Here is a 72,089-nt window from a genome sequence, read left to right as displayed (position 1 = left end):
AGGGAGGGCTAGATGGCTGGAGAGCAGAATGTAGATAGAGGAGGGAGAGAGGAAGGACTACCCTAGGAGAACCATTTTGTGGTGAATTGTGATCTGAATTGTTGTTGAGCAGATGCAGTTCTTCTCTTTGTAAGGTCTAGACTGCAAGGTCTTTGAAGACACAGGAGGATGTCCCACCCACAGCATCCAGTAACAGGCCCTGCTGAGACCAGGGCTCAGGGAATGTATTTGATTGATTTGCCTTTGGCTGCCCAGGAATCCTTCCATTTCACTGCCCTCGTAATACAGCAAACCTGGATATTTTCACTTCTCTGGTCTTTTGTTGCTATTCACGTCCAGCCTTTCTGCTTTTCTCACTTTGTCCTGGGTTGGATTGTGTTCCGCAAAAAGATATGTTGAAGTCTCAACCTCTCAGTACCTTAGACTGTGACCTTATTTGGAAACAGGACTGTGGCAGATGTAATTAAGATGAGGTCATACTGGAGAAGGGTGGGCCCTTATCCCAATATGACTGATTGTCCCCTTAAGAAGAAGACAGAGACACACAGGAAGAAGCACCGTGTGAGGACAGAGGCAGAGGTTAAAGTGATGCATCTACAAGTCAAGGAATGCCAAGGATTGCTAGCCATCACCAGAAGCCAGGAGAGAGGCATGGAATGGATTATCTCTCAGAATCCTCTGGAAAAATCAACCCTGCCAACACTTTGATTTCAGATGTTTAGCTTCCCAAACTGTGAAAGAATAAATTTCTGTTGTTTTAAGCTACTTAGTTTGTGGTGCTTTGTTGTGGTAGCCCCAGGAAACGAACAAGCACTTCATGTCTTCTTCTTCAAGACCATCCCACTTTTGCCTCAGAGACTTCTCTTAGCATTAGAAGACTATTAGAACACATTGCCTTTGATTCTCTTCAGAGTGTTCTATCTCTCACACACAATACAATGAATCTTACTTCCTCCAAGAAGTCTTCTCGGACAGCTTAAGAAGAAGGAAGTCAATGCTCTTAGTATCCCTGTATTTGAACGTTAAACTCTGGAATATCTGGCTTCTTTACTAACAGTCAATGTGCATTTTATTGGTTCGAGAAAATGGAGACAGTCCATCTTATCCATGTGTTCTTGACTTATTCATTGCCATGTTGTCTCTTTGATTAAGTGTCCTCAGATGACAAGAAACAGATCTATCTCCTTCATTACCTACAGTTCCAAGTCCAACTATGGTAAAGAAAAGGCACTCATGGTGGTGGATAAGGACTGTTTAGTAAGTAGGGGCCTGCTTCACTTCTTTCCTATTTTATAAATGAGGAAACTGAGGCCCAGGCAGGAAATGTGACCCCCAAAATATAAAGAACCAACAAATATTTCCATTTTGCCTCCATATAGGATTGTTAACACTGTGGCTTTTGCTTAAAACCAAACAGAAATATACCCCCAGTCCCTTGCACAGTCATTGCTAATCATGGACTCAGAGCTAGGTTCAAATTCCAGCCCCATCACTATTTGTACAATCTCAAGCAAGTTATTTAACTTCCCCAAGCCTCAGATTCCTCAACTGAAAAACAAGGATGGAAATACTGACCTCACAGAGTGGTGAGGGGGATTCAATGAGACTGTCACTGGCAACCTGAGACTGTGTACTGTGGGAACTCAATGAATCATAATTTCTTACCTTATATTCCCATCACATAAACTCCAGACTAGAAAAAGGTAGAAACAAATTACATTTTCAACAAAGTCTTTGTCTATTTGTCACATTCAGCTCGAGTTGGAAACGTTGTCAGAAATAATGGAAGTACGTAAAATAATCTATCCCAGGCTTGTCATTAATAGCAAGTGTTGTATAGTGCTAGCAAGATCCTTCATCAGCAAACAATGGCCCAGTGATGTTTACTAGACTTGGCTGAGTATAAAAAGAAAATGAGAATCTGACATTTTGGAAAGATTTCCAAAAACCAGAGCAGAAACAGGAAGAGCTTTCTGGTTGCCTCTTCATGAAGGATCAGATATCATAGCAGATGGGAAAGTGGGCAAGAATTACAGACATGGAACAGACCTCAGGTCTCATTAACCAGCTAATTCATTTAACCAGAATGCCTCATTTCCTGAGAATTCCAGTGAACTAAGATTTTACAATACACTAATGTTTGAAGGATGTATTTTTTCTTCCCATCAATGGCTGCAAGGATGCCCTGTGGTGCAGTGAACAGAATAAAGGTCTGAGAATAATGGTTCCAGGATTTAGGAGCCAGCTCCACCATTAACTGACCACGAACTAGCCAGTTCTGCTGTCTAATCTCAGGGTCAGCCTTCATCTAATGTGGGGTAGGACTAATGATCTCTTAGGTTCTTAAATCTGTAATTTTATTTATTTCTGCTCAATTTTCAACCCTTTGCCCAGGTTCCACATCCTCCATGAAGGCCCAACTTATCCCTTGCTTGACCTTGAACAACTATCTGTAAAATGTGAGAGTTGGATCAGATAAATTCTAAAGTTCTTTTGAGAACTCTATTGTTTTAAGGGTGCACTTATTATTATTATTATTAACGCAAGGATTAAATTTACAAGGGCTTCATCTTAGGTATTTGTGGAGAAACAAAATGAAATGGTCATAAATCTGTACTGCATGGTGTTATAGACCGAATGTTTGTGCCCCACTCCCCAAATTCATATGTTGAAATCCTAACCCCCAATGTTATGGCATTAGGAAGCGGGGCCATTGGGAGGTATTAGGTCATGAGAGTGGAGCCCACATGAACGGGATTAGTGTCCTTATAAGAAGAGACACAAGAAAGATGATATTTCTCTCCATCATGTGAGGACACAATAAGAAGATGGCCATCTGTAAACCAGGAAGAGGGCCTTCACCAAGAACCCGGCCATGCTAGCATCCTAATGTCAGACTTCCAGCCTTCAGAACTATCAGAAATCAATGTTTGCTGTTTAAGCCACTCAGTCTACCGTATTATGTTAGAGCAACCCAAACTGACCAAGACACATGGTATGGTGGAAAAACCACTGTGCTAGAGTTTGAGATCTGACCCAGCCGCTAACCAGCTTTGCTGTTCTAGGTAAGTCAACACATCTCTCCAGACCTTTTTTTCCCATCTATAAATTTAGATGCTTGAACTAGTTAGTCTTTGGGCCCCTTCTAGCTCCCTATTTCTAATATTTGCCACTCTACTGTAGCATTGCTCCTCCAACTGTAGCAAGGTCTCATACAGAAATATTCTGCAGTAATGAGGAGCAGAGAGTGGAATTCGTAGAGGGAATGCACACAACATGAACTCTTCACATCTCTCCTAGATCCAAAGTTGCAGCTTTGCTTCCTCAGACTCCCAGTGCCTCCCTGAGCAAAGTCACAATTTCACCACACCTCTCTCTTCCCTTGATGGGGAACCCAAAAGCCCATGACAGCTCAAGACCCTAAATGAGGGTGTTTCTTTCTTTTCTACTTCTCCCTTATTTGAATTCTTGAGTCTGGCATGTTTGGCTTTATAAAACCGCTGAGCCAGATTTAGTCATCAGAAAAAGTGGGGCTTAAATGCAACCTCAGGGTGAGATTAGCTCACTGCTCCAGCTTACCAGTTGGCATCATTTGACCTCTCCAGAAACCTGTCTCTGATCTTGGCCTCTGGACTCTAAACAAAAGGAGGGTGATTTCTAACGAACCCTTCCTCACCAGGGAGGGGGTGCAACAATCAAATGCGTGAATGAACACAGACTTTGAAATTGATCACATAAAATGAACAGAGCCATCAGTTTTCAAAGGACACATCTGAACTTGAAATGGTTCCGGTGTTGTAGAAACTTTCATGTAGCAGAATACTTGGTGCTCCTCTGGCTGCAGTTAACCTGAATGCTTTATCTTATCAAGAATAACACCAAAATGATATTTCAGCACCCTATTTATTCAGAGGCCAGACTAGTAGCGACTCGAACCTTGGATCCCATGTGCAAGTACAAAACTTTCCAAACAGTTGAAATAGCTTCCCACAGAATTTTTGCAATAAGTGAAGCCCATGTACCTTTCTCTCTCCTTGGGCTCTCATGCAGAACTGTACTGCCTTTTGTCTGACACACAGTTCCAACACTTTTAATCATAGATGGTTGCCAAGGCTTATAGAAGATTAGATATGGAGAATCAGAACTGACGGTGGGTTATGAGAAGCACTGGCATTAGGAAGAAATAAAACTGATAGCATGGGATGAAAAAGAAAAACTGTCTAGACCCAACACAAAAACACAGCAATAGAGGGACATTTTTATATTAGGGCAGGTAGCCTCATGTAACTCAATAACTCATGAGATTTTTGCACTGATTATGGAGAAGAAGCTACATTCAATTTCAGCATTTGCTCTATAAGAAAGTAAGGAGGAAATAATCTTTATTAGGAAGACTGCCAACAAAAATTGTACCCCCCCAAAAAAGGTTATTACTGATGAGATTCATTTGAGCTCAGGAAATTTGATTTGTATCTCTGTGTCCACAGTACTGGAGCACATTGCCCAGTACACAGCAGATGCTCAGTAAACACTTGATAAATGAAAAGAAGCTATGTTTTAAAGGGTTGTATTTTTTAATTTCTGGAAAATTCACTTATGTACAATATCATGTTTTCCAATGACTCAGTGAACAAAAATCTGTATGGAACCTACCAACTAGGCAGGGTCTTCCTTCTTAGAGAATGGTGCTGGATCAATGACAGCTCCGTGCAAAAGCAAGTGTGAACCATCTTGATGCCTGGCTCTGAAGGTTGGGTATACCTTGGGACCTGGCAAGGTTTTATGCCTATTTAGAGAAATTGAAGGCCATACAGAAGTCCATTCCGGACACTCTTTTATTTTAAACCCTCAGACACAAGACAGCCCCTCACCAAAGAGCTGTAGAGAGGGAATCCCATGCAGGATTGGTGTGCTGAAGAGGAAATGTGAGGTGTTTATTTTGCCCCGCCCTCCTACACCTTGGGATCTTTTGTTAAATCAAAACTATTTTTCTTTTGCTGGCTGATTAACTCCAATTCAACCTTAAGTGTTGGGCCTCAATGTGACATGGCTAAAGATTTCAGAGAGAGAGGGTGAAATGAGCTAGAGATTTACATTTGGGTTCAACTCTAGAAAATTAACCTATTCATATTTATTGGTGACCTATTATTTGCCCAGCACAATATGTAGAGGTCTTTACTAGGAAGGGGCCAAAGAAATCAAAGACCTAGACTTTTTCTTATGGAAAATCATCTAAGGGCTGAGAAATCACCAGGCTAGGTTGTAACAATCACAACTTCTGTTTCTTGGATTTGCCCCAACTCCCATGGTTCCTCAAAAAGGGTTATGTATTCAATACTTGTGTCAGTATATGGCCAAACAACCAGGAGTAGTGGATCATAGTGAGATCTTTGCTTTTTTAAAAAATCCTTTACTGCACAAGGCTGAAGAGCTGTTTTGACTGTGTTTATCTTCCCACCTCTCATTTTGTTTCAGTTATCTATTGAGATCTAACAAAGAACATAAAACAAACACTCATTATTTCTCATGATTCTATGGGTCAGTAATTTGAGCAGGGCTTGGCTGGGCAGCTCTTTTGTTCCCTGATGTCAGCTGCAGTCACTCACTTAGCTGCATTCAGCTGATGGATGAATTGGAAGGTGCAAGAAGGCTTCATTCTCATGTTTGGTATCTTGGTTCTCCTTGATGCGGTCTCTTTTTCTCTGAGAGAGAATAATTAGTGATTAGTGGTACCTAATCACTCAGAAGTCTAGCCTAAAGTTCTATATAGCATGGTGACTGTCTTCCCCAGAAAGCAGAAAAGTGGAAGCTTCCAGTCTAGGTGTGGAATTGATACAGGGTCATGTTCACTTCAGTTTATTGGTCAAAGAAAGTCACCATACCAGCCCCAGAGGAGGTGAAATAGCCTTCACTTCTTGATGGGAGAAGCACATAGGGAAATAAAGAATTGATGGTGGCCATCCTTGGATGCTCTCTAGCACAGATTTGACTCTGTTTGTCTTCCAATTAATTGAATAGATTTGAGGCTCTGAGTAACTTGAGTGCCAGGGCCATGGCTTGCTCATCTTTGTGTCTTCAATATCTCCCATGGTTCTGGTTCAGACTGAACCAATCAGGTTTTGACAGAAACAAATGTGTGTTTGGGGTATGTGTGTATGTGAATTTTAATTGGGAGTGGAGGCATGTGGTTCCTATAGGCTGAATAATTAATTCATTAATGAAGTGACCTGAAATAGAATACAACTGTACGTGACTTATGACCCTATGGGGTAAGTGTTCCTGGACAGTGTGGATGCTACATGTTCTCAGCTCAGGTAAGGCGACTGGTATGATCCCAAGATGTCAGGATGCCAATGGGCCTTTTTCAGCAACGTGGATTTTGAAGTCAAATTTGAAACTACAGAGATAATACTGAAAGCTTGATGGCAGCTTCCAGTGACTACCTCCCTGCCTAAATCTAGAACAATCCTGTGCTTTCAGATAAAAAATATGCCTTTTTGGAGGAATTCCCAAGATTCTTTTGAGATTAGAATGTCTTGAAATCAGAATGTCTTTGCATATAGACATAGAGACACTGAGGAAGTGTTTCTACATGCACGTGCGCATGCGTGCACACACACACACGCACACACACACACACACACAGAGTTTTCTTCCTTAATTACAGGACAATGTTCCCTGGAGGTACTGTCAAGACTCTATCTCAATAAGCAAACTTTCTTTTCTTGGAAAGAGCTGTTGATATGGCCACAAGAATAGCTTTCTAGGAGAGAAGTTGTCGGTGGTGTAGAAGAGAGTCATGAACTGTAATCATTCACATTTGTACATCAATTCACAGTTTTTCAAAGCACTTTCAAATGTGTTATTGCACTTAATCCTCACAATCGTGTGATTCAGATATTGCTGTCTCCATTTTACAGTTGAAAAAATAGACTTAGAGAGAATAAGTGACTTCTGTGTTAGAACTGAACCTGGAGCTTTGGACTCTAAATGTCATGTCCTTTCCATATCTTGGGTGTGTAGAAAAGACTTAGATTTATATTTTTTCCCTAAATGTTGTCTTTCTTCTTGCAAAAAAGTTGAATAAGTTAAGGTATTAATTGGGTAATTTATGTAATTCTATTGCTATTGCTAATTTCAGGGGGAAATCTTGTCTTTTTGTTTTACTCTTACGCTATTTTTATACAACATCACCAATGTCAATAAATAAGACATCTAAGGGGGTGTGCTGTTAAGATTTTTGAGATGAAAAATGGGATCATATAGGTGACTTTACTCCTAATCATCTCAAGTCTTGGATATGCCAGTGTTTCATTAGCTGAGAGGTGCCATCCAAGGACTCAGGATCCTATTGCTCAACAAAACCTCGATAAATCTGTCACCCCAGGACAGAGAGTCAAGCTTTCTTTTCTTGGAAGATTCTTGGGAAAAGATACTGGAAGATCTCAGCTCTGTCATTCATCAGCTGTGTGACCTTGGGTAAGACATGCCCCTCTCTGAGTCTTAGTTTCCTGAGCTATAAAATGAAGGCTTTGGTATATTATCCTTGAGATCCTTGCAGCTCTTATTTTATGTTTATAACTTTCCATTATTATCTATCCAGTGTCTATTATTTTGATTTTGAAGAATCCTTTTCCTGTCCAATTCCTCCTTCTTTAATTACATTTCCTCTATTTGTGTTTAGTATGGGGTTATGGTGAATTTTATAGCAGCTCCCTGCTTGCCTATAAAGTCCCTGCTCCAGATTATCACAAAAGATTGAGAAAGTTAAAATCCATCCCCCTTAATTTGGCAGATAAGGCAGTTGCAATCTTGTTCCATTCTGCCTGTCCATGATGTACTTCTCTTTCTTCTTCTGCATGAACTTTCTGTTGCAGCTAAGTCAGATATTCAACACACCTCCCCCTCTTTATGGCTCAGTTCTCTAATATTATCCCTACTGTGACTCTTCACTGACCTCTCAGGTTCACTCTAATATCACTTCTCATCTGAAGCTCTAGTTTGGCCCTACTGTTTTCCATTTACTAGATTTTCTTGTTAGTTTCTTTATCTTTCAAGTAGACTACAAACTACTTGACTCAGATATCGTGTGATTCTTTCCTCTGTGTCCCCACGGTGCCAAGCACAGTTAGTCTGGGTGTATTGATTGGTGGGGTTGTCTGACAGCATCAGCCTACTGGTCAGAAGAGCCCGCCTCCCAGTTAGGTATCAGAATTAGGAATTAACATTTTGCTGCTGTATCAAAGCATCCTGACAATGACTGCTGGCCACGTCACACACGTTTCTCTCAGATTACAACAGCAAAGAGGATTTTTTATTCTCTTCAGCTGGATAGGGAATCCCAGTGACTATAAACCATGAGGGGTCACTGTTGGCAAGAGAATGGTCGTGCAGGCTAAGATGTGCCACATCAAAGACCCTAACTGCATACCTCAAATACTTATAGCCACAACATTAGTTCATTTTCTCTGACGCTGTCTCTCATATGAAGAACATCTCGATAGCTTATGCCTTCTTTCTTCATTTAACCAAGTAAAATTGTTTTTACTGATTTAGCATTTAGCATTTTTAATTTTCCTTTTTGCTTACAATATGCTTTGAACTAGTCTATTGATCTTGATGAGACTTGTTGCAATACTAAAGATCCCCAAGATGTGCCTTGAATTCCATCATGTCTCAGCGAACACCCAGAAACAAAATGGCCACCACCAACTATGTAAAAAACGGCACATCTTTCACCAATTTGAATTTGTACAGTTGTAAATTTGGAGTCGCTATTGCATTTGGTGTGTTCATTGGCCACAGTCCATCTAGGACACTATCAGAAAATATACTCTTGGTCTTAGGAGTCTCATCTAAACTGTGAAAATAATTATTGAGCAGATTTACAAAACGCTAATTGGAATGCACAGCAAATAGGTCAGTTAAGTTTGTGAGCATTTTGAAATTATCATGGGTGATATAAGCCTATTTTTATCAGTGGTGTTTAATAAAAGCCTTGGTCTAGGCCAAGAGCTTTGGTACACGTTCAGTGCAAGTCAAAGGAGTTAACAACCAGTAATAAAGGGAAATGGAGTCAAGGAATATCTAAGCTGCATATCCCTAGAGAGCTTGGAAGTGGCAGGAGAAGGGACATTCCTCAAGATATGCAGGGTGGACTGCCCCTGTGGCACTATACTCCTTCATTCATTGCAAGCCCAATCCGTCCAACCCTTCCCAGAAGAGGGAGCTGGGGAGATGAGATGCCTCTGCTGATCCCATGAGGTCCTTGTTTTATTTGTTTATTTCTATGATTAACTGCAAGGTATTCTGTTTGCTTCATTACTAAGAGAAACCACATTTAAAGAACTCTTGCGTAGGTGAGAGGGAGAATTTACAGGCTAGGAAGGGGCAGGAGGGAGGCTACTTTATATCATTTCACCTAATAATAAGGAAGCTTTTCTCTCTCGCTGTCTCTTTCTCTCTCTCTCTCACACACACACACATACACACACACACAGTCGTCTGCCTTGGGATTTCCAAATTATTCCATCTGTGGTGACCACATGTGGTCAGAAGATGGGTAGGGTGCTGAAAAGTCTCCTAAATTAGTCCTACCAGAAATCTCACTGAATTCTGAAGAAAGCTTTCCTTCAACCCCACGTGCCAAGGTCAGATAAAAGGGCAGAGATCTCTCATCTCAAGGTTGGGCTGGCGGGGTGGGGCAAGGCAATGTGTGGGGAAAAGACTTTCAGTTTCAGGAGGAGGAGAAGTGACATTAATCATACTACACAGACTCCTAGTATTTTATATGATTTAAGACATTTTACATATATCTTTTAATTAGATCATTGAAAACATCCTTTATGATAGGACTGGGTTCATTGCTCTCAGTTGAAAAACAGAAAACTCTGAAACTCAGACGAATGAATCAGGTGGTTTGCCCAAATACACTTCGTGAGTGGCAGTCCTTGTACCAGAAACTGCTTCTTTGATGCTGTGCACTGCTCCAAGCCAGACAGCATGACCCCATGGCATGCGCTACAGCTCTGGGAGCTTTTGAGAAACCAGATGGGGTGGCAGACAGAATCTGAGGCCACGTTCTCTTCCTGGTTCTACCACACATTTGGGCAAGACATTCACTGGCTCTCTCAGTTCAGGATTCTCCATCTGTTAATTGGTAGTTGTGATGCAGTGGGGCAATCGTTCCCACCCAGGGACTCCCAGGGAAGGTGTAGGGATCCATGGGCACTCGTTTCTGGGACGGGCACTTTATTGCTTTCTCTCATTTGATCCTGACAACAGCCCCTTGAAGTAAATATTATCTCTGTTTTATATATAAAGGATTGGGATGCCAAGAGCTTAAGTAACTTGCTAGAGGTATGAGGTTTGGTAAGTGACAGAAGCTAGGATTCCAATCCAAGTCTTGTGCTATCTTCACTGTACACTGCACCTTCAAATGGGATAACGGCTGTGGTAGCTCTTTGGATGTACGAAAATATGTGGTAATGTAAGTGGAGCTGGTTGGTGTTTTGATATAAGTATCTGAAGTCTGGAGCAGGTGGGGAGGGGACCAGGGTGACACAGAGAGGACCAGAGCTCTCTAATAATTATGGCAAAGCTGGATATAGCACCTAACCTCCTCTGTCATCTGTCCCATCTATTTTGAAGGTTCTAGATTTATTTATTTATTTACTAAACAAATACTTACTGAGTCCCACCAACAGCCAGGCACTATGCTAAAACTGGGGTTGCAGTGGGGAGACAGAGGAGTAGCAGGCCACCACAGTAGATGTGACAGGGGCTCTCAAGGAAGAAAAACAGAACTGGAGGGATTTGGTATCTAGAAGAAGCATAGAGTGCGAGGTGGGGGGGCAGAGCTGCAAGACTAGGCAAGAAGCATCTGAGGAGGTGTCTGAGAGCAGGCAAAATGATTGGAGCCAGGCATTTCCCATTGAATCTCAGGAACTAGCCTAGGCATTGCGAGGAACATTTCAGTAGGTGAGACTGAAGACAGACAGAATCCATGGACGTGGAAGCCAAGGGTCACCCAGCCTGTCCTTGAAATGGCCATCTAAGAAAATGAGCCTTCTTGATGACTCTGGGAAGGGAGTGCCACTGCCATCCTGAAGAACCAGCTAGAAAGCCAGTCAGATGGGCACCTTCCAACTTAGGAATGACTGGGAACCAGGCGAATGCCTTCGGAGAGAACCACGGGGAGTTGTTTGCCTCTCTTCGCCTATGAGCCATGCTGCGCTCACGTGTCATAACGCATCTCAAGTCTTAGCAGCCCCTTTGTGTGACCCTGGCTGGAGCCCCATCCTGCATGCCTGTCTCCAGCGTCACTGCAGTAAAGGGCTCAGAGGGAGGTACAGCTGGGGGAGTCAGGGATTGCTAAACCTGGAGCCTGCAAATGAGCATTGAGTGCCCCCTGCCTTGCTCTTCCCCAGTGGTTGCAGGAATGTTCTTCTGGTTTCCATACTAGATGTAGATTTTTGAGGACAGGGGCTTTGTATATGGTGACTGACACCTATCTGGGCACAGAGCAGGTGTTATTTGCTAGTTGATGAAATGCTAATTGGTGCTGTTGCTGAACAACTGTTGTGGAGAGTTGTAAGGAAAGATGCTCTGAGTTTTAAGCTTCACTTAAGAGTCACAGAATCATGGAATGCAGGAGTTAGGAGGGCCATACTGCCTACATCTCACTTTACAGTGAGGCCAGGTTCTCTTCCTGGTTTTGCCACATATTGAGAGACACTGAGACCAGAGAAGGTAGGTGAGTCATTTAAGGGCTTAGCAGAGTTAGGTCTACACCTGTGTGCTTTCATTTCTTGGCCTTTGTTTTCGTGACCAAGACATCACTCACCTACTCTCTAAATGAGCCCTAAATTAAGAAGAAGAGTGACAGGCCAGCATTTCATGTACATCTGCTCCCTGCTACCGTCCCGTGGGCTGGATGAGGAACTGAGGTCTGTGTGCATGCCTACCATGGGTGATCGGGCTGCTCTGAGCTTCCTTGAGGTCTTGTCCACCCTTTCCTCTCACGTCAGTTACAGTTAGGCTGTTCCCACACTGGGTCAAGTGCACATCATTCTTAATGTCTTTGTCTTCTCTTCATCTCACCCTATTCAAACCCTGCTGGGTCTTCAAGGCCCAGTTAAGCTCAGAGCAATGCAATGTGATTCAACAGGCATTTATTGAGGACTTCATGAATACAAGGCATTGTGTAGCCAGACACTTACCGGGGGTGTGGAGGACACTAAGTGAATAAAACACACTCTCTGTTCAAGGCTCAGGGGAAAGACAGATCTGTAAACAATCAAGACCCACAGCCCAAGGCTGAGAGTACTGGTAATAAGGATCACTTATTGAACACCTATAAACAACCAGACTCCACCCCAGGCGTTTGTTACTGCCAATCCTTCCAAGGCCAGGAAAGACACGTGTCAGATGCAGCCCAGTGTACTCAAAAGAGCTCCAATTTTGTAATCAGTTCTGAGGCTAAATTCGACTCTGCCCCTTGCAAAACGTGGCTTTGGGCAAGTTAATTAACTTCTCTGCATCTCTCATCTGCAAAATGAAGATAATAGAACTTTCTTCATAGGGTGGATGTGAGGATTGAATGGTAAAATGCACACAAAGGGCCTAGTGTTGGGTAAGTGCTTGACGAATGTGACCAGAGACCCAGAAGCTCCAGGAAAAGTGGAACAACATCTGCAAGGGAAGCCCTCAGTGGAGGTCCAGGCAACCTGCCATGGCAGGATAGAGGCAGCCATGGGTTGGAGCACGTCTCAGGCAGGATGCATCAATTGAATTAGGTCTCTAAAGACAGGGAGGATTTGGTGGGGGAAGAGAAAAATGGCCACCGAGGGGCTCTGGTGGCTGCTTCCCTAAGTGACCTGCTTGCGTGATATTTCCTTACACTGCAAGGTGTCTGGGCTGGGTTATCCGGACCCAGTGTACTGTTGGAGGCTAGAGGGACTTTCTGGGCATTTCCTCCCTTTGTTTATTTAATCCCTTCCTTAAACCGAGTATCAGCTACAATCCACACCAGCTTGGAAAGTGGAGATCCCTGAGTTCCCATTACTTTAGCGACCTGTGTAGACCACAACCTACAGCAGACCATCTATGGGGTCCTGGTAAGACACTTGGACTGCTCCTGACTTGAACTCTAAATAGACCAGTTTTTTGGCTGCACATGTGCAAAGCCGCGGTACGCTCTGCATTGGAATTTAGCAGCGATGGGAACCCCAAGCAATCCAGATTGTCTAAACCAGGTGTCTTTAAAGATGTCCTCTGACTTCCATTGCCCAAGGCAATGGGGTATAGCCGTTGGGTTATACAATTTTCCAATGACCCACATGTCAGTGAGAATTGGGAAATCAGATGGGACCCTGAGGAAAGCAAGCAAGGAAACAAAAATCCTCATGCAGCCAACCACAACGACAACAGCAGCAACAACAAGCACACTGAAAAAAATCAATAAATATTTGTGGTCTAGAATGAATGAATGAATACATGAATGGAATTTCCTGAAGAAAGTCCTATTACCAAAACCATCCGTTTCTTTTAGAGGACGATGGAGAACTAGGCTAGTTTCCCGGGAACTGTCAGTGCGAAATTAAGTATACTTGGTGGCATTTCCATTCCGGGTAGTGAGTTATGTAGGACTGTTCCCGCCCCGAGCTCCGGGCCATCTCAAGCAGAATGAGAGACAGGGACTGAGGGATGCTGCCGGGAAGCCGTGTCCCTAAGATGGCAGGGTTAAAACTCAGCCTGGGCTGAAATGCTAAAGGGCGGGCCTACCAGGGCTACCTTCTCCAGTTTATCACTGCAAGACAGACGTTTCCTCATGAGATCCTGGTGTTTATGCCTCTAGGGTTTAGCTGCTTTGGAGACAAGATGAATGGTAAGAGACGCTTCCTTTTCACAGCACGTCATACCCATAACACGATGCCAGCGTTCCTATGGCTCATTACACTTCTGAAGGTGCTTTAGCATTCATACTCCCATTTGAAATGCACAGTAGCCCAGTGAAGGGAATTGTTATCTCTGGTTATAAGATGTGGAAACTGAGGGTCAGAAAAAGTAAATAACTGCTTTAACATTACTCAGGGGAAAAAGAGTCAAGGCAGGCTCAGAACCCACGTCTCCTGACTCCAGCCCAGCACTCTTTCCTCCATGACACACTGCCCGCCAAGGAGACACGTGCTCAATGAGTGCATGAGAGGCTTATAGCCAGTTCCCCCATAGGGCTCTGGGTGAATGCTCTTGCTGTCTGGTGATGCTCCTCCCCCTCAGTATCAGCATACTCAAACCCCCTCTCCTTCCTCCCTCAGCCTGAGTTCCCAGAATCACCTGGTTGTTTGGTGCAAATGCAGATTTGGGGGCCCAACCTCAGAGATTCTGATTCTGTAGGAATCTATATTTTTGACACACTCACCCACTGATTCTGATGCACATTAAACTTTGCAACTTGCTGGTTTAGGGAATACAATGAATTTTGAAGACCACTTGAGCCAGACATAATCTCACATGTAAATCTGTTCCCTTAAAAGGTAAGTTAAAACAAAAAAAAAAGAAAAAAGAAACGAAGAAAAGAAACAGGCTTCTTTCCAGTGGTCTTTTCTAAGGTTACTATTCCTGCCTTAAATGTCCCCTCTCTTCTTTCCTGCTTCTTCCAATCTTCCAAGCTTTTCTGATCCTCTCCCTGTTCTAGTCTCTGGCCCCTGAGCTGTATCATACTTACCTCACTACATTGTCACTGCAGGTCTGCCTTTATGATGATCTGTCCTAAACTCTGAACACTCTGTGAGGGTAAGTCGTTTGTATCCCCAAGAGCCCTTGGCACAATGCTGGAGACTAAAAAGATGCTTTAGCCATATTCTTGGAGAGAGCCACTTAACTTGGTTGGACTCTGCCTAGCGTTACTCCCTTCATTGGTGTGGATAATCTAAATGTGGTTGCTGCAGAAGCAAAGACCATCATTAAATAGGCATTGAGTCCCTACCAGGTGTAAAGCCCTGACTAAAATCTCAAAAACTCCCTTCAAAAACATGAGGACTTAAAAATAATGAGTGTTGCCAAGGATATGGAGAAAATGCAATCCTTGTGCACTGTTGGTGGGAATGTAAACTGGTAGAGTCACTATGGAAAACAATCTGGAGGTTCCTTAAAAAATTAAAAATAGAACTGCCTTACAATCCAGCAATTCCATTTCTGAATATCTATCCAAAGAAAACAAAACACTAGTTTGAAAAGATGCATGCACCCCTATGTTCACTGTAGGCTTATTTATAATAGCTGAGGTATGGAAACAACTCAACCTAAGTGTCCATTGATGGATGAATGGATAAAGAAGATGTGATATATATATCTCGATCACATATGTGATCGAGATATATATACACACACACAATGGCATATTATTCGGCCATAAATAAGAGTGAAATCTTGTGACAACATTGATAGACCTTGGGGGCATTATGCTAAATGAAATAAGTCAGACAGAGAAAGACAAATACTGTATGTCTCATTTATATGTGGAGTCTAAACACACACACGCATGCACACACACACACAAACACAAACCAAGCTCATAGATACAGAGAATATATTGGTGGTTGTCAGAGGTAGGGGGAGGGAGAAACAGGTGAAGGGGGTCAAAATGTACAAACTCTCAGTTATAAAATAAATAAGTCATGGGGATGTAATGTACCGCATTGTGACTATAGTTAATAAAACTGTATTGTATATTTGGAAGTTGCTAAGAGTAGATCTTAAAAGTCCTCATCACAAGAAAAAAAAATGTGTAACTATGTACGCAGACAGACAGACGTTAACAAGACTCACTGTGGTGATCAATTCACAATATATACAAATATCGAATTATTATGTTGTATACCTGAAACTAATATTATGTTATATGACAAAAAAATGTGGGGACTCAAAAATACGGGTGTACTAAACATGATTGTTGACTGGTCACATGATCAAGAACTGGGGTGATGGGAGGTGCAGGGTGTAGGTCCAATTCACAGATGGGCCTTTTGGTTGTGGACATCACTCTTGCCTGGGCCAGCTGTTCAAATCCCAGGGGATCTCAGAGGCGAGGAGGGGAGAAGGTGTGCACACCATCACTGCTGCTGGAAGAAGCACTCAAACACGTAGGCCCTACACATTCCGAGCAGGAGAAAATCGCCTTTGTTATTCAAAGGAATGGAACAGGCCTCCTGCAATATGATAACAACAGTTTGTATTTGCTGGGGCTTTATCATTTACTAAACATTTTCCCTAATCTTTTCACAATCACCTACAAATTAGAGAAATTGTTACTTTTAAGTTTAGGGAGGAGGAAATGGATGTTCCCAGAGGTTAAGTGAATTGCCCTGGGTCATACAGCTAGATATGTTAGAATCCAAATTTCCCCGATGCTGAAATTTCATGCTCTCCCCAGGACACCAAGTTGCTTCCTACCAGCTGGGCCACACCTCTTTAGATGTATACTCCCAGAAAAACATTTTTCTATAAAGATCTAACTCATTTTACATGCAGAGTTTTTTTTTTTTTTTTTTTGAGATATAATTGACATACAACGTTATATTAGTTTCAGGTGTACAACATACTGATTTGATATTTGTATATCTTGTGAAATGATAACCACAAGTCTAGTTAACGTGTCACCATAAATAGTCACCGAATTTTTTTTCTTGTAACGAGAACTTTTGAGATCTACTCTCTTGGTAACTTTCAGATATGCAATACAGCATTATTCTAACTCCAGTTGCTATGCTGTACATTACATCCCAATGACATTTATTTTACAGCTGGACGTTTATACCTTTTGACCTCCTTCACCCATTTCGCCCATGCAGAGTTTATTCCATAAATTTTAATCAAAAAGAAAAGAAAGAAATGCAATTTTAAATACATTTAATCAATCATTCAAAAGGTATTAACATAGTCTTTAGTACTATGTAAAAGCATCGTGCCAGGCACTGTGGGGGATACAGGGGGTATGTTCAAGGCATGCCCACTGACCCGCTACCTGCACCCCCATCACTCTAGCTCTTTATCAGGTGATCTGTCAACAATGGCGTGTAGTCCGCTCATATTTTTGATGAGAGTTTTTGAGATTTCAGTCGGGGCATTATAGCTGGTAGTGACTCAATGGCTATTTGATGATGGGCTTTGCTTCTACAACCACATCTCAATTATCCACAGTGATGGAGGGAGTAGTGCTAGGCAGAGTCCACTAGGATTGAACGGCTCATTCCAAGAGTATGGTTAAAGCATCTTTTTAGTCACCATGGACATATCAAATATAGTTCCCACCCTTTGGGAATTTAAACCAAGCGGTATGTACAGGGCATGCCCATTGGCCCAAAGAGCTCTAAGCAAGCCACAGGTGTGGTTTCCAGTATGTGAAGGTGGCAGCAGCTGCCAGCTCCTATCCATGTATGCAAAGGTTTGCTAAAGCCCAGAGGAGCTGGGTGAGTAGCTTGATGACACTGCCAGGTGCTTGGTGGCACCCGTCTGTTAGTTCTTAGCTCAGGATTCCACCTGACTCTGGCTTCATTCAGAGACCTCACTTTACGTAGAATCCAAAGCGTTCTCACAGCTGTAGGGCTTCCAGACCACAGGCCACTGAGGACCAGCAGGTCCTGGAGCAAATCCCAGTGCAGTGGGGTTTGTCTGAGTCTTTAGCTTAATTTCTTAGAGCCATTAGCCAGAAGATACTTGGTTTGGCACCTTTTTGATTGCCAATTGCTCAGGTTGTGGTTTATAAGCTCTCTTCTCCTTTGTCTTCATTTCTGCCCCCTTACCCCAATTAGTTCTCTGCCAGGGACTCTTCCCCAGCTAACAGCTAACAGTGAATTATGTGTCTTGGATCCCCCCTGGGGGGCTAGCGAGTGAGGGGTGTGTGTGTGCACATGCTCATGTGTGGGCATGGGGTGTGGAAGTGGGAGAGGATGATCCAAGTTCAGAACTAACACTGGGGACTCTGTGAATGGGCAGGTAATTTCCCCTGAGTGTCATGCCCAGCCTCGGAACATTCTATCTCCCACAAGAAGCGACCAAATGGAACTACGCCTGGTTCAGGGGTAGCTAATCTGCAAGGGAGATTTTTTCAGTCTGCACCCCACCTCCTCTTTCCTCGCCTTCGTGGATTTCAGTTCATTTATACACGGATTCAGTTGCTTGTTAGTGTTCTCTGCAGTGCCTCCCTAAGGATATAACTCTGTAGATGGACGACATTTTTTATTTTCTTAATATTATTCTTGGCTTTTTGGAGAAGAGTTTTTAATGATTATTCCTCCTGGTATTATTTTAGTTTCCAATTACAATGTCGGTATACTCTAGCACACTGCTATTTTGTAAATGGATGTATACGCTTATTGTTAATTGATTCCCCAAACAGGCCCCAAACGTTTGCATTTAGATTGTGTATTATATTACTTGCATGCCACCGGGCTGGCCCCCTGCCAGCTGGGGATCTCAGCTTGCCAGAAGCACGGTGGACGTATCTAGTTTTCCCTGACACCTGTGCAAACCAGCTTGCCTGCCCTTGGCTTTGCTCTCCGGAGAGAAGGAGCTAAGGTGGCACTCTACTGAAGAGGTGTCCAAAAACCTAAGATCCACCCATCTGTTCTTTTTTCTTAAGAAAAGGACTCAAAAAAAAATTGAACTCGAGTTCCCTAGACTGTCCATCTTTTTGTGAAAGCACAAAGGAAAGTGAGCTCTGGTCACAAGGTCTCAATCTCTGACCATCAGTGGCTCAGTTCAGACAGCATCAACTTGAACCACTCCTCTGGGAAGCTTTTCCTGGGGCTCTAGGAAGTTAATATAGAGTCCCTTCCTCTGGGTTCTCTCTGTCACTACTCAATCCCAACAGTTATAGGGCTGTTTTACTTACTAATATGTCTATTTCATCTCCACACTACAAACACGGGCTGAGATTTTTTCTTTCCACCAATAATCCTGGTGTCTAGAACTGTACTTGACAGTTGTTAAATATATTGAATGAATGACAAATTACTGAATACAAATGCCATCATAGAAGAGTTATATTGGAGTTTAACACTGGGTACATGCAAATAACGGATGTATAATTTTTTTAAAGGATTATCATCTTTTTTTTAAATTACAGTATTTAATAAAATATACAAGCTAAAGTTTGTAGCACATGGTGAACAGGGATCCAATCTGTATCAGCTGTGAACTGAGTAGGAGTCTCTCAAAGATGTCTTAGAAATGCTGTAGTCACCCAGAGTGGTGATCTACGCTTTGGTAGGTAACAGCTCTTTTAAAGTATGGCGCTGCAATTGGGAAATATGTTATACATCTTATTCCTTATTCTATATGATAGAACAGAAAGCACATTAAATCTAGATATTGTGTTCATTATTATTATTATTATTATTTTAGAGTTAAAATATCTAATTGAAGATGTCCAAGTTAAGATACGCTATTAATTTGGATATTCAGTTCAACAATCTTCTACAATGATTACAATAAAGCACATTACTCTTATAGCAGCTGCCCCGTTGAGCAAGTGGCTTGTTCTCTAACTGTTCTCAGTTACTAGTGAACTTCTATTTTTTGCACCCCTATCAACCTAACTAATAATCCCTTCCAGGGAAAAGAGAGATTAAAGTCTTCAGTAGAATGCCCCACATCCCAAAGGTAGAATTTCCTCCCAAAGCCATCAGTCAAAAGATGAGAAAGCTGTGGGAGGGAAGGTCAGGGTATGGAGTTCCTCGAATTCCAGGATTTACAACTCCTAGCCAAGAACTGGCGGCCGCCTTCACCTCTGGTCGAGACTGGTATTGGCCATGATAAAGCCCGTCAAAAGAAGCTAATTTGGCAAGTTGGAGAGCAGCACGAATGTTTATGTAATACTAGCCTGAGGTTTAATGCCACAATTAAAAGAATAACAAACCCTCCTGCTGCGAAGCCTTTTGGCTACTCTAGACCCTTTAATTCCCATCAAAAAACAGCATGTCACTTCCAAGGGTTACCCACAACGGGGCTGGCTTTGGAGACTTAAAGGCGTAATTATCTATTGGGAGAGGCAAAGCTGAGGTCAATCTGGCTGGGGTGAGGGCCTGCCCTTTGTGTTGATATTGGAATGTCTCGGAAACCCAGCCAACCCAAATCAGCCGGGGCCGTGTCTCATGAGAAGTTACTTTGGGAGGTCATTTTGTCTGACCTGCTGCTGACTCAGGCGGCCTTCCCCAAGCTAGCTGGAGTCAGACGAATTCGTGGGAAAAGCTCTGCTGTCACAGTCAAGCGCACCAAATGGAGCTGGGCCTCAAGTCTACTGTGTCCTTTGGTGAGTTATCCACATCTCCCCAAATGGTAAGTTCCAGGAGAGCGAGGACCCTGCCTGTGTAGTTCACCTCTCTGTCCCTGGGCCAGCTCATAGATGGCATGCAGTGAGGATCGTAGAGGGAAGAGACAGCCCTCCCTGTCTGCAATGTGCTCTTCCCTCTCTTCTAGACATGCTCATCTTTCAAGATTTGACTCAAGTTCCATCCCTCTGCTCACAACAGCCCTTGCTGATCTCCTCCTTCTCAGAGCACGGTATCCTTTGGCACCCCCAACACTCATTCAACCTTCATGGTTAATCTCAGAGCTGTGTGAGCTCCTTGGAGCCACAGAATCTGCCTTATACTTCCCCTGTTTTTACTTTGCAGCATCGAGCACAAGGTTTTTTACATGACAGAAACTCAATAAACAGTAGAAACCTACAGCCCTGGAGAGTGGGACAGGACTTTAGAGATCAACTAGCCCAGTAGGTTTCTAATATTTTGTTTTTAAGAAGCAAACAGAACATTTCGTTCTTTTCAAATGAACTATTATAGAGTCTCCTCCCCTGGGTAAAACAGATAGGAAATGAATATAAAGGGTTGGAAACCCCATCTCTTACCTTTCCCTCCCCCACTCTGGTCCCTGAGGCAGTGTCTGAAAAATCTCGGCTGTATTCAGACTCTACTTTTTACAAATGAGAATGCTGAAAGCCAGAGAAATAAAGTGATCTTGCCAGGTTCACACTTATTTTGGGGATAAATTTTGGAGGAGAACCAAGGTCTCCAAAGTATTGCCCAAGTGACCTTTCTGTTTTATGATATTGCCTGACTTTTGGCTGAAAGAAAAAGGAAGGAAGGAAGAAAGGAAGGAAGGAAAGGAGGGAGGGAGGGAGGAAGGACGGGATGGAGGGAGGGAGCAAGAAAGGAAAACAGTGGGGAGAGAAAAAGGAAATAAAGGAAAAAATGGAAACTCAATACATTTTGGTTGAGTTTAATTTAATGTTCTTTTATCTGACCCCAGCATTGACACAGCCTTATACTTGATATAGCAGAACCTCTGCACCCTTCAAAAGTCCAGATATTAGGTTTTGTAAAGAGAATCTTCAGAAAGGGGATTTAGGGGAAAATATCAATGATTAACTCAATTACTTATTAATATTAAGATTTCATGCTGTCTGTCGACTTTGAATTTTTACGATGAGGAATTCCTACAGTTACCAGGGTAACTTTGGTGTGCAAGGCTGCTCATCCTTAGATAACTTAAAAGAGGAATGTAGAACTTGCCCTGCTTCATTTCCAAGAACAGTCTGCCTCAAATCCTTCTTTCTCTGGTCCTGTTTCCCGTGATGTGCAGTTTTCCGAGGCTAATGATCTCACCCACTGCCCTCCCAGGCCTCGTGTGTCCGCCATCAATGGGGGTGAGCTGTGGAGGGTGGCCGAGCATTGGCCGGGATGTTTCTGCTTGGTTTCTTCCTCTACACACCCCTTGATTCTGCTTATTCTCCATTTCCCAGTCTACTTCATGAGGAAACAGAGGCTCAGAAAGATAGAGGACCCTCTCAAGGCCAACCCGGCTAGTTAGCATTAATCAAGCCTCGTACCCAGGTCTTTGTACACCAAATTTACCCTCTGTCTACACTCTCCACAATCACTCCTTAAAATTCATTTTAACTCAGTAATGCTTCATACAGCTAGTATGAAAAGGAAGTTACTTTAAAATCATAATATCCAGAATCCATAGTAGTATTAAGAGTACTTGAAAACTCTTCCATGTTCAATTAATCTTTCATTTGTTGAACAAGTATTTATTGACAAATTACTTTGTGCCAGACACGGTTGTGGTGCGGGACACACACCACAGGGTACTTTAACACATCTGTGAATGGATTGCTAATCCTATCTGGCCAACATGTCCCCCTCAACCTATCCTGGGGGAAAGCTGTCATGATGCTTAATGGGGCTCTTATTGTTTTCTTATTGGATTTCAAGAGAATCACAGAAATTGGTACTTGTATTTAAATTGGGGAACAGAGGAAAGAAGGTAGCCATGATGGGTAGGATTAAATCCATTGATTAATATATCAATTAACATTTTAATAGATATTAATGGGTATATTAGCAGCTTTAGGCCACCTCAGTGGCCTGTAAGCAATAGGGAGTTTGTGGTAGTTACCTCATGTGTGTTTTCCCACCTAAATCTTGAGGGCATGGGTTGGGCTATATTCATCTTTGTATCCCTCATAGAATCTAGCCTTGCACATCATAGATACTCAATAAAATTTGCTGACTGACCAGTACACTTCCCAGTATCACCATTTGCTCAACAAGTCATATAGGTCAGGTCTACTTTAGAACTCTCACCTAAGGCATCTAACGCACCTTTCTAGCAGGGCCAAATTTACATTTTATCAGAGTAGATCTTTACTTCCATGATATCATCCTTGGGGAAAATATTTTTTTCCATCTATGGCTGTTGCTATTAGTCTGATAGGACCAACTTTTTAGATGAAACTAGGAGCTGCAAGGTAGAAGGGGTAGGATGCCTACCCAGGGAGGGACACGAAGGGTTACAGTTTCCCACCACTCTAGGCAGACCACCGTGTGTGTTGGGTAGAGAAGGCAGTGGAGATGTTCTCTTAGTCTGTGGGGTCCCCATGGAAATTGAGTCCTTCCTCAGTTGGTCAAGGGAGAATCTTCTTCCATCATGAGTCGGAGTAGGTACAGTGAGAATGGCGCAGACAAGATGATTATCTCATTATTTCAGATCACCCCAGAGATATGCCTTTGTGTCTCTACTATTTGTGGGGCCATGGTCCTGACTGTGCCAAAGCAACTCTTACTGAGAATGCTCAGACATCTGGGGTCAGGCAATATAGGTCCAAGTCACTCATCAATTCTTTACATATATATAGGTGAGATCTAAACTCTCTTCTTCTTCAATCTTTGCATTTAGGGCTAAATTCAAACTATGATAATTAAATGTATGACAGTAAACTTTGTACTTGAGTCCTATAAGCTGTAACTAATTTAGAGGATGGTGTCATGACTCAAAAAAGTGCAGTATCATTACACAACGGTATTACAAAATGTGCTTTGTCCCTGGTATACATCCTCCCTATGGCCCCCATGCCCCATCTTATCAATGCAATGATGCTGGAAGTTTCTTTATCAGAGAGTTAGTGATAAGGCTTAAAGTGAAGGTTCCTCTGGGAAAGAGAACAAAATGATTTGGATTTACATTGGGGGGTTAATGACAAGTTTGAAAGTTTTTCCTAGAGTAGGTTTTGACCCAGAAATACACAGAGAGATTTAGAAGTAAAGGTCGGGGGTGGTATATAAGATCAGGATGTGCCCCAGATGGTGTTTGCAATAGAGACCATGTGTTTGCTAAAAGTTGGCCCCACTGACTTCTACAGTGGCCCTACAATATCACTCTGGAAATTAATAAAAGAAACTTCCACTAAACCGGAGTCGGGAAGGCCTGTAGGGGGAGCTCTCATGCTCTATCATACATACCAACTACTTCAAACAGGAAGAGAGTAAGCTTGCATCTCAGCAGGAAGTACAACTACTTTATTATTGAAGGAAAATCTCTCTTCCCTCCTGGCCAATAGCCCAGCCAATGAGAAGCACTGCAGCTCAGCCAATGAGAAGCGATCGCCATCCCCTGAACTGTTACTTTCCTCCAATAGACTTTAATTTAGAACAGCCTCTCTCTACTCCCCTTTTGCTCTATAAAAGCAAGCTCCTTCCTTTGGCTCTCTGGATTTGCCTATGGTTTGCACATCCTGAATTGCAATTCTTTGCTTATCCCGAATAAACCCATTTTTGCTGGAGAAATAACTGGCTGCCTATTTGTTTAAGATCAACCACTCTCAGGATATCACTTCACTGAGGCTGTGGTGCAGCCTTACAATAGTGTAGCCATCACTGGTTATCTCTCTGATTGGGCACCACACAGGCCAGTGGAAAGTTTCCAGGGCCTAACCACACTGAAGCTTGGTCAGCAGAGACCTTCAAAGAAGCCCTTGTTCTGATCACAGCCCAGAGCAGACAAACCCTTGGTAATGGATTTACCTAAAAGTTACTGACAGAAAAGTACTTGAAGACATTCTGAACTAGACATGGCCCTCACTGTTGAGAAATGATGTCTGGGAATTCCACTCAGCCTTCCCCACCCTTCCAGCCCACCACCCACTCCAGTAATGGCCTTGTGATCTCATCCTCTGAGACGAACTCTGAAGGCAGAGTGAGCCTGATGTATGTAAATCTTGTGCCTGAGCCAGACTCTCCCAGAGAGGCTGCCCTGAAGAAAATCTATTGCCCTAATCAATTACCAAACTTCCAAATGAAATAGATGGTTCTCTCTTGCTGGAAGACTATCAAGCCATCATTTTTCTTGGTAATGAGCAATAGTGCAGAGGGGGAATTGCACTTTCTCCGTGGCACTGGACGAAGGGTTCCAGTAAGCAGGGCTTGGCCAGGAAAGCTGGAAGTTACCTGCCAAAATGATGGAAAGGTATCTGGAAACCTCTCTCACTCCTAAATTGCACTCCAACAAATTTCTGTTGACTGTTTGGTATGGATCTGGCAGTTTGCTGGGTGTAGGAGGTGTAAAATTGAGAAACGACCTTTCCCCTTGACTAGGGAACCTCCCCTTCTGGCTTTGCTTCTCTGTTCCCTGCTTCTTCCATGCTAGTCCAGTTCACCCTAATTCCTGAGCTACACCTGATGAGGACAGGAACTCATTTGGGAGCTTCACTTCCATCATCTGATGGGGACTGGAATTAGTCTGTTACCCAGGACACTCCATGGGCACTGGTATATAGTTTCTAAGCATTTCTCTTTCCCCTGAAATGTGCTCCTATACAGGTATCCAGGCTCCTGCCTCAGTTTACCTGTCCAGCCTTCTAAATCCCCTTTAGGCTTAGAACAGCTTCTCAAACTTTAGTCTGCAAGGCTGGGCTCTTGCTAGGCTCCATCCCTGAGAGCTGAGAGCCCATTTTTCTACCTCCCTCTTCCTATGAGGCCCTGCCATGAGTAGACTGATGACTCAGTGCTTGATGCCACAGCCTACCTGTCTTCAAATACTGTGCATACCCTGGGTATTTCCTGTGGTGGCGCTTTGTCCACCAAAGTGAACCCCTGATATACAGTTGGAGGACTGACCCCTGTGTGATATCATCATGCCCCTTGGTATCTGTATTCTTCTTCCAAGGCAGTGCTTTTTATAAGAAATTCTTTCCAGGGGAGAATACCTGACACAAATAATAGAATTTCTACTGGGAAAATATGGGACACTTGGATTAGACTCCTCTTTCTTCTCCATCTTGTTCCAACTTCCTTGTCCTTCAAGCACATATACCTGAGATCCCAGCTTGAACTGCAAGCTCTTCGTGGTTATGACACCTACCCACCTGTGGCTCACCTCTGGATGGAGAGACATCTAGACATTTAACAGATAAATATGAACCACTGTGACCAGGCAATAATAGAGGTGTGCATAAAGGGCCATGGGAGCAAGCACAGGAAGTGGGTTACTGATTCCACTTGGAGTAGGGTGTGGGACCAGGGACATCCTAAAGAAACATTTGAAGTGAACCTTAAAATAGGGTAGGAGTCGATTTGGTGGACAAGCATCTTCTAGGGAAAAGTTATCCTGAAAGGATCCATCGCTGTGAGTGATATGAGAGTCCAAAAAAGAATTTTTAAACTGCTATATAAATCCTAGAGTTTCAGAGATCATTGCCCCAAATACAGTTCCTGCCCCCCAGGAGCAGAGAAAAGTTCCTCACACAGCAAATAGTCAAATAAGAATGCAAGCCTATACATAACAAAGGGCCACTTTGGATATAAACAAGTGTCCAGGATGTGTCAAGTGCCAGACTGGCCCAGGAAATGCTGCCTGCAGAACGCTGGGAAGAAGAGTGAGGCTGCTGGTATGGAGCGACTCAGTGAACAATGAAAGGGGAGTTACCCCATGAGCTAGGAATAGGGACCGTTTTGCTGTCTGTAAAATCATGTGGTGTAGGTGGCTGTCTTCTTGGCCTCTGCCCTGCAGAGGACTCTATTGGATTTCCAGGAGAGAAGGGGAAAAAAAATAAGTCTTATTAAAAATAACAGGCCTTGGTGTGCATGTGTGTGAGTGAGTGTGTGTCCAGAGAAATGTCTAACGGTGCAGCTATCTCTGAGCACTGGCTGGTGGAGAAGTGTCCTGAATCCAAAGTGGGGGGAATGGCCTTTGCAAATGCCAGCTGGACATGCTGCTGTGCTGTGCAAGGAGGATGAGAACAAGCCGGTGAGCTGTCATCTTTCCAAATAAGTTTCTTTTTTAACTTCAGGGGATCATCGGGCTGTTCTGAGAAGGGCTTTGGGCATCCCGATGTCTCTCTCTTGGTGGGGCAGACATCTGAGTGTGGGGAGCATGGCTGAATGCCTCTTCATTCTGCAGCTGACTGGAACACTTGCCCAGGTCATTTTCTGGAGACAGGAACCTGACCAGCAAGCAAAGTGGAATGTGATGTGATATTCCGTGAAGGAGTGAGCCAGGCTGCTCTCCTGCGGGCCTGGAAGCCTGCCTCGGTACTCCATTGGTAGTGTGGTCTGGGGCATGGGGCATCTCCCTGCCTCCACTGGTAGGAGCAGCATGAAGGGGCCTGGGAGTGTGGGAGAGCTTGGTCATCAGTTCCATACTTCTCGTTTTCCTCTAAGCCTATGGTAAGTACAGTTGAGGGGCGTGGGGGGGACTAGATAAACGATTGGGATTAGGATTCAAATTCCAACTCTACAAGCTGCATGATCTTAAGGAGTTTACTTAATTTCACTGAGACTCATTTTTCTCCCCATAACATGGGAATTTTGAATACTACTGTAAAACACAGGGTTTTAATGGGTTTAATGTAAGGTTTAAAAGTAAGAATAATTGTAAACAACATTTGATACTCTACAAGAAGCCGTTGGAAATGCTCTATTCAATGTTCCCTAATTTTACAGATAAGAACCCTGAGGCTCAGACAGGTTAAGTGTCTCACCCAAAGTCACCCATCAAAGACGGGGGTAAGGTGGAAACTTGGGAAATCTAGTGAGGAGGTAGGGGAGAAATGCTCTGGGTTCAGCTCTGTTCCCAACTAGCTGTGGGATTTTGGATAACCTTGACTCTCAGGCTTCAGGTTTCTTCTCCATTAAGTGGAGGATGGCTTAGATCCTCTCTAAGGCCCCCTCCATCCTGACATTGAAGAAGCATCACTTATTCCTCTGTGCAGCAGAGGCCCAGCCCATGACCCATAATGCTGTGCGTTTCAGAAGAAGCAACTGTGTGGGCTCCAGAGTCAGACATCTCTAAAAAGAGAATTTATCTCAACGGAACTTCTCAAAAGGCTTTGTTCCCTGACACCTCCTATAAGAACAATCTAAGGGAGGCAGAGGTGAGGGCCCAGAACACAGAGGAGTGGCCATTAGTACAACAGATTGCCGGCCTTCCTCGTCTTAACTTTTCCATTCTGTCTGATTTATTTTTCCTTCGTCTCCCCTCAATGACCTGAAATGCAGTCACAACCTTATCTTGGCTTTCCTGTAAATGTCTTTTTCTCTTTTTTTAAACCTTGATCTCCTCCATGCTAATAAACTAGAACTGAGGCTTACTGTGACAAGGGTAGTGGATTTCCCTGAAAAAATATCATTGCCTGTACATAACAGAAAGAGATAGAGATTGAGAGACAGAAAGAGAGAGATAATGAGGGAGAAAAACGCAATAAGGAAATTTGTGGAGAATTCAAGAGAGAGACAGACAAGCAGGTATTGACACCCAGAAAGACAGAGTGAGAGAGATAGGGAGGAGATGACAGAGATGAATTTAGGCAGAGACAGGGAGATTGGTGCATCTCCTCTTTGTGTCACTGTCCACAAGAGGGATGCAATGGCAATTGCCAAGTCCGTAGATGAGTCAGGTAAGACTGGGGAAGACATTCTATGCAGAGGCATGTAGAGTCTTCATTTTCCTTCTATTTCTTCTATTTCTTGTTCTTATCAAAGAGATTTCAAGACCACTGGCTATACTGGAAGCTCCAAGATAGAGTCAGGACTATCTACAGTCCCAAGGCCAGAGCCAAGTGTCCTCTGTCTCAGCATTTTGTCTTGGATGGACCTCAAGGCAATGATTTGGAGGATACTGGCATTGCTACCCATGAGATCAACTCAAAGGTCATCTGTGACCCCCAAATATCTTCACATTTTGTGATTCTGTTTACATTTACATGTTTATGTCTCATTTCTACAACCAGATGGTAAACTCCTTGAGGACAGGCATTTTTGTGTGAGCATAATGCCTTGAGCCTAATAGGCCTTAATAAAGTCTTATTGAATTACTGGGCCTGTATCTTCAGACAGCATTCAATGGTCCATACAAATGGACAGATGCCAGAAGGTTGGATGTGAACTCGCCAAAGAAACACTGGCTATTTCTAGAGGAAAACTCTATAGATGGTTAGACACCTATGGGTGGGCTGGCAAACAAAGAAAAGATGAAGGCCCTGACTTTTAGGAACTTAGGACCCTCTTCCAAAGCCTGCGAGAGAGAGAGAAAAGTCACCCCAGCAACATAGGTGAAGACTGGCCAGGTCAATATAGGAAGACTCAGGAGGTCACCCCAGCTAGGAACAGGAGATCTACCCAAATCAGTTTTCCAGAGAGCTGAGATGCCTCTGTTGATCATGTTGGATGATGGCGTTTATGGAAAATATTCCAGTCTTACCTTTGAGAAAAGCAGGGTACACTGAACCTATTTTAAGCCTGTCTTGTAGGTTCAGAGAGATACCTAGAAGGCTGTTGTTCGTGTAGTAATATTTGCTCCTGTGCCCGATGGCCCCAGATTGCCATGTTTTTCTAATAAATTATTCCTTTTGCATTTTCTTGCTGTTCCTATTTGTTCTATTTGTTGTATATTTCTGCTTCTTTATTTTATACATACTCAGATGAGGGAGAGCTAAGGGGAAGCTCATTCTTGTCAACCAGCCAACTTTTATTCATTTCACAGGTAGCTTACAAGTTATTTCTTCTGGGACGATTTCCAAGCCTCCCAAACTGAGGCAGGACTCAGTTTGAGGTACCCCTCTGTATACATTCTTGACTAAAATAACTACCATCCTGGACATAGTTACATGCTCAGTAGTCTACTTCCACCATCTGATTGCACGTTCACTGAGGGCAGAGGCTGTGCTCCCCATTGACTCTTCAGTGCCCAGGACACCGCTGGTTGTACATTGAGTGTTCAATATGTGTTTGTTTAATGCACAAATGTGTGGGAGCTGAGGGGCAGCCCAATCTCTCCCATGGAGCAAAGCACCTCTCTTGGTGCTGGGACCCTGTCTGTGGGGCAGAGGGTACTAAAGGTTGACTTCAGGGTGAGTGGGGATGTGGTGCTCTTGTGGTCCTCTCTGCTCCATCCTGGCTCATTTCCTCACTGTTACCCACTCATCCAAGCTCTGCTCACTCGCTACTCTGCCCCTTGTCTCCAGTGTTCTATCTGCTCCTCTTCTTTACCAGTCTATCCTAAAGCTCAGAGACTGCCTCCTCTGTGGGGACTTCCCTGACTCTACTGCATTTGAACTTCCCTTTCCTCTAATCTTTGATGGCCTTTTTAGTCTGCTTTTCACAGTGGGCACTTGGGCTTACAATGTCATCATCCTGTGTAGTTATAACCTCTCTCTCTTATACAAACACACAATACTAGAGCTAAAAGGGATTGTAGACATATTGTCCTGTCTTCCTCCTTCAATGTATAGGCTAAGATATTGAGGCCCCGGGGGGCTTATGTGACCTCCCCAAGGGGACGCAGTGGATCAGGGAGGAAAAGTCAGGTCCCATAGCTTCAAGTTCAGGACTGATTTCAATTCTCCTTCATTCCTAGAATTTTGTACACCACGTCACCCTAGCCCAGGGCTGTTTTTAACAAATTACCACAAACTTGCTGCCTTAAAACAACAGAAATGTATTCTCTCACAGTTCTGGAGGCTAGAAGTCCAAAATCAAGGTGTTGGCAGGGTCATGTTCCCTCTGGAGGCTCTAGGGAAGAATCTTCTCTTGCCTCTGCTAACATCTGATGGCTCCTGGCATTCTTTGGTTTGTGACAGCCTAACTCCAATCTCTGCCTCTGTCTCCACGTGGTGTTTATCTCTCTCTGTCATCTCCTCTTCTATCTCCTCCATCGTTGGGTTTAGGACCTACCCTAGTCCAGATGGTTTCATCTCAGCATCTTTACCTTAATTACATCTGCAAAGACCTTTATTCCAAATAAGTTCACATCCTGAGGTTCTGGGTGGTCATGTCATTGGGGGACCACCGTTCAACCCACTAGAGCTTGAAATACAGCAAAAACACAGTACATGCTGATTACTGACTGATGGTAGCACTGCTGAGTATATGACCAGGCCAGTTAGCCAACTATAGGAAGGCTTTGCAGAGGTGCTTGGGGTTTTGATGGAGAGAAGAAGGGCAAGCTTTCTGAGTGAGGGGCAAGGTCTCAGAGGCCAGTGGGAACAAGGCTTGTGGGAGACTTGAGGACAGTGGCCTTAGCTAATGTGTGAGTCTGAGCTGGGTGGAGCACCCAGCTGGGCCCAGTGGTGGGACAAGTCCCGCCACAGTCCTGGCTCCTGCTTCATGTGAGGCTGAAGGACCTTCTTTGTTGGGAGTGGGAAGAGGTAGGCATCTCTCCCCCAAACCTCTATTTCCCCAGGAAGGTGATTTTCTCTTCTCAGCTTGGCCCTCCCCACCCCCTATTCTGCTAAGAGAAACCCAGCAGAGAACAAACTGGGGTGAAGGCAAGTGGCCTGTCACATGTCGCAGTCAGCTACTTGAGAAGAAAATGAAAGAGGAGGCAAAGCTAGGCTCTGCGTCCCGCCTCCTGTGAAACACGTAGGTGGGTCTGTACACAAACAGCGGCTCATACAAATAAACCAAACCTGGCCAAAAATAACAGAAAAGGCAACAGATGCTTCCAATTAAAATGTCAGCATCTCCCGAGAAGCCGTGTTCTCACGTGGTGTGGGTGCTTGGGGGCTGAGGACTACTGGAAGGGACCACATATGGAAATCTGTTTGCATTATACCATGTCCCAGATGCCATGTAAGACACTGGCCTGACCTCGCAATTAACACATTGTCTGTTTCTGGGGTGCAGTATGTGGATGTGGAGAAAAATCAGAAAGTTGTGAAACAGAGCAATTGTTCCTGCTGAGTCCTATAGGAAGCGGGCCACCCAGGAGCATTCCCAGGGAATAGTTCCCTGGGAACTTCCTCACCTCCATCGCCTTTCCTTTTTCCCTCCATTTCCTCGTGTTCTTCAACAGTGTTATAGAAGGAAAATCGGTTTACAGGAATAAGAGGCAATCTTAGCTGTCCTCCTAAATCTCTAATAAAATTTTTCCTTTCAAATTGGCTTTGCTGTTCACTGGTGGTAAGTCCTCTTCCTCTGTCCTCCCAACGTGGCTTTGTTTTGTTTTGTTTTTCCCCGAACCCTCTAGCCCCAGATGGGTGATGACTAAGGAAACGAATGAAATAGGCAAGGGAACACAATGGCAGAGGAGCGGAAAGGGAACCAACACTGTTCTTTCCAAAATTCCACCTCCTCCTCCAACCAACAGGAGAGTGTATTTGAAAGGGTGCCTTATTCTGATAAACGAATCTCCTTCTTCTCCTAATTATTTTTATTATTATCACTATTATCATAAAATTCACATTTTACAGCCAAAGATCCAACTAGAGTAATGTCCACAGACAGGAAGAACAATGGGAAAATTAATGAACTGAATCCTCATTTGCGTTTCTGTAGGGAAAGATGATAGTTTGTTGGTTTTAATAAGCTCCTGGATCGAGTTGCTACCATAGACCAGTGCTGCTAGGCCTGGGTACCCATTGGCTAACGCAAGATGTGAAATGCAAATATTTTTGCGTGAACTCAAACACATTTTCATTTCTTAATGGTCACTATTACTAACCAGATAAGAGAAAGACCTATCCACATAAAACAAACAAATGATTAGTTTTGACAACAGAAGCTTAAACAGGACGTTAATTAGCAGTCATAGAGATGGGAAGGTCCTGGCTGGGAACAATTATGCAGACAAACCCACAGTATGGCTACAACGTGCCAGGGTCCCATCCCTCACCATATGGCTGCAGTCTGGCGAATGGCTCGTTGGCAATTCATTACCATATCGCTTGGAACTCAGGAGCGAATGGTTTACGATTAGCCAATTCATTATGCTATCCTTGGTTCCTCAAGGGGACCCTGAGGGCTTGCCTCCCCAATTGTGTTATTTTAAGGACGTATGACAGGGAAGGAACTGCCCTCCCTTCCCCAGCTGCCTCAAAGTACTGTTTGCTATAAAGTTTGCTGGAATGGAGATAGAATCTTTCAAAAGAAAACAAACAAGCAAAAAATCCCCGCAGTCATGAAGTGTAGCCACAGCTGGAACCATTGGAACATTCTAGGAGATAAAAACAAAGATTTCCTCCTCTTTCCCTTCCATCCTACTGAGGACACATCAGCCAACCTTGTGAGTATACTTTAGCTACGGCAAGAGTGTGATCAGAGAGAAAAGAGGACAAAGGCCATTAAACCAGGAGACAGGAAGCCGTGGTTCTCGAAGGGGCTATATTGCTAACTAACTTTGGGTAAGTCAGCTTGATCCTTGATCTTTAGCTTCAGAACCTACAAAATGGACACAATTGTTTCTGTCCTACCCACTTCGCAGTGGTGTGGGGAGCATCTTGGGCAAAGGGTTTTTGATGGAGAAAATTACTCTGAATCCACGAGGCTGATTATGCTGCAGCAGATCAGCAGATGAGCTATCAGAGAGATTTATTCTCGAATCATTAACACAGGTGGGCAAAGAAGAAAGGAGCACAGCCTCTCTCATTGGATTTACTACTGATGGGGTCTGCCCACGTCTGTAATTTAGCATTTTAACCACGGTTGCCAAGAAAGAGTGTACGGGACTTTGCATAAGGGAAAAAAGTAAAGATGAGGCCTGAGAACTGACTAAAAGGAATGCATCTAACAAGGAGCCTGATATAGTAGAAGGAATGCCTGAGGAGTCAGAAGAACGTTAAGACAGCAGGGTTATGGTGACAAACAACCAAAATAGAAGGAACAGAAAAGGGAAGGATCACACGTAAGAATCAAACATTGGGTTAGTTACATGAGTGTGATTTGCTAAGCATTTGGCTGGGAAGGAATGTGACACTGAGGAAGGGAAGTCCCCTCAGTGAGCACAGAGCACAGGTTCCATTCTGTTTAATGTGCATAACAAAGAGACACCCTTTGTAGAGCCTGTTCCATGAAATCCATTACAGCCTGTCCCCAATCCTATAAAACCTGCCTCTAAGTAATAATCCCAGCACTGAGACAGGGGTCCCAATATCCTAGAAACATACAGAACAGTCACAAACACTATCACCACCTGCATCATAAATCTGACCTAGAAGAAGCATGCTTGCCACAATCAACAGTAATTATATATTTAATTAACTCGAATTTTGTTTCCTTCTTTGAATTCCAAGTGCCACTGGGGAAGACTTTCCATGGCCTAGGTCCCTGGTAAGAGCTGTCCAGGGAACTTTCAAATGATGCCTTCTTCTTGTGATATATGTTCCTATAGCAAGCAGCAGAGGTATTTTATTTTTATTTATTTATTTATTTATTTTTTCGGGTGTTTCTATTGTTCCTTTAGAGTTTTTTTTAAATTTTTTGTTTATTGCAGCAACATTGGTTTATAACATTGTAAAAATTTCAGATGTACATCATTCTACTTCTATTTCTGCATAGATTACATCATGTTCACCACCAAAATGCTAATTACAACCCATCACCACACACATGTACCGAATTATCCCTTTCACCCTCCTCCCTCCCCCCTTCCGCTCTGGTACCCACCAATCCAATCTCTGTCTCTATGTGTTTGTTTATTGTTGTTATTATCTACTACTTAATGAAGGAAATCATATGGTATTTGACCTTCTCCCTCTGACTTATTTCACTTGGCATTATACCCTCAATGTCCATCCATGTTGTCACAAATGGCTGGATTTCATCGTTTCTTATGGCTGAGTAGTATTCCATTGTGTATATATATCACGTCTTCTTTATCCATTCGTCCCTTGACGGGCACTTAGGTTGCTTCCAAGTCTTGGCTATTGTGAATAACACTGCAATGAACACAGGGGTGCATGTACCTTTACAAATTGGTGTTTTCAAGTTCTTTGGATAAATACCCAACAGTGGAATAGCTGGATCATATGGTAGTTCTATCCTTGATTTTTTGAGGAATCTCCATACTGTTTTCCATAGTGGCTGCATCAGTTTGCACTCCCACCAGCAGTGTATGAGAGTTCCCTTTCTCCACATCCTCTCCAACACATGTTGTTTCCTGTCTTGTTAATTATAGCCATTCTGACGGGTGTGAGGTGATATCTCATTGTAGTTTTGATTTGCATTTTCCTGATAGTGATTTTGAACATATTTTCATGTGTCTGTTGGCCATCTGTATATATTCTTTGGAGAAATGTCTGTTCAGGTCTTTTGCCCATTTTTTAATTGGGTTGTTAGTTTTTTTGTTGTTGAGATGCATGAGTTCTTTATATATTTTGGAGATTAAGCCCTTATCAGATATATGGTTTGCAAATATCTTCTCCCAATTGTTAGGTTGTCTTTTCGTTTTGTTGATGGTTTCCTTTGCTGTACAGAAGCTTTTTAGTTTGTAGTGTCATTTGTTTATTTTTTCTATTGTTTCTCTTGCCCGGTCAGACATGGTGCTTGAAAAGATGTTGCTAAGACCGATGTCGAAGAGCGTACTTCCTATGTTTTCTTCTAGAAGTTTCATAGTTTCAGGTCTTACATTCAAGTCTTTAATCCATTTGGAGTTAATTTTTGTATACGGTGTAAGGTAAGGGTCTACTTTCATTTTTTTGCATGTGGCTGTCCAGTTTTCCCAACACCATTTGTTGAAGAGACTTTCTTTTCCCCATTGTATGTTCTTGGCTCCTTTGTCAAAGATTAGCTGTCCATAGATGTGTGGGTTTATTTCTGGGCTTTCAATTCTATTCCATTGATCTGTGTGTCTGTTTTTGTGCCAGTACCATGCTGTTTTGGTTACTATAGCTTTGTAGTATATTTTGAAATCAGGGAGTGTGATACTTCCAGCTTTGTTATTTTTTTCTCAGGATTCCTTTAGTTATTCAGGGTCTTTTATTGTTCCGTATAAATTTTAGGATTCTTTGTTCTATTTCTGTGAAAAATGTTCTTGGAATTTTGATAGGGATTGCATTGAATCTATAGATGGCTTTAGGAAGTATGGACATCTTAACTATGTTAATTCTTCCAATCCAAGAGCACGGAATATCTTTCCATTTCTTTGTGTCTTCTTCAATTTCTTTCAGAAATGTTTTATAGTTTTCGGTGTACAGATCTTTCACCTCTTTGGTTAAGTTTATTCCTAGATATTTTATTCTTTTTGTTGCAATTGTAAATGTGATTGTATTCTTAATTTCTCTTTCTGCTACTGCGTTGTTAGTGTACAGAAATGCAACTGATTTTTGTACATTGATTTTGTATCCTGCAACTTTACCATATTTGTTTATTACTTCTCAAAGTTTTCTGGTGGATTCTGTAGGGTTTTCTATATATAAAATCATGTCATCTGCAAATAGTGACAGTTTCACTTCTTCCTTTCCAATTTGGATCCCTTTTATTTCTTTCTCTTGCCTGATTGCTCTGGCTAGGACTTCCAGTACTATGTTAAATAGGAGTGGTGACAGTGGGCACCCTTGTCTGGTTCCTGTTCTTAGAGGGATAGCTTTCAGTTTTTCACCATTGAGGATGATATTAGCTGTGGGTTTGTCATATATGGTCTTTATTATGTTGAAGTACTTTCCTTCTATACCCATTTTATTCAGAGTTTTTGTCATAAATGGATGCTGTATCTTGTCAAATGCTTTCTCTGCATCTATTGAGATGATCATGTGATTTTTGTTCTTCATTTTATTAATGTGGTGTATCACGTTGATTGATTTGTGAATGTTAAACCATCCCTGCATCCCTGGAATAAATCCCACTTGATCATGGTGCATAATCTTTTTAACATATTGTTGTATGCTATTTGCTAGTATTTTGTTGAGGATTTTTGCATCGATGTTCATCAGTGATATTGGCCTGGAATTTTCTTTTTTTGTGTTGTCCTTGTCTGGTTTTGGTATCAGGGTAATGTCAGCTTCATAGAATGAGTTAGGGAGCTTCCCGTCCTCCTCAACTTTTTGGAAGAGTTTGAGAAGGATAGGTATTAAGTCTTCTTTGAATGTTTGGTAGAATTCACCAGGGAAGCCGTCTGGTCCTGGACTTTTATTTTTGGGGAGGTTTGTGATTACTGTTTCGATCTCCTTACTGGTGATTTGTCTATTCAAATTCTCTACTTCTTCTTGATCCAGTTTTGGGAGGTTGTATGATTCTAAGAATTTATCCATTTCTTCCAGATTGTCGAATTGGTTGGCATATGGCTTTTCATAGTATTCTCTTATAATCTTTTGTATTTCTGAGGTGTCTGTTGTAACCTCTCCTCTTTCATTTCTGATTTTACTTATTTGTGCCTTCTCTCTTTTTTTCATGGTGAGTCTAGGTAAAGGTTTGTCAATTTTGTTGATCTTTTCAAAGAACCAGCTTTTGGTTTTATTAATTTTTTCTATTGTGTTTTTGGTTTCTATTTCATTTATTTCTGCTCTGATTTTTATTATTTCCCTTCTTCTACTGATTTTGGGCTTTGTTTGTTCTTCTTTTTCCAGTTCCTTTAGGTGCATTGTTAGATTGTTTATTTGAGATTTTTCTTGTTTGTTGAGATAGGCCTGTATTGCTATAAACTTTCCTCTTAGAACCGCTTTTGCTGTATCCCATAAGTTCTGGCATGTCGTATTTTCATTTTCATTTGTCTCCAGGTATTTTTTGATTTCTTCTTTGATTTCTTCGTTAACCCAGTCGTTGTTCAGTAGCATTTTGTTTAATCGCCACATATTTGTGGGCTTTTCTGATTTTCTTCCTATAGTTGATTTCTAGTTGCATACCGTTGTGGTCAGAAAAGATGCTTGGTATTATTTCAATCTTCTTAAATTTATGGAGACTTGTTTTGTGGCCTAATATGTGATCAATCCTGGAGAATGTTCCATGTGCATTTGAAAAGAACATGTATTCTTCGGTTTTTGGATGGAATGCTCTGTATATATCTACTAGGTCCGTCTGTTCTAGTGTGTCATTTAAGTCCAATGTTTCCTTATTGATCTTCTGTTTGGATGATCTATCCGTTGGTGTAAGTGGAGTGTTAAAGTCCCCTACTATTATTGTGTTACTGTCTATTTCTGTTTTTATGTCTGTTAATAATTGCTTTATATATTTAGGTGCACCTACATTGGGTGCATAGATATTTACAAGTGTTATATCCTCTTGTTGGATTGTTCCCTTGATCATTATGTAATGCCCTTCTTTGTCTCTTTTTACAGTTTTTGTTTTAAAGTCTATTTTGTCTGATATGAGTACTGCTACCCCAGCTTTCTGTTCATTGCCATTTGCGTGGAGTATCTTTTTCCATCCCTTTACTTTCAGTTTGTGAGTGTCTTTAGGTCCGAAGTGTGTCTCTTGTATGCAGCGTATATGTGGGTCTTATTTTTTTATCCAATCAGCCACCCTATGCCTTTTAATTGGAGCATTTAGTCCATTGACGTTTAAAGTAGCTATTGATAAGTATGTACTTACTGCCATTTTCTCATTTTTTTTTTCTCAGTGTTTTAGTAGTCCTTCTCTGTTCCTTTCTTCTTCTATATAGAATTGATGGTCACTTTAGTTTGACCTCTGTCTGAAAGCTGTACTCTTTAACTCCCCTCCTCCTTCATGTTTTTGATATCATATCTAACCTCTTTTTTGTGCATTTGTATCCATTACGTTCTTATCATGGAAATAGATAATTTTTCCTATTTGTGGTCTTCTCTTTTCCCCTTAAATCAGTCCCTTTAACATTTCTTGTAGCACTGGTTTCTTGGTGAGAAACTCCTTTAATTTTTGCTTATCTGGGAAAATTTTGATCTCTCCTTCCATTTTGAATGATAACCTTGCTGGGTAGAGTATTCTTGGCTGTAAGTTTTTTCCTTTTAGCACTTTAAATATATCGTGCCATTCTCTTCTAGCCTGTAAGGTTTCTGCTGAGAAGTCAGCTGATAGCCTTATGGGGTTTCCTTTGTATGTAACTTGACATTCTCTTGCGGCTTTTAGGATTCTCTCTTTATCTTTAATTCTGGACATTTTGATTATGATGTGTCTTGGTGTGGGCCTCTTTGGGTTTTTCTTGTTTGGGGCTCTCTGTGCTTCCTGTACCTGGATGTCTGTTTCCTTCCTTAGGTTAGGGAAGTTTTCATCTATTATTTCTTGAAATAGAGTCTCTGCCCCCTTGTCTCGCTCTACTCCTTCCGGGACACCTATAACACGGATGTTAGTGCGCTTGATGTTGTCTCAGAGTTCCCTTAGACTGTCCTCACTCTTTTTAATTCTTTTCTCTTTTACCTGTTCACCTTGGGTAATTTCTTCTAGTCTTTCGTCCAGCTCACAGATCCGTTCTTCTGTATCCTCTACTCTGCTTTTGAGTCCCTCTAATGAATTTTTCATTTCCAGTATTGTATTCTTCATTTCTGATTGGTTCTTTTTTATATCTTCCATTTCTTTGTTGACATTCTCACTGAGTTCATCAATTCTTCTCCCCAGATCAGTGAGCATCCTTAACACTCTTTGTTTGAACTCTCTGTTGGGTAGGTTGCTCATTTCTGTTTCACTTAGTTCCTTTTCTGGGGTTTTGTTCTGTTCCCTTACTTGGAATGTATTCTTTTGCCTCCTCATTTTGCCTCTTTCCCTGTGCTTGCGTCTATGTATTAGGTAGGTCAGCTATGTCTCCTGCTCTTGGATAGGTGACCTTATGTAAGTGATGCTTAGGAGGCTTCCAGTGTGCTTCCCTCAGTTCTCAATGTTCCAGGGGTGACCCCTATGTGGGCTACGTGTGTCCTTCTGTTGTGGCTTGTTTGCTCTCACTGTATGCGCCCAGGGAGGCCGAGTTATGCTCCCGACCAGCTGTTGTAATGCTCAGCTGCTTGTAGTTGTTGTGGGCCCTTCAGTCTCTTTATCAGGTGTGAGGAGCCCCTGCACAGTTGGCTGCAAGTTCTAATACCACATTTGTGTTGCAGTATTTCTTTTAAGTGAGTAGGCCCCCAGCGTGGCAGGTTGTTAGGCTCAGGGCCTTACAATTGCTGTAAGCCTCTAGCCTATTAGGTCTCTTGTCAGCTCTCTGAGGTTTGCAGCTGGGTGGGGCTGGCCTCAGGCACAGGAGCACCCAATTGTTTGAGGCTTTGGAAGGTGGGGCAAACCCCCTATGTGGGTCTTTGAGAAGCACAAGTCTTCTGCAGCTGACAAGCCCTGCCGCACACAGGTCCACACACACAGTCAACACAGTCTTGCCCCGTGTGCGCGCCCTGACCTCCCGAAGCGGACCCAGTCTCTCCACAGCGGGAGCCCCACACCACCACTGCCCCACACTCTCCACCCACTCCTTGTGCACACCCTGCCCCGCTAAAGTCGGCTCAGTTGCCAGGCTGCAGAGAATCCAGTCACCAATCTATGCTGGCCCACAAGTTGCCTGAGGGCTTGTTGTTGGGTGGGGCCAGTCTCTAGGGTGGGCTGCCTGCCCTGTCTGAGCTGGATTAAATAGGTGCTCTAGAGGGTGGGGCAGACCTGGGCTAGCAGGCCTCAGGAAGAACTCCAATAGCGTCTGTGTCAGCACGCCCACACCAGGCCACAACAATGGCCGCCGCCAATGTCCGAGTCCCTGGAGAGGTCTCACTTCACACTGAGATGCACTCAGGGCCTATTAGGTGAGTCTCTTTTCACCACAGCACTGTGCACCTTTCTTTCTGGTGATTTTAGGATGCTCTCTGAAACGGGTGAGTTTGCGCGTGGGCCCTTTAAGAGTCGGTTTTAGTTTCTTTGTGAACCAGCTTTTCTGGGGGTACTCCCCAATGTTTTAGTAGCAGGCAAAGTCAGATATTATGCCACTCATCTCGATTGTGCTGGGTCCACAAAATGCCCACAGCGGGGGTGCTCCCCTGCTCAGGGCCCCGCGCCTCCAGCGAGGGCTGCATACCTGTGAGCTGCTCCCGGGGCCGTGAAGCTGGCGGCTCCTGAAGGTGGTGTTTTTCCTCTCCAGAAGGAAGTCTCTGCCTCTTCCACCTCAAGTAGGATTGTCCGTTGTTACAGGAGTTCCTCTCATCCAGTTTTCAGTTCTGTCTCAGGGGTAATTTTTCCACGAGTAGTTGTAAATTGGCTGTGTCCACCGGAGGAGGTGAGTTCCGAGTCTGCTTACGCCGCCATCTTGAGTTCGCCCCCCAGAGGCATTTTAAAAAGTAAAGATTTATCGATCATTCTCTTTTAGAAAAAAAACCCAAAACACAGGTCCTTCTCAGAATCTTGTGGTTTTAAGGAAGCACTGCCCAGAAAATCCAGAGACCCAGGTCTGAGTTCTGAGACTGACACTGATTCATGGTGCAGCCTTGAGCATGTCAGTTAACTTCTTCAGGCCTCAGTCTCTCAACTACAAAGTGACTATGAGGTGCACTGTGGTACATTGATTAGACAATCTTTAATAAAATGTTTGTCAGATCAAAATGATTGCAGAGATCCAGAGTTGTGCCTTTGCTTTATGGATGCTGAAGAATGCATGTGGGTACTTTTCAGCTCTATCACTCTAGCATCCCATGATTCAATATTGTTGCCCATATTTCTGAGATATGGGCATTCAGTGACCCCTGTCAACAACACAAATCCTAGATATGAAACTGTTCCTATAGGAATGGGGTGTATTTTATGGTTCATCCTCCTGGTCTGGTGAGCCCAACCAAACACCTACGGTGTGCCAGGTGCTCTGCTAGGGTCTGGGGTACAAGGACGAGAAGGCACAGACCCTGCCCTGGAGGAGCTTATGGTCTGGTGGGAGGGAGTTAGACCCATGAACAGGTTATTTCAGTGTAAGAAGGTACGTGAAACAATAGACTTTCAGAGAGTTTCTCAAAGTTTTTTCCCCAAAGCAAGTTTTTTCACCTGCATGGGAAACAACTGGGGGGTTTGATAAAATGTACATTTTTGTCTCACTTCCACCCTCCAAATCTGAATCTTAGGGTGGAACTTGGGAATCTGCCTGTTTAACAAGCCCTCCAGGATCTTCTGCCTGACACAAAAGTTCATTATGGGAAAAGTTAGCTGTGGGAACTCACAGAAGGATGACACAGCATCCTGCCTTTAAGGACCGCTGATTTGAGCTCTGTGCTTTTTCAGGTTCTATGGGAAATCCAATAACATTTAAGATAGAATCCATTCCCTGTAGGAATTTACAGCCTATACTTTTCTCTAGAGCCATAAAACCAGGATATTGTATCCACGGATAAGGGGAAAAAAGCAGATTTGGAGCTCATCCCTCATGATATTCGCCCTCTGGCCAGCTGCAATGACGTGCCAGCTTCCTCCCCCATGACTCTCCTTTCCCTGGAAGAGAAACCACTTGACCAACCATCTAACCATAGGGAGGCTTAGCTCTGCCCAAGACTCTGGGACCACTCTGATCTTAGGAAGGTGTTAAGCAGTCCATGTGGGTTCCTTGTCACTGCCAGTCCTGCTCTGACCTTCTACCTCATTATCAGACCTCAGCTGCATTCTGGGCTCCTGCTTCATCCTTATCCAGTGTTCTGGGACCTCTACGGCTCTTGCTTTTCTTTTTCTATGCCAGGGATGTGGCTTTCACCTGCAGCCCTGTGAATGGAGGCAATGCCACCTTCTCTACGTAGTGACGTGGCATGGTGTAGGCAGAAGACAAAGCATTTTCACAAGTATCATTGCATTTGAACTACACAGTAACTTACACATTTCCCAGAGAGATAATGGTATGTGTATTTTATAGATAAGTTTTAGGAATTTGGGAAAGTTCACAGTGCTGGTAAGTGGCAGACCCAAGTCTCAGATTGGAGTCTTCTTACTCAGCTATAGTATATGTCTATCACAGAATAATCAAAGGTCCTTTATTGGGGTAATGACTGTGGACAAGCCACAATTGGAGAGTCACTCTTTGTCTTTTTCTGGGTGTCCACTACTTGGAATGGCCTCTGATGCATTTGGTGAGCCAGTTTGCCAGATTGGAAATAGCCTGGCATTTGGAGTCCCTCTATTCTTTACTCTCTGTATGATCTTGGGCAAGTTTTAACCTTTCTGACTCTTAGGTTCTTTGCTGGTAAATGGGACAATAAACCCATACTAGAGAGTATTATTGAGTAGATTGAATGAAATAATGTAGATAATGTCCTTGGATCAATAAATGTTAATTTCCCTTCTATTTCCTTCTTCTCCTTCCACTGCTCATGGAGCCCAAGACATGCATCACCCCTTACTTCTGCAATGAATGGCCAGTGTCATACTTCCCAAGTCCCAGAGACTGTTGAGGAATGCTTCCTGCTATGTCATCTGACTCTGATGGTGACTTGGCTTGTCCTCATCAGAGGTGATCCCTCCCTTCCCACAGCACCGTGGAAATCCCACCTCTTTCTGAAACCAGATAGAACCTGGTGAAAAGGCAGAGATGGATCCACCTTGAGCTTGCTAGTTTGTCTGCATTTTTCCCTGACCCTTACCTCTGAACCTCAGTTAGGCACAGTGGAGCACAGAAGAAAGGGCTGGGAACTAGGAAAGGATAGTCGTTCCAGTGGTCATGTTCTTTCTTGGGGAATTGGAAGCCTGGATACACCTACTGGATGCTACGAACACTCGTGCATCAGAGTAAAACCAGCATTTCAGGTCAGAAAATATTTTCCAGCCACTCAGCATACCAAAGAGACACTAGTGCTCCTTGGAGTGGGTTCAAATATAGGCCAAGTGGCCAAGAGGATTGATTATTTCTACAAAGGATAATCTTTCTCACACACTATATTCTTTCTCTCCAAGTCTCCTTTTTAAAAATAATAAATAGCCAATTATTATCAATTTATTTGCTGTTTCTTATAATTACATTATCTATGATTAACTCACTGGAGTCTAATTTGACTCTAGAGTTGTTTTGTAGGAACATTCCATCATTGGGCACGGTGGGACTCTTGTGAGCACAGCCTGACTCTGGTGGGCTCACGGAGCTCAATTAATGCACATGGAGAGGGACAAAGAAGAGGATGAGAAATGGCAGGAGGCTGAGTCTTGCTGAGTTGCAAAGTCTCTCCACCTCCATTATTTCATTTGATACTCACACTAGCTCTATGAGACAGCTAGAATAGCTATTATCATCTCCAGTTTACAAACTGGGAAATGGACCCAGGTCAAATCATAACATGGTGCTCAAGATAGGAGTGAGACCCATGTTGGTACCCTGCTGGTGTATCTCTAAGGATATTAATCATTGATTTTACTGGTAATCATTGTGTAATGGTTTGAATTTTGCAAAATGTTTTCAAATTCCTGATCTCATTTGGTCTTTAGAACAATCCTGTGAGGCAAAGAAGAAATGATAATGCCCATTTTTACAGAGGAGGTAACTTTGGTTTAGATAGGTGGTTTTTCATACCTTTAAGGTATGAAAACCGGGATGACAATCCTGGGCTTCTGCCTTCCGATAAAGTGCTTCATTCCATTATAGCACCCCTAGAAGCCAAGAACCTACTAGAAACATGTGGTTTAAAAGCAACATGGAACAGTCACATGAAATCATACTACATTTTGTACAAAAGGCTATTCTCTGGGACAGAGGCTTGTAATTTAGGGAGTCTGTGAGCCTCCCCTGAAATAATGTTTATATATGTGTATGTATACGCATAGCATGTATATGTCCATACAAACCATATTTTGGGGAAATTCATTAAAACTTCCATGAGATTTTCTAAAGAGCATGTTACCCCAAAACATCCAATGAGTTAGTTGATTCTGGTCTCTTCTCCCCCAGTGGAAGACTAAGGTGGTGGGGGTGGGTTCTGGACTGGGAAGGAGGTGAGAAGGCTTCAGAGGAGACCAGGGAAATAGGGTCATCAAGGCCAAAGGAGGTGGTCTTTTTTTTTTTTTTTTTTAACTTTTTTTGCCTCTGTGTGTGGGGAAGATTAGCCCTGAGCTAACATCCCATGCCAATCCTCCTCTTTGTGCTGAGGAAGATTGGCCCTGGGCTAACATCTGTGCCCATCTGCCTCTACTTTATATGGGATGCCGCCACAGCATAGCTTGACAAGCGGTGCGTCAGTGCGTACCTGGGATCCGAACCCACGAACCCCAGGCCGCTGAAGTGGAGTGCGCGCACTTAACTGCTACACCACACCACCGGCCCTGAGGTGAATGTTTTAAGATGTTGGGTTCAGACAATGGATACACGTGACAAATACACAGTGACAAATGCTGCTGAGACCAAAGGCTTGGAGAAATTGGCGTATTTGGCAGTCAGAGAAATTTCTGTGGAATTGTTGGACCAGAGAGCAGACCGTGAGGTATTAAAGAAGGTGAAGATGAGGAAGGGAAGACACTGCATATGGAAGTATTTCTTTAAAATCTGGCAATTAAGGGAGGTGGAGAGATGGAATATTAGCTTGGGGGGAAAGCAGGAACAAGGAAAGGTCCCTCTCTCTCTTTTTTATTCCCCTTAAAAATGGGAGATGATGAGTTTGTCGAGGAAGAATCTAATTTAAAGGGAGAGACCAAGTGAGAACGAAGGAGCCTAATTAGGAGACAGGACGGGGTGAATCCTGAGCTGAGATGGAGAGTTAACTTTAGAATAGATTTGAGACTCTCCTGAGGCAGGAGTGGTGATGGGAGGGAGAGGTGAGGATACAGAGATAGTGTTAGCTTCTCGCACGTTTCCTGCCAATTTCGTCTACAGACTACTTATGGCACTTACAGCAAGCAGCCAGCTATGCCATCCAGTCAGGCTGTTCCTGTCACCTCCAGGCACAAGGCCTCTTGGCGCTGGGTGTCTGGCAGCTTCTCACTGCCCTTCCCAGCCTGTTCCGAGTCTCTCCATCCCCCAGCGTCTGGCACTGACCCTGCCCAGGGGCTTCTCCAGCTGTTCGCTGTGGCCTCTCCTCAAGCCCCCAGCTTCACAGAATTCTCCTGGGAGTGATTTCAGTAGTAAAATACAGAAACATATTTGGGCACCAGTTTTCTTTGTTATTGATTTATTTGATTGCTAAATCTTCTGGAAAACTCACGCTACACAGTATAGAGATACATCACTTTATTGTTACAGAATAGATTATCTTTGGCAATTTTTGTATAGAGCTTTGTTTCTGGGCCTTGCACAGGAATGGACTTCCAAATTGTTTCTAAGGTGTAATCAGAGTTTTCTTATTATTTTACTTTTAGTGTCTTTCCCAGAGATACAACCTCCTAAGTCTATGGAGAAACATTTCAATGAGATCCTGAAGCACATCTAAAGGTCTTTTCCACCCACTAAAATTCTCCAAGTATTAAATTCACCTCTAATTTCCCTTTCTGATAGAAGGTATTCAGAGGCTTTCGAAGGCTGGCTATTACCAGACTGTGAGGACATCTCCCTTAAGCTCCTGAGTCACTGGGCCATTTCCTCTGGGAACAGGGCCACATCTAAAAATCCTTTCTGATCCCAAAGATAGGTTGCAGTCGCTGCTCTATGTGTGAGGACTGTCCCATGGCAAGGCTGGCAGTGCTGGGGGTTACTTTTGAATCCTGTTCTTCCTTGGGGACCCCCCTGCCTACTGTTCTGTGTGTTTAACCTGCTCATTGTCAGCCCAGTTCCACACCTGGGTACGAAAGCAAGATGTAGGTCAAGTTGGAATGGATTTTGTTGGGGATGCAAAAAGCTTCCCTGACCATCCTTTTAAAAATAATATCCCTCCCTCTTGCCTCACTGATCTCTGCCCCTCTTATCCTGCTTTATCATTCCGCATAGGACACATCTCCCTCACCTGACAGATTATTTATGTGTATGTTTGTTTTTTCAGTTGAATGTGAACTCCATGGGAACAGAGGTGTTTTCTGTTTTCAACATGCTGTATCCCCACGGGATAAAGCACAGTGCCTGGCCCTTGGTAAGGGCTCATTACATACTGTTAAATTGTTGAATGAATGTGGGGATCAGGTCAATACTTGCTTGAGTCTGGGAAGCAGTGAGGTGTAGTGAGGAAAGAGCTGAATTAGGAGTCAAGAAATCCAGGTTCACCGTCCACCTCTGTCATCAGCCACCATGTACCTCACTCTTACCACCTGTGAGGCGAGCTAGCCACTGAAGCCCCTTACAACACTGACAATCTCTGGATGTTTGAAAGGAAGGGAAGTGTAGGAGAGGACATGGGCTTTGTTGATATTCAGCGTGGGTTTACCTCCTGGCTCTGCCACTAACTTGACCACCTTGGAAATGTTACTTAACTTCTCTGAGTTTCTATCTTTTTGTATAATAAGGGTAATAACTTCTCCTTTCGTAGAGGACTGTGAGCACTGAATAAGTGATATGTGTGAAGAATTGGGTTTGTTCACATCTGCTGCTACTATTAAGGATCAGGTTGTCCTTGGGGATGGGAATGGCCTCTGCTCATTCATCTTTCCCACTTCAACTGTCTGGTTTGGAAATAGATCACTACGTTAATGGGCATGAAGCACGGCCCCACAGGAAACTGGTGTGTCACAGGGAGCCTCACCTGGCCTTTGCTCATATCAGTTGGTAAAGCACCTTTTGGTGGCCTTTAAGATTTCAGCAAGCGGGTCAGACTTGTGAGCTGGAGCTTCCCCAGGTTCTGGGAGGGCTGCACTTGGACTCATGTCGTAGGCATTACACGTCCTTTCCATTCTTTTTTCTGGACTCTCGGCTGCCACATTGAAAATATTAATTATCCTACCAGTAGAGTTCTGAATTTGATTGGCATCTCTTGAATAAGTGATCGAAATCCTTCAGGAGCTGGAGCTAAAGTTATTAATGAGTGTGTCTTTCACAGAGTATTATGGAGAGGACCAGAGAAGAAGTGGAAATGACTCGCTTCAGTAAGACGGCAAGTTGGTTTCTGTCCCCGCAGAAATGCACATGGGCGGAATCCCAAGGCCAGAGCTGAGAGTTGACCTTGACTTAATCACTGCTCCTCTGACCTGTCCTCAAGGCTTCAACTCCTCACCCTGTTCTGTAGGGTCACCAGGTGGCTGGATGGTATTTTGAGTTCTATAGTGGTTACTAGGGATCAGTCAAGTCAAGTTTGTACCCTTCAGTTTGGTTTAAAATAGAAATGTGCCACCAGGGTCTTAGAAAAAATGCTTTTAGACCTCTGCCTTTGAATGTTTTTTTTTTTTTCTTTAATTTTTCTACTTTGGCCAAAATTTCTTCCTCCTTCCACATGCCTGGGTTCTCTTTTTGCCACTTTTATCTCTCCTTCCTCTGTCTGTCCTTCATTTCTTGCTGCTCCACCTGCACCCAGACTCACTTATGCATTTGACAAATATTTGAGAGGCGGGAACAAGGAGGGCGTCAGACAGAGGAAGCAGCACATGCAAACGACCACAACTTAGGGAGCTCACGAAGTGTTTTGGGAAACCCAGGATTTGAGCGTGGCTGGAATATGCAATCCAGTGGAGGAAAGGTGAAGTTGAGAGGAAAGCAGCAGTCAGATATTGAAGGGCTTGGCTTTCAGATTTCAGGAGTTTTGACTTTATCCCCAAATTTACAGAGAACCATTAAGAAAGGGTATGTGTGTGACATGATCCGATTATGTCTTTGAAAGCTGTAGCTCTGTAATGCCAAGACTGGTTGGAGGGTGTCAGCTTGGAAATAAATTAAAGCCAAGGCTGAAGGAGGGCAGTGGACAGATTGGAGAAATGCGAAGGGAAGAGGAATAATACAGTTTAATGACTATTTCAACGATGGTGAGGAGGGAGAAAGAGGAGTCAGAGATGACCTCGAGTTTTGGGTTGGTCAAATGAGAAGATGATGTTGGTAACCGAGAAAGAAGCAAAGAGTAGTTTGTTTTTTGGCAGGGTTGATGATGTATGACTATGGACACGAGAAAGGACAGCAAACAGAGCTGAGGGCAGGAGCATGAATGCATAGCAGCACTGACTTGGGGAGTGCATAATTTCTCCTGCAGAGTTCAACTGCCCAGTGGAAGAGTGGACATGGCTGACTTTGGCTTTATAAGTGGTCACCCAGCTCTCTCCTTCCTGTTCCCTGGATGGCCCTTCTATATCACCACTCTAGGGAAAGAAGTGCAGGACATTGACAAGGTACACCCACTTTCTGCCCTGCCGGGGCTTGACTGAAAAGATGAGAGTACATAGAACATTTGTCTGAGCTGCTCACCATTCCTCTCTTCAGACATATTTTGGCAGGAGCGTGGCTTTCCATTCAGGTGATCAAGGAGGCAGCTTGATGTTTCCATTTAGTTCTTAGGCAGTGGCCTTACTTGGCCAAGTCAAATCTCATCAAAGCCTCATGAGAGCGGAAGCTGGTCCCTACTCACTAAGCTCAGATATTTTATCAAAAGCCTTCATCAAGTGCCTAATGTGTGCATGGAAAAAATAGATATGAGGCACAGAGGAAAGTGAAGTTAAGGAGATCCACCCAGAATCTATAACTAAGAAGCTAGTATGAAGCAATTCAAAGAAGAGAATTTTGGCCAAGAGTAGGAGGACTAGAATTCTTGTTCAAGCTCTCTGGTTTACTGCTTATAGCTCAGTGGTTCCAAGCACCATCTCTGGAGTCAGAATATCTAGTTCAAATCCCGGCTCTGTTCTTGATTAGCTGAGTGAGTTTGGGTTATCACAAGGTTTAGTTAATCTGTGTGTCTCAGAGGAGGCTGCCATAAGCCAAGGAGGGCTCCTTCAGAGAGGTGAGTTGGAAAGTTAAAATCTGGGTGTTTCTAGCAGTTGCTGAACCTAAAAGACAAGTTGCACTTCCTAAAGAGTGGGAAGTGTGAAGCATAAATGCAGAACCAGAACTGTGGTGAAAGAAAAAGGTTAACAATTCAGTCCTATCCCTGTGGTGGTGGAAGATGAACGGGCAGACAAGGGTTTCAAGTATAAGTGTCCCAAGTAGAAGTCTGGCCAAAGTAGGAAGCAACCAACAGCAAATTGGCTCCACTGAGGAACCATTACCGAATCCATGCTCTTTCTTGCATGGACAGGAAAGCAACGTCCAGAGGAGGCAAGCTCTCATCCATGGGCACACAAGGAGTTCCTACAGGCTGTGGCGGCCACTACTAGCTGTTAACCCACCAGCCATTCCTCCTTCTTCCTTAGCTTCAACTTTTTAGCTGGGCACATTGCTGATTGAATCAAAGAAAACGTTTCTTACCCTCCCTTGGGGTTAGGGATGACCAATAAAATGTCCACGCAAGTTAAGGACTTTCAGGTAAGAATTTTTAGCGAGTTACAGACAACCTATAGGAACTATTTTGCCCTTCTCACCTTCACTTCTTCCTGCTTCCTTCCTGGATCTCTTGGAGCAGCAATGACCACCTCAGATCATGAAGTGACCTTGGAGATGGAACTCATGTAACTAGGGATGGCACAGCTGAAAGATGGAAAGAGCATGAGTCCTGGAGACATCTTGCAGCCACCATATTAGCCCCAGATTGCCTACCTCTGAATTCTTTTAAAGTTGGGAGAAACACTCTCCTATTGTATCTAAGCCATTGTCATTCTTGGGTCCTATTCTTAGCCACAGAATGCTGTTCTTAATGCCCTGGCAGAACTGGGACTTCCCGGGGCCTGCTGTGTCCCTTAACTATCATGCTTGGCACCTCTTCTTCCATGACCCCACTGCTCCCATGTGTGGAACTGTCCCAGTGTGCATGCACGAGCGGAAATCCAAAGCCAAAATAATTTTCAAAGTTGTCAGCTCTGTTTCCTGCAGACTCATGCTCCCCACTGCCTTCTCATTTCCCCGGGAGGAAAGAGAGGCTGCTGGTGAATAACTTTGCCTTTCCCAAATTGTTTACTATATCAAACACTCCATATCCACAGCACAGAATGTTATGATGTTAACATCTTGCTGAATTTGGTATAGTTTTTTTTTTAATTAAAGAAATAAAACATTATAGGTTCAGTTCAACTCTCTTTGTGCTGTCTGTCTTTGATCCTATTATCCTCTTCCTTCCTCCAAGAAGCCATTCTCCTGAACTTGCATGGATCTTTCTCTGTGTTCTAATGCTACACGTATATTTGAATCTATAAATAATAGACAATATTATTTTGCATATTTTAAATATGGATGTAAATGATATATTAATGATTTGATTTTTTTCATGCAACTTGAGTTTTCTAAAATCATCCCTCTTGCTACATGAGTCCAGCTCGCTGAGGCTCACTCACTGCTACGAAATGTACACTGCTTTTCCATTGCCGTATTGATAAGCATTTAGATTGCTTCCAATTTTTCAATATTACAAATAATGCAATAATAAATTTCCTTTTACACATCATACTATACCTGGGGATGAGTTTTTCTAGAGCATATATCTAGATGTAAAACCAGTTGTCATAGAGACGCATCTCTTCCCTTTCATAAGATATTTCCAAATTGCTGTCTAAAGGACTTAAAACAATTTGCACTCTCTCAAGAATGAGGGTGCTCACTTCCCACAAAAACTTGGCATTGTGGAACCATTTAGTTTTTGACAATTGGATAGGTATGAAATGGTATCTTTTTGCTTTAATTGGCATTTCCCTGATTATTAATGAGGTAGGGCATTTTTTTATATTTTTATAGGCCATTTTGATTTACATTTCTGGGAACTGTCTATTTTTATATTTTGCCTGATTTTTATTGGGCTGTTTGTCTTTTACTTACTGTAGCCTTTTCCCCACATGTTTTAGATATTAATCCTTCGTTGGTTAAATACATCACAAACTCTTGCTCTAAATCTCTCACTTGTTTTTGGTTTTGTTCATGGTGTCTTTGATCATATAGAAGTCTTAAATTTTAATGTAATCCAATTTATTCCCATTTTTCTTTTGAGCTTTTATTTATTTATTTATTTAATTAATTTATTTTTTGTGAGGAAGATCAGACCTGAGCTAACATCCGTGCTAATCCTCCTCTTTTTGCTGAGGAAGACCGGCTTTGAGCTAACATCTATTGCCAATCCTCCTCCTTTTTTCTCCCCAAATTGAGCTTTTTTTTTGAATCTTAAGAATCCTTTCTTTCCTGATTTTATGTAAAAATATCTTCCTGAATTTTATTCTAATAGTTTAAAAGTTTTAGCCTTAAATCCATCTGGAGTCTACCTGCAATATTTTGTGTATAAAATAGAGCTCTAATGTTAATTTTCCAGTATGAGGAGCTAATTATTGTGACACTGTATATCAAACAGTCCATACTTTGCCTACTTATTCGTAATTCTCCTGTCATGTACCAAATTTCTAAAAATGCATGGATCTCTTTCTGGACTTTCTAGTTTATTCCATTGGTCTCTGTATCTCTCCACCTCTGTCACACTGTTTTATCAAATTTGATGCCTGTGGTATAAGTCCCTCTTCTTTTTGTTCTTTCTCAAAATTCTTTTGGCTACTCTTGGCCCTTTTCATTTTCGTATGAAATTTGATTAATCTTTTAATGAAATACTTTTTTCCTACCTCTTTCAGCAGGTACTTCTCTCCTACCCCACCCGCATTCCAAAGATCTGGGTTCCAGCTCCAATTCTGCCACCAAATGGCCATCTGTTCTTGGGTGAGTCATCTAACCTCTCCAGGTGTTAGTTTCCTCATCTGTCAGATCTGCTCTGCCTACCTCACAGGGTTGCTGAGCTGATCAAAGGAGATAAAGACATGAGAATGTTTTGAAGAGTTAAAAACACCAAGGTAAAGGCAAAGAGTTAAGAACAATAGTCTCAGGAGTGGCCTAAGACAAAATGTGAAAGTTAGACTATTTTTTTCTCAACTGTCTTCTTTCTATATCCTTCCTGGCTGTCTTTTCTTCCAAACTTCCAGGGTTGTGAGACACAAAGGTCTTCTATGGGGATAGATAGATTTATCATGATAGTGTGTTAGAGGCAAATTGAATTCATAAGGCCTGGGTCCAATTTCAGACTCTAGTTTTGTGACTAAAGATAAGTCACTCAAACTCGTTGAATCTCAATTTATTCATCTTTACAAGGGGCATAAAAATTCCCTCCCTAGTATTACGAAATTCAAAAGAAATATTGTAGATGAAAGTGCTTGGTAAAAGTGAACCCTCATAAGAATCAGAAGGCGTTGTTATTAGTGTTCTTGCTGATATTTATATGTTAAAAATGACTTACTGGAAGGCAATGATGTTTACTGTGTTGAAAGGCTTTGATTTGCTCTTGCCACTTGAGTCTAGGCATGTAGGAGAATCAAACCCATTTTGTCTACAAGTATGGTTGACCCAGTACAGCGTCTACACAGTCTTCTAGAAGATGCAGGAGGTTCCCTTCTTAAATACCATTTCCTTTAGATTTTGTAGCTTGGATGTGTGGAGAAGTGGAGATGGTTGGGAGTCCATGATGTCTGTCTGGACGAACAGATAGAGCTGTCCTTACGCAGGTGCTGAGCCCAGCACTGACGTGAGGGGGTAAGAGCCTCAGGTGTTAAAGGGTGGGAACAAATCAGTCTTTATACTCTCCTTGCAGATATCATTCAGTTAAAATGAACATAAAGGTCAGCCCTGATGTTCTGTGAAAGGACTTCCTCTGGAGGGAGCATACTGCAGTGCCCCTGCATCTTTCTAACTTTGCTACTCAGACAACGGGTGCATCTCTTGCTCCTGTGCTAGGATCAGACTCAGGCTTGGGCTAAATGACATTCATGGGCCAGATGACATGAGAGTGTAGCTCACTTGCTTAACCTAATACAGAATGCACTTTTCCTTGGTAATTAGGCTCTTGCTTTTTCCTCAGTTCTATTGAAACAGGATTTCTTATCTATTCTCTAGCCACCTCCATGGCCTTCACTGGACTCTACTGTTTTGAACACCAGTCTCTGCTGGAAGTTGCTGGAATATTTCTAAGCCAATATCAACATTACCACTTCTGTTCTCAGCCTCTGCCAACGGCCACTTCTCTGGTGTGGTTTTGGTAGATCCCTGGATTTTTGACCTGGGTTTAGATCTTAGTTCTCCAAATTCATCATCTGCCTGTCCTTTCTTCTTCATCTACACTATTTCTGACCCAATCTCCTTCTCCTATCCCGAGTGATCCCTGCTTGCTTTGCTCCCATTTTCAAGCAACATCAAGGGTTTGACTCATCCAGGCCCTGTCGTGTCTAGCTTTACACTGGACGAGGCACATGACTCTTTTCCTTCTGATTCCTAAGTTCTGAGTCTAGGACCACTTTGTGAAACCTGTCATTCAGGTCTCATTCCAAACAAACCACAGCTGACTTTATTATCATTATTTTTCAAATATGGACATGAAACTTAGGAATAGATATTCTAGTAGAAGCTGTGATTGCTTATATCCTCCTTCATGAATGATCACAGGAAAAATGCATCTCAGCTGGTGACCAATTTATGAGCCAAAGCTTGATGACTAGTGGATTTTGTCATTTTTCTCTCTACTAGTGGACCTATAGGTACAATTAAAAAAATTCATTTTGGTTATGCTGAAAATAATTCATTAAAACTTTTTAGTACTTAGAGATGGGATCAAAGGTAGCTGTGATGTGGCTGCTGGTGAAAATTAACTCAGACTTTAGGGAAATCCACCATTTTTAGGACTTTTAGAAAATGTCCTTAGCCTGAATTTTGTTAGGAGTAAGTATAATAAAAAGCCACTGTAATTAAAATACTTATAAACCCACTACACAGAGCGATTGTGGAAAAAAAAAAACTGGACACAAATGGCATAGAAATAGAGCCTCATTTGGCCTATTCACCCTCCTAGTGGGAAACCAATACAACTGCCACTTCATTAACTGCTCTGTGTTAGGAAAAGCTGAGCTGACCACAAAATAATAATGGTGATAGCACAGCGATAATGATGACTCTCTGCTACATTTATCTAGCATGTTATACTTTTCAAAGCACTTTCTGTCTATTCACGTTTTTGAGCCTGGAGTTCTCAGTATTTCCATAAGAAATGGAGGAGGTGGAGAAAGTGGGCATCTTCCACCTGATCTAACAAATGAGGGAGTCGTGGCCTACAGAGTCTAAATGACCCTGTGTCATCACAGTGGTCAACAGCAGGACTGAGCCTGGGGGCTGCTCTCCATATGGGGATCTGTGTTTACTGTAGCTCTCTGCTCCTCACACTTGGAGTTACTCAATACAGGGGCAAACACTGTCTCCAAAGACCTTACACTGCAAACCTAAGGCTATGGGAAACAGTTCTTATTTCGCTCTCAAAAGAAAGAATAAAATCACTAAAGAATTAGTCATTAAAGTTAGCCGGGAAAAGGCCAAAGAGTTGAATGGCGGAGAAAGAAGACCTTAAGAAACCTAGAAGTGGACACCAATCTGTCACCTGCCCCACTAGAGTTTGTGATGCTGGCCAGTGATGTCTCCAAATGTGCCAGAGTGGACACATTTTCCTCATTCCTGGGGCCTCACTCATGTATCTTGGAGCAATTTCCAGGAGCCCTGTACATTACGGCCTCTAAAATCTCATCACCAATACGAACACTACTTGCCCCTACCCCACCACCAGACCCAGGTGCAATTAGACTCACCTTAAAGGAGATAAGACAACCAGAGGCCAATGGCACAAAGAGGAACAATCCTCAAAGGCACCCCCAAATCATCTGAAAAATGAGGGAGTGAGACTAGAGGTCTTCAATGGTTCTGCTTATTCCAACAAGATCCCATTTTACATTTGGCGTCATAGTACAATTTTGACTTAAAAGACTTGAGTTTGAGAGCCATATGGTAACTCTGACAGGGTTATAATGTGATCCTGGTCATTATCACTTAGGCTTCATGAGGTTCAGTTTTCTCATGTATGAAATGGGTGTGATAACAGTGAGTCTCCTTTCCACTTTAGAAGGTTGTAATGAGAGTCAAATACCTAAATGTCAAGCACTGTAGAGAAGAGATGGTTTTGGTTATGGTTTTATTATCGATGGTAGTGCTAATCATCACAACTATAGCCTAATAGTAACAATGATATTACAAGAATCAGTGACTGTGGTAGTGCTGGTAAGGCATTTCTGAGATTATTCATTGTAGATACTTGCTGAAGAAGTCACTGGTGTTGAGATAATGTGTACCGTGCCCTTTCTTGAATTATTTCCTTGAAGCTTTATGACAACTCTAAGAGGTAGATCCTATTATTGTCATTTTACACAACAAGAAACCAAGGCTTAGAGAGAGAGATAGGTAGTTTTCAAGTTGATATCTTGAGACCCCATTGGCCTCCACAGACTTCCAGCATTGGTGGGCACCACTAGCACTTCCAGTGTAGAACAACCTTGAGACATTGATAGGTCAACTAATCCCTGCTCTGTGGTTGACATATGAATGCCCACTAAGAATTTCCTCATCAAGAACTTTCCAACTCTATGATTTTCCTAATAGAACCTATAATGTGTGCTCCCCTAGCAGAGAGTGGAGTTTTGGGGAAGTGACTGCCAGCCAGGGACTAACCCAAGGCCTCTTTCATCAAAGTGAGGCCGATATGACTAGTTCTCAACAATGGGGTGTGATGTGTGTCAATTGTAGGCCAAGGTGGGTAGGAACTGGGGGTGCCATCTTTACTTTCTCCTTCCCTGTCAGCCAGGTAGATTCAAAAAATCCAGCATAAAACTCAGAGGCCCTAGAAGATGGTGAAGCCACAAGATAGGAGGCACCTGGGTTTCTGAATCACTGTCTTGACAAACACCCATTTGGGCCTTATATGAGGGAAAAAATGATCTATCGTGTTAAACCATCACGATTCGGGTGTTATCTGTTACATCGGCGATTGTACTATAGATCCCAACGAAAAGAGATCCACCAGTATTTCAGACCTGGTTCTAATCCCCTGCCATCTTGGAAACCATTGCCTTCCTTCCCCATGGATACCAGTTTGCCCATCCTAAGCTGCTTTCTTTGTCCTCTATATAGGTGTAGAGCAGTTGGTTTGCTGTCGAACAACCAATAACTCTTATGTTTGATAAAACAGTAGTATTCATCAGTAAGTGACATTAAGATAATATTTACATTGCTGGAGAAGTCATTCCAACCCTGAACCAGCAGCATCCCAACTCAGGCCCTCCTGGTGGCGTGAGGCAGGAAAACTAATGAAGTATGGGGATTATTAATGACTATCTTCTCACTCATCCATCCATTCTTGTTTTTCAAACTTGCAAATATGTTTAGCAGTATCAGATCTGTTCATCTATATTTGACATATAAATAGAACATATCCCTTTGGAATTTTGCAGAGAAGATGGCCACATGGTCATGCGACCTCATGTCTGGAAGAAACTAGAATTGACCTGGCAAGACACTGGTTCAAGGGAAGAAGATCTTCATAGGACCCAGCTCTCTCAGGTCAATCATAGTTCCCATGTGGTCATAGTGACCTCAGGGGGGAAAAATAATTGTAGTTTTCCATGCTAGCATTATTGGTGGTAATAGTTGTTTTAGAAGACACAAACACAGCAACAAGTTCTAGAACATACTCACAATTTCCTTGGACACAGTGGGATCAAAGTGCTCTATAAAGGGTCTGATGAACTTCTATTTAGTTGACTTCAAATCGTAAGCAAGAAACAGTCCTGTAAAGATAGACAGTGGAGGTCAGAAAGACATCTAGAAGATTTAAATTGCTTTGTCTTTTAATTTAATAATATTTACTCTTTTTAAAATAGTAAACAATACATGTTGGTTTTAGAAAAAATAGAAAATACAGATTGGGAAATAGGACATAAGACTCATCTGTCATCCCACCATTGGCTATAACCTCTGTTAACCCATGGAATCCTTATAGATTGTTTCATGAATATTTGTGTATATACGGATATATATTTTTTCTATTGTTTTTAGTTTACAAAACAAGGATCATACTGTACATACTATTTTGTGATCTGCTTTTCTTTCATTGAATAAGATGTTATGAATATCTTCTGCCAATAAAGAAACTTCAACTGTGTGGTAGACAGCTTCTAAGATGGTTCCCAATGATCCCCGCCCTCTCGCATACACACCGTTGTGTAAACCGCTCCTCCTGGAGTTTGGGCTGGACCTCTGACTTACTTCTAACCAATAGAATATGGCAAGAGTGATGAGATGTCAGTTCTGAGATTAGGTTACAAAAAGAATCTGGCCGCTGTCTTGCTCACCCTCTCCTCCTCTCTGGCTTGCTTACTATGATGAAGCCAACTGCTATGTTGTGAACTGCCCTACAGAAAGGAGGGCAGTGGAACTGAGGGAGACCTCCAACCAACAGACCTGGAGGAACTGAATCCTGCCAACAACCACTTGATTGAGCTTGAAAGTGGATTCTCTCCAAGTTAAGCCTTGAAATGATTCAAATACCTTGATTGCAGCCCAATGAGAAGCCCTGAGTCAGAGGACCCAGTTCGGCTCTGCCCACAGACTCCTGACCCACAGTAACTGTGAGATAATATATGTTTATTGTTTTAAGCTGCTAAGTTTTGGGGTAATATAGCCATAGATAACTAATACAAACCTCATGGTTGTTGATAGCTGTTTATTATTCTAATATAAAGTTGTACCATAATTTACACAATCTTTTATTGCCGCAGATTTTTGTATTTTATTTGTTTTGCTATTATAAACAGAACTGCAATGAATGTCATTGTAGCTAAATGTTGGTGCATATCCTTCATTCTTTCCTAAGGATAAATTCCTTGAGGTGGCGTAGCTGGATTTCAGAGTTTCCATCTTTTAAGGCTTTTGAGATGCCATTTCCCAGTTGCTTTTTGGTGGGATTGTACCCATTTACACCCCTGCTGGCTGGAGTTTGAAGTGGCTGCTGGCCCACACCAAAGGGTTTACTTTTCTGAAGCATTTTTTGGTTAATTTCAACCATTCTGTCTTGAGCTGTGTCTCCATGCAAACCAGTTAGAAACAAAATCAAAACCAAATACAAAAACCCAAGAATGAAGACTAAGGTTGAATCTTCAAAAGTGCTAGATAATTTGATGCTAAACAGTTTATTCAAAGTACTATTGTTTTGAAATCAGTCAGATCAATTCAACCACCCTCAAATTGTTACCATTATCTTTCAATGAGCACTGAACTTCTGAAAATATGGTGGTACTCATATCCCCAAGAACTTTGAGAAGGAAAACAACAATACTGGTTGAAGTCAATATAACAATGGGCTATTTTGAAAATCTTAGTTTATTTCAGTCACACAAAGGATTGTCAATAAATTCAACTTTTTAAATTACCGAACTGGATGGACTGTATTCAAAAGATATATTTTTTTGGAAGCATTTTGCATGCATAGATACCACCACCATTTCCAAATTGCAACTTCACTGTTGGGGAAGAATAAATATTTTAATGAATGCTATATATTTTAATAGGCTTTGAACCCTGCAGTTGGTTTAAGCTAAGGGTGCAATTTCAGGCATCTAAATAAGTAAATAAATGAGGAAGAAAATCCATGTTAATTGCAGTAATTTGCAGTACTTTCAAATTCTTAATTAAGAAATAAAATAGGATTCATTATCCATGCCCAATGTAGATGGCATACATAGATCACCATTATGACCAGACACAAGACCTGATGTTATTGCCATAAATGAAGTAACAGAGAGAAACCACTGGTGCATTATTGGCCAAAATGTGCAGGCACAAAGAGGGAGGAAAGAGGGCCACTCAAAATGCCTGTCCTCCGTAAATGCCTTTCTTACTGAGCTGGAGATTGCATTATCCCCAAATATGTCCCCTGAGCCTGGAGTCCCCCCACTCCCTCCTAATCTTTGGGATAGGATCTCCTTTCAGTCTCATGCAAAACTTCTCTGAGCCTGTCTGGATACCCTGCTAGTGTCAACTTTTTCTCAGTCACCTGCTCCAGGTCATTTGTGTGCCTGGATTTCAGGTCCCTCCTGCCTCACTCTCTTGGTGAGTCCTAATATTCTTCCACAAAGTTGGGAAGAAGAGAAGAACTTTTCTTATAACCTGAGGCATTCTGACTCATGCTGCCTTTTGAAAAATTAAGCATTAAACTAGGGAGAACATATAATTTATCACACAAAAATCACTTTTTTTTTTTTTGGTGAGGAAGCTTGCCCCTGGGCTAACATCTGTTGCCAATCCTCCTATTTTGCTTGAGGAAAATTGTCACTGAGCTAACATCTGTGCCAGTTTTCCTCTACTTTATATGTGGGACACCGCCACAGCATGGCTTGACGAGTGGTGTGTAGGTCCGTGTCTGGGATCCAAACCCGTGAACCCCGGGCAGCCAAAATGAAGCACACAAACTTAACCACTATGCCACTGGGCCGGCCCCCAAAATCACTTTTGCCTGGGACAAATGCTTAACTGGACAGGACACCAGACATAAACTGGGACTGTTCCAGACAAATGAGAATTCTTGGTGCCCCCAATGAAAACTCATCCAAGCCCCCAGGGCAGGAGTAGGGTGGGGGGGTGGACATAGGTTTTCAGGTAGGTGAAAGGGAGTTCTGCTTTGGTGATGTGGGCTGTAGGGGTGATATCAATGGGCTTCTGGAAGAAAGAGCATTGATACACCTGGCTGTGAGCAGAGACGGCTGGTCATTGTTCTTTTGCTAGGCATACTAATATGGACAGTAGGTGTGCCTCTCCTGGGCCCTCTCTTTCCTGCTGTCCTATTCATCTTAGTCTTGCAGGCTGGCATGGACACAACATGGAAGTTGACATGTCTGTCACTTCCATGTCTGTTGACATGGGCAAGTGTGGGCAGTGAATTGTAGTCAGCTCAGTGGTGAGAAGGGTACAGAGAAGGAGCAATTTGGAGGAGTATGAATGACTCAAAAGGAAGAAAGGAAAGGAAAGCATCCACTGAAGATCTCTAAAAGGAATGAAGAATCTTGTCTGGGATTGGACACTGAAGGATTTTGAGCAAGTAGGACAGTTTTGGTTTTACCTGTAGACCCAAGGAAAATCAGAAATTAACACAGGTATTATCAAATGCCTATTATATCCCATACAGAAGTCATAAGAATAGTCTGAGACATACCTTCTGTTCTCAGGGGACTTAAGAAGTAGATTCTTTGAGTCAAAGGCTCCTTTCTTTTGAAAGAAGATCCAGAGAGAAACCTAGACTCTGGTAGCTCTACCGACTGAGCCAGGCTGAACCTTTCGTGGATCACATCCACACTGAACACTTCTGTGGAATTCACAAGGGCTGAAATGAGTGTCCATATCTTGTAGTGTTCTATTTCTTAAAGGGTCCTTCCTCCCTGGCTGCATATGGATGGAGTCCAGACCATTGTGGGATGTGGGCGCCTGTTGCTGTGGGAAGTGTGAACGATTATCTCCATTCCTTACCCAAATAGGGTGCAGGACAGAATCATTCTGCCTTTAGTGTTCTGATGACTCATGGTAAAGAAAATATGGAGCTTTTCCAATTATAGAAGTAAGCCAAGGAGAAACAAGTTCAGAATGTATCCATAAAAACTGAGGCTAGATACTAGACTAGAAGAAAGAAACACACTATATAAAGTGTTCCTGTAGAATTCACTGTTTTGTGTGTACTAGGTACTCTGCCTTGCCTCAGATAGAGAGTGAGAGAAGGATGCTGAGAAGATATGATGGAAAATGGGAGAAGAGTGGGCAGGAGACCTCCGAACAATTAGAAATGCCCTGGGAAATATACCTTGTTATGCATTTGCAAGAAGGAACCAGGAGAATTAGTTGCTGAAATTCTTTTGAAGAGAGGCCTTAAAAGTAATTATGTCTCAACTACTACATTTGAGAGTTTTTTGTTCATTCTTTTATTTATTCCTTTCATGTAATAAGTATTTATTGAGCATCTTCTCTTTTCCAGATATAGTATTAGGTGCTGAAGATTCAGGGGAAGCAAGACAGAGGTTTACAGCCTTTTAAAAGGGACTTCTATTTTTAAGATGGCAGTCTTAAGACAGCCCTGACCACTTCTTTCTGAGTGTATTCCAAAACAACAAGGAAAATGAAAAACAGAAATAAATGCAAACTTCACGTTTGTTGCAGAAGGGCTGCCAATTGCCATAAAATTCCAACCAGGGGAAGGTAGATATTGAAAGATGTCTGCTGCCAAAGGCCTCTAACAAGGGTGACAGAGCACAGAGTTCATCAAAGAGAGCAGATCCAACACCATCTACGGTGAATGGGCTGTCTGTGAGGGCATCCCTGGACCCTGTTTGGCTCCATCAAGAAGCAGGGGAAGTGATAGAAAGAAACAGTGAGGCATGCCATTTCTGCAGGAAGCAGTCTGTTGGAGAAGATAGGTTCACTACCAATTGACCTTGCAACTTTCAATGTCTTCTTTCTTCTGGGATATAGTAAAGGCTGAATCAACATGTACACATGTACATACACACAACTCTACGTGCCACAAGGTGCATCCTTGTAAATGTGAGAGACTCTGTGCTGGATGGTATCATAGCCTAGCCCTGGCCCCATAAACTCTCTGCAAAATAGCTGGTTAAGAAAGAGCTTATTTTAGTTAAATATCAGTCAGAATAAAAAAGAAGCCATCAGAAGAGCTCTACAAAAATACTACAAGAGAGGAAGGCAATGATTAGAGAAAACAAATGGACAAAGAACACACAATCAAATTGTGTTTCCATAGAGCTAAAGGAAACTGTGTCAAGCAAATGAGCATAGACCAACAAACAAAAATATTTTAAAAAACAACAAATCTTAGTGAAAAATATCATTTACGTAAAATAAGACCTCAAGGAAGAAATGTCAAGACAACTGAAACTGACAAAAAATGAGTTAGCAGAGCACAGGAAAGAAGTGGGGGAGAAACATAACGTCATCACAAAAATTAGGGAGCCATCAGAGGCAACAAAAAGGAAAACAGACACTGTCCAAAATACAAAAGTAGCTTAAGAATAGGATTGACGGAATGAATAAAACCAAATGAAAATGAACAATTAAAAAAGATTAGAAAAAGAACATGCAAGCTATGGAAGATGAACTAGAACAATAGACCTATGTGCAGGCATAAACGCAGTGCTTGATGGAGAGTACTGAAAAAAGTAGAATAGAAAATATATTTGGAGAAATATCATTACAAAATATTTCCCAGAACATTTAAATCTACATGCAAAACAAACTCAAACCAAACCAAAACAAACTGTCTCAGGAAAAACTGATATTGAAATATCAGCCCAAAAGGTAAAGGAAGACTCTTTTACCATCCAAACAAACAAAAAACCAAAACAGACAAAATAAAACAAAACCAAATGCAAAATTTCTTCTCTAAGGGGGAAAAATTAGGTTGGTTTCATAGTTTTCCACAGCAACATATCATGCTAGAAGACAGTGGAACCATGCTGCAAAAACCTCATTAAGAATTAAACTTAAAAAATTTTTAAAAATTTATGCTCAAACATCTGTTCAAGTACAAATGTAGCACTAAACATCTAATAACCCAGGAAATTTGGTTACCAGGATTTATTCTTGTCTTGAAGAAACTAGAGGCTGAACTTGAACCAACCAATAGAGAATGGAGAAATTATAGCAGAAAGACTGGTGCTGAGTTTTTCATGATTTAATTTAGGATTAAGGCAAAAAAATACTATAGCAATTATGGATAAAGTAAATAATGTAAATTTTAGTGAACTATAGCAACATGAAAAACATTGAAACTAACAAAATTCAGGAGGTGAGGGGAGAGAGGACGTGGGAGGCAGCCAAGAGGCAAAAGTTACCACTTAGGGCTAATGAATCAAGTAGTAGAAAGAAATGTATATTAAAAATTGTAAAGTTAAAATAGGCAGAAATATCATCATCATCGTCATCATCACAATCAACTAAAATTGGGCAGAGTAGGAAAATGAGAGGCAGGAGAGGAGGAAGTATGTAAATTTTATCATCTTGCAGAGCTGACAGTCAATAGCTACCGAGGACATAGAGAATTAAGTATATTGTTAGAAGATAACCACTTAAAGAATGAAAAATATTAAAACTTTCTAAACTATTACTATAAACCAACACAGAAACCAAATTAAAAAACAAAACACAGACCATAAAGTGAAATAAAAGCAGAAAGACTATGGTATTAAGACTAAGTCCAAGCATATCTATCATATCAAAAAATATAAAAGTAAAAATGTATCAATTCAAAAGAAATAGTTTCTCAGCTTCAACTACAAAGCAAAAAACCAATTATATGTTGTGTGCAAGAGACACAATTAAAAAAAGGGACCGGAAAGTTGAAAATAAAAGGATGGGCAAAGTCCTAACCAGCAAAGGCAGACAAGCAAACAGAACGAACACTAGACATCCCCACTTTAACATCAGACAACATTGAGTTCAGGGCACAAAACAGTGAAAAATGCAAAGATGGGAACTTTATTGCGATCTACAGTGATGCTCTAAATATTATGAGTATTTATGCACCAAAAAATATAGGAGCAACATTTATTAAACTGAAAGGCAGTACATATAAAAATAAAGGCAGAGACACATGAATAGTAAGAGACTACAGTAATACAATTCCCTCCATTCAAAGTAATCAGAGAATGCTTCCAGAGTTGCATTACGCTTAATTTTGGAATTATCTATACTTTTCAACTCCCTATATTTGTACAAACAGCTACCAGAAAATCTGACAATGTCTCTCCTCTGCTATAAATCCATCCATAGCTTCCCATACCTGCTGCATAAAGGCCGAGTTCCTCCAGGATCTGACCCCCGCCTAGTTGTCCAGCCTTCTCCCACTCTGCATGTGTTCAGAGATATCCCGCCAACTGGGGGTCTCTTTTCCACGTCTCCTTGCCTTTGCCTTCTCGTGCTTTCCTCTTTCTGGATGCTTTTTACTACCTCTAACTGCAGGTGGATGTAACCTATAAGACTTCATGAACATGTCAATTTTCTGGGAAGTCTTCTTTGCCTCCAACCCAGCCTGGTACAGGACACAATTAATACACACTTACACCTCGCTGTCACTGTCCCAATTCTGTAGGATTGAGGCAACCGAGATATCTTCATTTCACATCATCTCTCACTCCCTACATGAAATTAGGTACTAAGTCTGCCATCTCTTCCCCTATTATTTTTCATTTCTTCTGCAACCACCCGACCATCGTCCCCTGCACTCCTGAGCTCCTCTTCTTTGAGTATTTTGCCACCAGCCTTACCCTGTCCTGTTGATTCAGCATTCTGCACCTGCAATCCATCTTCCTAAAGCAACACTTGGTCAAGCCAACTTCTTTGCTCCAAAGTCTCCAAGATCAATTTCTTCATCTGTGTCAAGGCTTTCTACAACTGGACATGATGCCCTTTCCAAAATGATCGTCCATCACTCCCATCTTATACACTGTTCCATCCACATCGATGATCCCTCCAACCATGCCATGTACACATGCTGTGACTATTACCTTCCTGACCTACACTTTAACTATCTTCCTCATGTTCTCTCTACTTTTTTCTGCCTACCTATTCAAATCCTGCTTCAAGAGTAACTGCATGGGCATCCCTCCCTGGTCCATCAGTCCATGGATCTATACTCTGAGCTCTTTTGACGTTTATTATCAACACTCCAGCTTGGCTTTTATTGTAATTCGCGCTATGAGTTTGTGAAATGAATAAAGGAACACAACTAAATTGGAGTTGGGAATGCCTGTAGGGGGAGCTCTCATACCCTATCATATATCATCAATTACTTCAAACAGGAACAGACCTTGGCTTGCATCTCAGACAGGAAGGTGTTTACTACTTTACTACTGATCAAGAGGAAGGAAGATTTCTCTGCCTGCTGGGCAACAGTCCAGCCAATGAGAAGTCACCACCACCCTGAACTCTCGCTCTCCTCTAATGGACTTTCGTTCTAATCAGCACCTCCCAACTCTCCCCTTTCCTCTATAAAAGCAGCCTCTTCTTTGTTTCTCTGGACTTGCCTATGGTCTGCCATAGCATGCATATCCCAAATTGCAATTCTTTTTTCTATTCCTGAATTAACTTGAGGGTAAAATAACGGGCAAATTTACATTTTCGGTTGACAAGTTGCACTTATTTGTACGTGTTTATCTCCTTTGATAGATAGTAAACTTCAGGAATGATATCTTGTGCTTCGTCTACATTATCCTTGACATCTTGCAAGGGACTGAGAATATAGTAGATGCTCAGCAAGCATATATGGTTTTCAAAAAAATACAGAATCTGTTGCTTCCATCCATGGCATTTAGCAGGATGCCAGCTCACCTGACTCCTAAGCCTTAAACAGCCTCCTTCACTGCCTCCTGCCTTCCAGGGTTATAGTGACCCAATTTCTAACCATCATTTCCTAATTATTCACCTACCCTAATTAATTACGATAGAGTTTAATATTTTAAAAACTGCTTCCCTATTTATCACCTCGGTGGACCCTCACATGATACTGTGTTGTATGCAAGGTGGAGATTGTCAGCTTATTTTACAAATGGGGAAATAAAGTCAGTGCATCACTGGTACAAGTGAGGCCAGACCCCCAGCTTCTGCTTCCAGTCCAATATTCTTTACATCAGAGCAAGCTGTGTCTCTTCCTCAAGTTTCTAGAACTTTTCTCTGGAACTTCTCTCTGAATGTGTATTTTTAAAACATTGATTTTTGCTAAAGTGTCTCTTTATTTTGCTTTGATTTCTCCTTCCTTGCAAAGATGCTGCCCTCTTCTCTGTTGGTAAGCATTCTTTTTCTTTCCTGAATGATGGCCTCACTTGGTCCCCCTTTGGTTCTCTTCGTCTGAGTTTCCACTTAGCCCTGCCACCCTCTGGAGAACCATTCTGGCTTAATGCCTCCTGCATCCTTTCAAATTGTTCTTGTGCCTCAGCTTGGCACAGATTTCCTGCAGGGCTGGCCTTCTCAGCTAATGAAGAGCCTCCAGCTGAAGGCACTGTTCCTGACCAAGCTGCCCAACCCTACTGGGAGGTGGGGGTGGTGGCTGGTGGGAGGGAAGTGGCAGTCCTGCCTTATTACTCTGGGATCCCAGGCAGGAGGCTCTGTTAATGCAGCTCTGGTGAGCCCCGGAACTTCTGGTACCTGGTTTTGTTTTGAATGACCCCACTCTCCCCACACCCCCCACATTGTATCTTTACAACAATCCACTTTACCTTCCTCCAGGAGAGCTCATTCATATTGTTTTTTCTTTCTCTAAATTGTTAATGGTATCACTTTGTCATTTCTGGGGGTGGAGTGAGTATAGTAATATTTATACCCCAGACCAATTGAGTAGGAGGGACATTTTATTATGTATTTTGGAGAGATGTTGGGGTCACCCCTCAGCATAATTGTCTATTAAGTAAAGTTGATTTTAAGTTGTCACAACCCTAGTAGCAGATATCTATTATTTTTATCCCCACTTCTGTCTCTGCTAGCCATAAAGGAGCACAGGTAACCCAGCCTGCGTGCATCATAGAACCTCATCTCCTTAGCTATCAGATTGGCCCAAGGGGTGGGCATGTGACCCAATCTAGGCCAGCCAGAGTCCTTCACTAGTTGTTTCAAAGAGGAGCTGGACAGAGGAAGCCAGCTTTCCCGTCTGGCTATTGAACTGTCAGGATATGAAGCTGTAGGGGCTAATGCCAAATTCTCAACAACAACCAATTTGAGGAAATGACATAACATCCACAGAGAACATAAATTGAGATTGAGGGATGGGTGGCATTAAAACTCCCAATTCTAATTATTCATGAGACCAGCTCCCACCCCTGGTTTTTCAGGAGTTTGGCTACATGAGCCTATAAATCACCTTTTACTGCTTAAGCCAGTTTAATTTGGTAATTGCAACCAAGAGAGTCCTAGCTAGTATAACCCCTTCTGTCTGTGACTTCTCCCATCACAGGTCCCTGATGCCCTTGTACTGTCCCTTGGCTGCCCAACACCAGGTGTTCTTACACAGCAGCTCTAGGGGCCCCTCGGGGGTTGATTCCTGGCTGCTTACGGACCCTAAAAGTCCAACCCACATGGACACTGTCCTTTCATCGGTAGATAAGGCATAAAAGGCATGAGTCCCTGCAAGAACTAGAGCACCATGAGGCAGACAACTCTGCCTGCTTTGTTTGCTGATGTACCGTCTGGCGAATGAAAGAATCAGTGAATGTGGCCATTCATTCATTCATGGCCCTTCACAGGGCCAAACAGAGGGCTGGGATGCCTCTCTTTTTTCTGCTCAGACATCTTCAGTCACTGCCCACTGCATCCCGAATTTAACCCTCTCCTCAGTCCAGCCTCAACCTCCCTGTCTAACTTCGTCTCTTACTGTTCCCCCAGTTGTTCAAAGCACCTCCTAGTGTGAAGTAGGAGAGAAGTTACTCTGGCTGCAGCCTATTTCTGCAGGCTCTGTGCTTTTGCTTGGGCAGTTGCATCCATCTGGAAGCACCTGCTCTCTGTGCTTCACAATCTTATGTTTTGAACTCACGCCTCAAGGCCCAGCTCAGATGGAACTCATGCCATGTGGCTGGCCCCGTCCCTCCCATTCAGAAAGAATCTCATGCTCTGGTGGACCTTCACAGCACATTCTTTCGGCCTTCAACCTCTGCAACTTGTATGGAGAAGAGCTACTGATGCACATGCTGTCTCTCCTCCAGCAGACTCCAGGCTCTGGAGGTGCAGCTCTTCTGTCTCTCTTTGTCTTTGTCTATCATCTTTTCCTTCTGCCCCCTCTTCTCCACCATACACCACCACACTTTCCCACCAACCAGGTCCCAGCACAGAGTCTCACACGAAGTGGATGTCCAATGAATATTATCACACATGAATAAATCTGTGAACGTCGGTGCAAAACAGTAAACTCTGTCTTGACTGGGACAAGCACGTGGACTCAGGCTACCTGGTTACATGGCTCATCTGCAAAGCGGGACTAATAAAACTGCAGACTTTCTCGGAGTATGGCTGATAGAATACATAGTTTATGCAAAGTGCTTAGCCCAACACCCGGCACCTGATTAAGTGCTCTAAATGTTGGTTATTATTGATAGGTCTTAGGTATGTAGAAAGCCAGGAGGATACTTTTCTCTCCATTTCCCATTCAGTAGAGGTCTCTGATATTTACTTGATAATTATCTCCATTTCATACCTGGCAGTGTAACTTCCCACACATCTACCGCTTTAAGGGTCTCCCGATATGGCTGCCTCTCAGTCAGCCAAACAGCCAGCGTCTCCCCTATTGGAGCTCACCTTTCACCACTGCTGCTCCACCTCCTGGGCCAGAAGAGAAGGGAAGGGCAGATCAATCCCACCATGGACTCCCCGCCCACTCACTGCCCTGTCTAGGCCAGGAGAGATGGGGCAGATCTGGGATGTGAAGCAAGCCTGGCAGCTTTCATTAATTTCTTTTGCCACCAGAGCTGCCAACAATGAGGCCCGTGAGTAAATGGAGCAGGTCTGGGTGCTTTCTTCTGTTTTCCCCTAGGCACATCTATGCAGTTGACTCTGGAGGCTCCACTTCTCTCACCGAATCCCCAGATAGCTCCAGAGGCTTATAATGGGACAAAGCTCTACGACAGAGAACACATCCTCTTCTTCTCTCCTTTGTTTCTGCATTTCTCTCTCTGTCTCTGGCTCTCCTCCATCTGTCTCATTCTATATATCTGGTTTTTTCACTGTTTAGCTGATATCTCTGTGATCCCCATCTCTTGCTTTTCTGTCATTTCTCCAGCTACCCCTTCCTTGTCTGTTTCTGTCTGTCTCTCTCGTTTTGACCCTCCCTCCTTTCCTCCTGCCCTCTTCCTGCTCCCCTCCTCCCTGCGTGCGATTTGGCTTCCCAGCTCTCCCTCTCGCTGCCATGATGCTGCAGTGGTGAGAAGAGGACCATCTATCTGTCAGAGGCAGGCTCCGCCAACCTCGACCACCTCTCTCCCGCTCCTGGCAATTATCTGGAGGTTGGCACAGGGCCCGGAAACTGCCGCTTGCACCGCCCTGAGGCTCAGGGCCTGCTCCTCCACGCCAGCCCCCTCGGAGGACCGCTTGGTGCTGTGCCCAGGATGTGACAATCAGCAAAGGTCACACACTCCAAAGAAGATGGACTGCTCTACGAGTGGAATTGACATTGGGCAGATTTGCAAATGTCCCTCCAGACTTTCTAGCATTTCACAGACACAGAGGTGAGGAATGAACAGTGAAAAATAGAAATCGTAAATTGCACAGAGTGCCCCTACCCTTGCCTTAATATTGTGTACATTCTAATTCTCAATTTCTTTTTTTCTTTTTTTAAAGGGTAGCATTTGAATCTACCTTATTTGAAATATTGTAACGAATTCATCCACATGACTTCACTGAAAGTTGACAGTGTGCCTGGTACTACCAGGTTAGGAGCTGACCTTACATTTACAGAATGTTGTGCAGTTCTATAAACTGTCAGACCTGACACTCTCTTGCTCAGAAGTCAATGGGATTTCAGTGCTGATGGGGACTTGTGAAGTTATTTATGCTAAGTCCCTCATTTTGGAGATGGGAAATCTGCTGTCCAGAGAGGCTGAGAAAGTTACCCAGTCAACCAGCTGGTTGGTAGCAAAGGCCAGGTAAGAATTCTGGTTTTCAGGCTCCTGAAAGGCCCATCTTACTCTACACCCCAATGCTCCTGCTGGGTAGGCATGGTAGAGTTATTATCCTTTAATGAGGGAGGAAACTGATCTTCCAGGAAGACCAATGACTCTGCCCAGGTCACTCAGTTACTAGGTTTTAGAGTTCCAATATCATTTGATATCTCATTTATTTAAAAATACGTCCTTCCAACCGGTCGACTAACCTTGTGAAGCATCCTGGTAATCAGAGACATTGAGAAAAGGGTGGGCAGGGCTAATCACCTTGGGCTGATTTGAGCCTTTTCAGCTGGTAATGAGCGTGGACGATCTTTTCATCAATACTGAAGCTAAGCCCTGTCTTAAAGTGCTTACTCATGTTCAGCTAGCCTTTTGCGGAGAGCTGGCCGTGTGTCATGGGTTTTTTACATGGCAGGGTACCCTGTGCCCACTGTGTGCACAGTGCTGCATCCCACATGCTCTCTCTTGGAGAACTTGGTGCCTGGGGTTTAGCGACGCTCACCACCAGCCTCACAGTAGGAATTTACCTACATGCACTGTGGTGCTGCCTCACTCAACAAGTGGAAAACCCCAAGAGGAAATGGAAATATATAAAAAGGATGACTAAGTGTTCTAGAATACCCTATCAACCTGGCTATGACCAAATCATGGCTCACTCTTGGGTCAAGTGTAAAGTCGCAGATTGAATGGCCTTGGTCATATCCCAGTGGCCTTTGGTTAATAATAAGAGCTGTCATTTATCGAGCATCTACAATGCACCAGACACTGTCATCTCCCTTAATCCTTGCCACCGCCCCGTGAGGTCGGGACCATCATTGCTGTCTGTTTCCCTAAATGAGGTTTAGGGAGGACAAGGCCACACAGCTGATAGGTGTTGAGTTCAGGCTTTCTAACCACCACTCCACCCAACGGCCTCACTGCAGAGGCTTTCTGCGGTGAATTCATGATCCATGGCTCCCGAGAAGGAAGGGACAGCAGAGCCACTAGGTAAGTAGGAGCTGGTGGGACTGTTTATTTTGGGGGTGAACCTGCCTGTATACTTCTTGGGCTCCACAAAGGTATTCTGTATCACGGCACAGTATAAAAATGGACATTTATCAAATACAATCACCCTGAGGAAAACAAAAAGTTAATGCCCATTCAGCATGTTTTGTTTTCAAAGGGGAGGAATAATCATAACGATGTCAATGATAATAATAGAGACCATGTGTTGAGTACTTAGTGGGTAACAAGCAGTTTTCTCGGTTCCTCATTTATATTTCACAAAATCTGCAAATTAGGCATTATCCCATTTTGCAGGTGAGGAAATTCAAGTCCAAAGATGTTAAAAACAAACAAAAAACCCACAAAACCTCTGCAGATTTATTTACATTTTAAGTGTAGGTCTGGGATTCAAATGTCAAGCCACCTGCTTCCAAAGCTTTTCCACCGCACTGCTCTGGAGGAAGTACACACTCCCATTTGGAAAGCTTTCCCACTAAATAATTAAAACTTCAGAACAGTCCTAGTCCTTAAAGGGATACGTTTCAATTACGTGGAAAAGTCACTGAGGCAGAACAACCTCTCTGACTAAACTCTTCCTCGGCTCTGTTTCAAGTCGTATGTCTTGGAACCCTCAACCTCTAGTGGACAATATATACCTCCTGCCTGGCAGCTTCTCGAGGGGGCCCTAAAAGCAGGGAATTTACAGGCCCTGCTACATGGTCTACAAGGCCCTGGGCTGTTTGGAATGCAGAACTTCTGCCGGCGAAGACTCTCCGTGGAAGCCAGGGCCCTGTTCCGGCCAGTCAGCTGGCTCTAAAAGTCTATGCCTTTGGTACTGAGGTTTTATTCTCCCTTTTGATGCTGTATGGGGAATAGTTGAAGAGGACATTCCCTCTAGTTCCACAGACTCCAGATTTATGGAGTAGTATGAAAATATTTGCCCTGTGTTTGAAACTGCTGAAGAGGGAAAAAGAAACGTTGTTTTCTACGGATTTATGAAAACAGAAACATTGATTTGTTTTGCTTGGGGTTTGTCACTCTTTTAATGATAACATGGTGTTTTCGGGTGCTTTGAGAGGGCTGAGTTTCTGGCAGGTAAGACTGGAGTCAGGGGAAATTGTGAGGTTCCTTTCTTGTACTTTCTCTTCCACCATCTGCGTC

The 72,089-nt window shown here is 42.8% G+C and overlaps 1 long non-coding RNA gene across 1 annotated transcript; it reads left to right on the top strand.

Moving 5' to 3' along the window:
* Positions 1–40,090: 40,090 nt before the first annotated feature.
* Positions 40,091–57,961, top strand: LOC131415391 (uncharacterized). The gene is made up of 3 exons (XR_009222449.1): positions 40,091–40,234; positions 51,969–52,181; positions 56,700–57,961. It is a non-coding gene; the product is annotated as an uncharacterized LOC131415391 (long non-coding RNA).
* Positions 57,962–72,089: the final 14,128 nt, after the last annotated feature.

Source organism: Diceros bicornis, chromosome 16 (assembly GCF_020826845.1).
Source record: "Diceros bicornis minor isolate mBicDic1 chromosome 16, mDicBic1.mat.cur, whole genome shotgun sequence".
NCBI classification, from domain to species: Eukaryota; Metazoa; Chordata; class Mammalia; order Perissodactyla; family Rhinocerotidae; genus Diceros; species Diceros bicornis.
The sequence above is the reverse complement of the archived record's forward strand: the minus strand, read 5'-3'. Positions and strand labels throughout refer to the sequence as shown.